This window comes from Triticum aestivum, chromosome 2B, assembly GCF_018294505.1.
Source record: "Triticum aestivum cultivar Chinese Spring chromosome 2B, IWGSC CS RefSeq v2.1, whole genome shotgun sequence".
NCBI classification, from domain to species: domain Eukaryota; kingdom Viridiplantae; phylum Streptophyta; class Magnoliopsida; order Poales; family Poaceae; genus Triticum; species Triticum aestivum.
In genome coordinates, this window is record NC_057798.1 from 60775727 (window position 1) to 60847815 (window position 72089).

Sequence of the window (72089 nt, forward strand, 5' to 3'; positions counted from 1 at the left end):
AGACATAAAGATTAATATATTGGACGACTATATTCGGACACCGGAAGTGTTCCGGGTGATTTCGGAGAAAACCGGAGTTCCGGAGGGTTACCGGAACCCCCCCGGAGAGTTAATGGGCCACATGGGCCTTGGTGGGAAGAGAGAGGGGCGGCCAGGAAGGGCCGCGCGCCCCCTCTCCCTCTGGTCTGAATTGGACTAGGAGGGGGGGCGGCGCCCCCCTCTTTCCTTCCCCTCCTCTCCCCCTTCCTTCCACTCCTAGTAGGAGTAGGAAAGGAGGAGTCCTACTCCTACTAGGAGGAGGACTCCTCCTCCTGGCGCGCCCAACAAGGGCCGGACGGCCTCCCCCTCCCTCCTTTATATACGGGGGCAGGGGGCACCCCATGGACACACAAGTTGATCTACGGATCGTTCCTTAGCCATGTGCGGTGCCCCCCTCCACCATATTCCACCTCGGTCATATCGTCGCAGAGTTTAGGCGAAGCCCTGCGCCGGTAGAACATCATCATCGTAACCACGCCGTCGTGCTGACGGAACTCATCCCCGAAGCTTTGCTGGATCAGAGCCCGGGGATCGTCATCGAGCTGAACGTGTGCTGAACTCGGAGGTGTCGTACGTTCGGTGCTTGGATCGGTCGGATCGTGAAGACGTACGACTACATCAACCGTGTTGTCATAACGCTTCCGCTTACGGTCTACGAGGGTACGTGGACGAACACTCTCCCCTCTCGTTGCTATGCATCACCATGATCTTGCGTGTGCGTAGGAAATATTTTGAAATTACTATGTTCCCCAACAGTGGTATCAGAGCCTGGTTTTATGCTTAGATGTTATATGCACGAGTAGAACACAAGTGAGTTGTGGGCGATACAAGTCATACTGCTTACCAGCATGTCATACTTTGGTTCGGCGGTATTGTGAGATGAAGCGGCCTGGACCGACATTACGCGTACGCTTACGCGAGACTGGTTTCACCGTTACGAGCACTTGTGCTTAAAGGTGACTGGCGGGTGTCTGTCTCTCTCACTTTAGCTGAATCGAGTGTGGCTACGCCCGGTCCTTGCGAAGGTTAAAACAGCACCAACTTGACGAACTATCGTTGTGGTTTTTGATGCGTAGGTAAGAACGGTTCTTGCTAAGCCCGTAGCAGCCACGTAAAATTTGCAACAACAAAGTAGAGGACGTCTAACTTGTTTTTGCAGGGCATGTTGTGATGTGATATGGTCAAGACGTGATGCTATATTTTATTGTATGAGATGATCATGTTTTGTAACCGAAGTTATCGGCAACTGGCAGGAGCCATATGGTTGTCGCTTTATTGTATGAAATGCAAACGCCCTGTAATTGCTTTACTTTATCACTAAGCGGTAGCGATAGTCGTAGAAGCAATAGATGGCGTAACGACAACGATGCTACGATGGAGATCAAGGTGTCGCGCCGGTGACGATGGTGATCACGACGGTGCTTCGGAGATGGAGATCACAAGCACAAGATGATGATGGCCATATCATATCACTTATATTGATTGCATGTGATGTTTATCCTTTATGCATCTTATCTTGCTTTGATTGACGGTAGCATTTTAAGATGATCTCTCACTAAAATTATCAAGAAGTGTTCTCCCTGAGTATGCACCGTTGCCAAAGTTCGTCGTGCCCAGACACCACGTGATGATCGGGTGTGATAAGCTCTACGTCCATCTACAACGGGTGCAAGACAATTTTGCACACGCGGAATACTCAGGTTAAACTTGACGAGCCTAGCATATGCAGATATGGCCTCGGAACACGGAGACCGAAAGGTCGAGCGTGAATCATATAGTAGATATGATCAACATAGTGATGTTCACCATTGAAAACTACTCCATCTCACGTGATGATCGGTTATGGTTTAGTTGATTTGGATCACGTGATCACTTAGATGACTAGAGAGATGTCTGTCTAAGTGGGATTTCTTAAGTAATATGATTAATTGAACTTAAATTTATCATGAACTTAGTCCTGGTAGTATTTTGCAAATTGTTTGTAGATCAATAGCTCGCGTTGTTGCTTCCCTATGTTTTGCTTCCTATGTTTTATATGTGTTCCTAGAGAAAATTGTGTTGAAAAATGTTAGTAGCAATGATGCGGATTGGATCCGTGATCTGAGGTTTATCCTCATTGCTGCACAGAAGAATTATGTCCTTAATGCACCGCTAGGTGACAGACCTATTGCAGGAGCAGATGCAGACGTTATGAACGTTTGGCTAGCTCAATATGATGACTACTTGATAGTTTAGTGCACCATGCTTAACGGCTTAGAATCGGGACTTCAAAGACGTTTTGAACGTCATGGACCATATGAGATGTTCCAGGAGTTGAAGTTAATATTTCAAGCAAATACCCGAGTTGAGAGATATGAAGTCTCCAACAAGTTCTATAGCTAAAAGATGGAGGAGAATCGCTCAACTAGTGAGCATGTGCTCAGATTGTCTGGGTACTTCAATCGCTTGAATCAAGTGGGAGTTAATCTTCCAGATAAGATAGTGATTGACAGAATTCTCTAGTCACCATCACCAAGTTAGTAGAACTTTGTGATGAACTATAGTATGCAAGGGATGACGAAAACGATTCCCGAGCTCTTCGTGATGTTGAAATCAACGAAGGTAGAAATCAAGAAAGAGCATCAAGTGTTGATGATTGACAAGACCACTAGTTTCAAGAAAAGGGCAAAGGGAAAGAAAGGGAACTTCAAGTAGAATGACAAGCAAGTTGTCACTCCCACGAAGAAGCCCAAAGCTGGACCAAAGCCTGAAACTGAGTGATTATACTGCAAAGGAAATGGTCACTAGAAGCGGAAATGCCTTGAATATTTGGTGGATAAGAAGGATGGCAAAGTGAACAAGGGTATATTTGATATACATGTTATTGATGTGTACCTTACTAGTGTTTATAGTAGCCCCTGAGTATTTGATACTTGTTCGGTTGCTAAGATTAGTAACTCGAAACAGGAGTTACAGAATAAACAGAAACTAGTTGAGGGTGAAGTGACGATGTGTGTTGGAAGTGGTTCCAAGATTGATATGATCATCATCGCACACTCCCTATACTTTCGGGATTAGTGTTGAACCTAAATAAATGTTATTTGGCGTTTGCGTTGAGCATGAATATGATTTGATCATGTTTATTGCAATACGGTTATTCATTTAAAGTCAGAGAATAATTGTTGTTCTGTTTACATGAATAAGACCTTCGATGGTCATACACCCAATGAGCATAGTTTGTTGGATCTCGATCGTAGTGATACACATATTCATAATATTGATGCCAAAAGATGAAAAGTTAATAATGATAGTGCAACTTATTTGTGGCACTGCCGTTTGGGTCATATCGGTGTAAAGCGCATGAAGAAACTCCATAAAGATGGATTTTCGGAATCACTTGGTTATGAATCATTTGATGCTTGCGAACCGTGCCTTTTGGGCAAGATGACTAAAACTCCGTTCTCCGGAACAATGGAACAAGCTACTGACTTATTGGAAATAATACATACCGATGTATGCGATCCAATGAGTGTTGATGCTCGTGGCAAGTATCGTTATTTTCTGACCTTCACAAGATGATTTGAGCAGATATGGGTATATCTACTTGATGAAACATAAGTCTGAAATAATTGAAAGGTTCAAAGAATTTCAGAGTGAAGTGGAAAAATCATCGTAACAAGAAAATAAAGTTTCTACGATCTGATCGCGGAGACGAATATTTGAGTTACGAGTTTGGTCTTCAATTAAAACAATGTGGAATAGTTTCACAGCTCACGCCACCTGGAACACCACAACGTTATGGTGTATCCGAACGTCATAACCGCACATTATTGGATATGGTGCGATCTATGATGTCTCTTACTGATTTACCACTATTGTTTTGGGGTTATGCATTAGAGACAGCTGCATTCACGTTAAAAGGGCACCATCTAAATCCGTTGAGACGACACCGTATGAACTATGGTTTAGCAGTAAACCTAAGCTGTCGTTTCTTAAAGTTTGGAGTTGCGATGCTTATATGAAAAAGGTTTTCAACCTGATAAGCTCGAACCCAAATCGGAGAAGTGCGTCTTCATAGAATACCCAAAGGAAACTGTTGGGTACACCTTCTATCACAGATCCGAGAGCAAGATATTCGTTGCTAAGATGGATCCTTTCTAGAGAAGGAGTTTCTCTCGAAAGAAGTGAGTGGGAGGAAAGTAGAACTTGATGAGGTAACTGTACCTGCTCCCTTATTGGAAAGTAGTTCATCACAGAAATCTGTTCCTGTGACTACTACACCAATTAGTGAGGAAGTTAATGATGATGATCATGAAACTTCAGATTAAGTTACTACAGAACCTCGTAGGTCTTCCAGAGTAAGATCCGCACCAGAGTGGTACGGTAATCCTGTTCTGGAAGTTATGTTACTAGACCATGACGAACCTACGAACTATGAAGAAGCGATGGTGAGCCCAGATTCCGCAAAATGGCTTGAGGCCATGAGATCTGAGATAAGATCCATGTATGAAAACAAAGTATGGACTTTGATTGACTTGCCCAATGATCGGCGAGACATTGAGATTAAATGGATCTTCAAGAGGAAGACGGACGCTGATAGTGTTACTATCTACAAAGCTAGAATTGTCGCAAAAGGTTTTCGACAAGTTCAAGGTGTTGACTACGATGAGAGTTTTTCACTCGTATCTATGCTTAAGTCTGTCTGAATCATGTTAGCAATTGCCGCATTTTATGAAATCTGGCAAATGGATAAACAAAACTGCATTCCTTAATGGTTTTCTTAAAGAAGAGTTGTATATGATGCAACCAGAAGGTTTTGTCAATCCTAAAGGTGCTAACAAATTGTGCAAGCTCCAGCGATCCATCTATGGACTGGTGCAAGCATCTCGGAGTTGGAATATATGCTTTGATGAGTTGATCAAAGCATATGGTTTTATACAGACTTTTGAAGAAGCCTGTATTTACAAGAAAGTGAGTGGGAGCTCTGTAGCATTTCTAATATTATATGTGGATGACATATTGTTAATTGGAAATGATATGGAAATTCTGGATAGCATGAAAGGATACTTGAATAAGAGTTTTTCAAAGCAAGACCTCGGTGAAGCTGCTTACACATTGAGCATCAAGATCTATATAGATAGATCAAGACGCTTGATAAGATTTTTCAATGAGTACATACCTTGATAAATTTTTGAAATAGTTCAAAATGGAACAGTCAAAGAAGGAGTTCTTGCCTGTGTTACAAGGTGTGAAGTTGAGTAAGACTCAAGACCCGACCATTGCAGAAAATAGAAAGAGAATGAAAAGTCATTCCCTATGCCTCAGTCATAGGTTCTATAAAGTATGCTATGCTGTGAACCAGACCTATTGTATACCTTGCTCTGTGTTTGGCAAAGGAATACAATTTTGATCTAATAAGTAGATCACTGGACATGGGTCAAGAATATCCTTAGTGAGGACTAAGGAGATGTTTCTCGATTATGGAGGTGATAAAAGAGCCCGTCGTAAAAGTTACAACGATGCAAGCTTTTACACCAATCCAGATGACTCTAAGTCTCAATCTGGATACATATTGAAAGTGGGAGCAATTAGCTAGAGTAGCTCCGTGCAGAGCATTGTGGACATAGAATATTTGCGAAATACATACGGCTCTGAATATGACAGACCCGTTGACTAAGCTTCTCTCACGAGCAAAACATGATCATACCTTAGTACTCTTTTGGGTGTTAATCACATAGCGATGTGAACTAGATTATTGACTCTAGTAAACCCTTTGGGTGTTGATCACATGATGATGTGAACTATGGGTATTAATCACATGCAGATGTGAATATTGGTGTTAAATCACATAGCGATGTGAACTAGATTATTGACTCTAGTGCAAGTGGGAGACTGAAGGAAATATGCCCTAGAGGCAATAATAAAGTTATTATTTATTTCCTTATTTCATGATAAATGTTTATTATTCATGCTAGAATTGTATTAACCGGAAACATGATACATGTGTGAATACATAGACAAACATATAGTCACTAGTATGCCTCTACTTGACTAGCTCATTAATCAAAGATGGTTATGTTTCCTAACCATAGACATGTGTTGTCATTTGATTAATGGGATCACATCATTAGGAGAATGATGTGATTGACATGACCCATTCCGTTAGCCTAGCACTTGATCGTTTAGTATGTTGCTATTGCTTTCTTCATGACTTATACAAAGTTCCTGCAACTATGAGATTGTGCAACTCACGTTTACCGGAAGAACACTTTGTGTGCTACCAAACGTCACAACGTAACTGGGTGATTATAAAGGTGCTCTACAGGTGTTTCCGAAGGTACATGTTGGGTTGGCATAATTCGAGATTAGGTTTTGTCACTCCGATTGTCGGAGAGGTATCTCTGGGCCCTCTCGGTAATACTCATCACCTAAGCCTTGCAAGCATTGTAACTAATGAGTTAGTTATAAGATGATGTGTTACAGAACGAGTAAAGAGACTTGCCGGTAACGAGATTGAACTAGGTATTGGATACCGACGATCAAATCTCGGGCAAGTAACATACCGATGACAAAGGGAACAACGTATGTTGTTATGCGGTTTGACCGATAAAGATCTTCGTAGAATATGTAGGAACCAATATGGGCATCCAGGTTCCGCTATTGGTTATTGACCGAGAATAGTTCTAGGTCATGTCTACATAGTTCTCGAACCCGTAGGGTCCGCACGCTTAACGTTACGATGACAGTTTTATTATGAGTTTACAAGTTTTGATGTACCGAAGTTTGTTCGGAGTCCCGGATGTGATCACGGACATGACGAGGAGTCTCGAAATGGTCGAGACATAAAGATTGATATATTGGACGACTATATTCGGACACCGGAAGTGTTCCGGGTGATTTCGGAGAAAACCGGAGTGCCGGAGGGTTACCGGACCCCCCCGGAGAGTTAATGGGCCACATGGGCCTTGGTGGGAAGAGAGAGGGGCGGCCAGGAAGGGCCGCGCGCCCCCTCTCCCTCTGGTCCGAATTGGACTAGGAGGGGGGGCGGCGCCCCCCTCTTTCCTTCCCCTCCTCTCCCCCTTCCTTCCCCTCCTAGTAGGAGTAGGAAAGGAGGAGTCCTACTCCTACTAGGAGGAGGACTCCTCCTCCTGGCGCGCCCAACAAGGGCCGGCCGGCCTCCCCCCTCCCTCCTTTATATACGGGGGCAGGGGGCACCCCATGGACACACGAGCTGATCTACGGATTGTTCCTTAGCCGTGTGCGGTGCCCCCCTCCACCATATTCCACCTCGGTCATATCGTCGCGGAGTTTAGGCGAAGCCCTGCGCCGGTAGAACATCATCATCGTCACCACGCCGTCATGCTGATGGAACTCATCCCCGAAGCTTTGCTGGATCGGAGCCCGGGGATCGTCATCGAGCTGAACGTGTGCTGAACTCGGAGGTGCCGTACGTTCGGTGCTTGGATCGGTCGGATCGTGAAGACATACGACTACATCAACCGCGTTGTCATAACGCTTCCGCTTATGGTCTACGAGGGTGCATGGACGAACACTCTCCCCTCTTGTTGCTATGCATCACAATGATCTTGCGTGTGCGTAGGAATTTTTTTGAAATTACTACGTTCCCCAACAACTACTGGCTGCTCGGGAGCGTCAGCGCAGGCGGAGAAGGAGGCGGAGTGCCGCCATGTGTCGGAGAAGGAGGCGGAGTGCCGCCACGCACGCCTTGATCATCACTCGCCGGAGGAGGAGGCAGAGTGCCCTGACTCGCCGGAGGAGGAGGAGGAGGCGGAGGCGTCCAGTTCGGAAGGTTGATGAGCTCCTTCCGCCATAGGCATGGAGTCTTCAGAGCTGAACCCAGCCTAGTCTCCCCTTCACCGGTAGGGTGGTCAAGCAGGAGGTCTTCAAATCCCTCCGTTATTTCATCCACCATCACCCTAGCATATCCTTCTGGAATCGGCCGACAGTGATAAGTTGCGTCGGGTCCAGTAGGATAAACAGAGCCAACAGCCGCCTTGACCTTCAAATTCATCCATCGCGTCATAATGTGGCAATTTTGAGACTCCGTGATAGCATCCACGGGATAGCTGGTAGGAGCCGTCAAGACATGCTCCGACTGAAGCAGCTCGGTGGAAGCCATGCTGCTTCTCCGCTAAGATGGCGGGGTAGCTTCGGGGAAAGCTTCGGCAGGTCGTTTGCTGTGATTTGCTGCTTCTCGTTCCTCTTCTCGTTCCTCTAGCCTCATTACCCTTTCGTGCAGCGCCTGCAGTTGGCCCTGCTCCAGTTTCTTCCTCCTCTCGTGGGTTTTGTAACCCCCTGCGTCCGGAAAACCAACCTTCCACGGAATGGAGCCTGGCGTGCCTCGTGTCTGTCCAGGGTGCTCAGGATTCCCGAGGGCCATTGTGAGCTCGTCCTTCTCCCTGTCTGGAACGAACGTCCCTCGCTGCGCTGCATCGATATAGTGTTGAAGGTTCTTGACTGGTATTTGCATTTGCTCGTCCGTCCAATGGCACTTCCCTGATACAGGGTCTAAGGTTCCGCCAGCCCCGAACAACCAAGTCCGGCAACGGTCTGGCCAGTACATTGTCTCTGGTTCGATCCCTTTTTCAAGCAGATCATTCTCAGCCTTGGACCACTTAGGCCGGGCTTTGAGGTAGCCACCTGACCCCGTGCGATGGTGAAGCTTCTTCTTCGCAGCATTTTGCTTATTTGTCGCCGACATCTTCTTACGCTTTTCCGATGTCTTGTGGGCCACAAATGCGGGCCAGTGATCTTTGATCTTCTCATATTTGCCGATGAATTCTGGTGTCTTTTTTTGTCGACAAACTTGTTCAGCTCTTCCCTCCACCTCCTGAATAGGGTTGCCATCTTCTTAAGAGCACAAGACTTGATTAATTGCTCTTTAACTGGCTTCTGCGGATCCTCCTCTGGCGGTAGGGTGAAATTTGCCTTCAGCTGAGTCCAAAGATATTCTTTCTGCATATCATTGACATAAGACACCTCAGGGTCTTCCTCCTTAGGCCTATACCATTGCTGGATGCTGATCGGGATCTTGTCCCTAACAAGAACCCCACACTGAGCAGAAAATGCCTTCTTTGTCCGGATGGGTTTAATCGGTTCGCCATCGGGCGCGATTTCTATGATCTCAAACTTTTCATCTGAGCTCAACTTTTTCTTCGGGCCTCGTCTCCTTACCGAAGTTGTGCTCGATCCGAAGGGCTAGAAATTAAAAGGAAGAAAGACGAGAGTAATTAATATGTGTACATATACCAAAACAATGGATGCATCAATTAACTAGTCAGCACGGGCTTAACTAATATATATATACCTGGCCGGACTCGGTTCGGTCACCGGAGCAGTCAACACGGTCTCCTTCTTGTACCTCCATTGTGTCACCGGAGCCATCATGAACATAGCCCTCTTCTTGTACCGGCATTAATGGGCCGAAGCCATCATGGACATAGCCCTCTTCTTCACCCAGTCCTTCCTGACCATCGGTGTCGTTGAGAAATGACGCAACTTCATCACTTCCTTGTGCGATTATGTCCCCCAACATCGCTTATGTTTCTTCGTCTCGGGAGTGCTCCATAGTTTCTGCAAATATTTACAGCATGTCAATTATTATTCAAACATGGTACAGATGGATATATATATATATATATATATATATATATATATATATTAGTGGCAAACGTAGAACTAGCTAGCTAATCACAATAAGGAATCATGTTAGTGGCCTCGACGCTGCTTCTCTAGGGTTTGGGGTCGCCTCGACACAACGCTTCAAGGGTTTGGGGTGGCCTTGACGACAACGCTCTTTTAACTTGGTAAATTTGGGTGGCCTCGACAGAGTTAATTCGTCGGGTAGGGGCACGGCGGGAGGGGGTAGGAGACCAACATCATTTTCTCTCTAGGGTTTGGGTGTCCTCGAGAGTTTTGGTCGAGCGAGAGGGCCGAGGGGGGTGCTGCCGTTGTATAAGTTATCACGGTCGAGAGGGGGTATATATATGGACCGCCCCTTATGTCGAAGTTATCTCGAGGGGGTTATATCGACAACGACGCGACATACATATACATGAGAAAATAATGTTATCGGGGAGGGGGTATCGGTACCCCCCCCCTCGTGTTGAAGTTTCTTCTTTCTCCTCTATTCCTTTCTTTCTTCTTCTCCTCTTCTTTTTCTTCTTCTCCCTCGAGAAAGGAAAATAATTAAGGAAAAGGAAGAAAAGAGGAAGAAGGAAGAAGGAAGAAGAAGAAGAAGAAAAAAAAGAAAAAAAAGAGGAGAAGAAGAAAGGAATAGAGGAGAAGAAGAAAAAATAGAATTTTTTTTCTATTTTTTCTTCTTCTCCTCTATTCCTTTCTTCTTCTCCTCTTCTTTTTCTTCCTTTTTCCTCTTCTTATTTATTTCTCCTCTTCTTCCTCTCCTCTTCTTCCTCTTCTTATTTTCCCTTTTCCTCTCATTCTTTTTCTTCTTCTTCTTCCTTCTTACTTTCTCCTCTACACTAACCTAAAATGCACTAACCTAAAATTTATATCTACTAACAACCTAAATAAAAAATTAATACATATATAAACAAAAAAAATGCTATGAACATTATATTCATACATACATATATAGCCACATCCATTCATCATATATATAGCTACCACATACATATATACATTATATATATGAAAAAATGCAATGAACAAAAAAAATACACTTATGAAAAAAAATACTATAAACATGTACACATATATACACATACAAACACATATACACAAAAAAATGCAAAAAAATGCAATGGAAATTGCTATGGAGGAAAATGTGGGCAGGGGCGGCGGGCGGCGGCGCGCGCGGCGGCCTCGCAGGCAGGGCGGCGCGCGCCGGCCGCGCAGGGCGGCGGCGCGTGCCGGCCGCGCAGGACAGGGTCGGCGGTGCGGCGGCCGCTGCAGGAGGGCGGCGGGCGTGGCCGCGCAGGGGCGCGGGACGGGAGGGGCGCGGGAGCAGGCTGTGCTCACAGGGGGCGGCGACGACGGCTCAGGCGAGCAGCCTGACGGCGTCGGTGGTGGCGACGACGGCAAGGTGGAGCAGGGGCGTCGGCGGCGACGGTGACGAGGAGGAGTAGGGGGCGTCGGGGGAGAAGTGGGCGATTTGTCCGGAAACTGCTAAGTGCTGCTTATATAGCAAAGCCTTTAGTGTTGGTTGGCACCAACCGGGACTAATGCACCCTTTAGTCCTGGTTGGTGCCACCAACCGGGACCAAAGGCCTCTTGTCAGCAGCCCAAAGGCGGGAAGCGGCGGCCTTTGGTCCCGGTTGGTGGCACCAACCGGGACTAAAGGGGGGCATTGGTACCGGTTCATGGCACCAACCGGTACCAATGCCCCCCTTTAGTCATCGATACCAATGCCCCCCTTTTAGACCCGTTGGTGCCACCAATCAGGACCAAAGGCCCCTGTGCTGCCCGCGTCGGGGCCAAAGTTTAGTCCCACCTCGCTAGTTGAGAGGGGCGCGCAGTGGTTTATAAGCCCCACTGCCGCACCCCTCTCGAGCTCCTCTCCACCGCAGGCTTCGGGCCTACTTGCTACTGCTTTGCCTGATGGGCCTTCTGGGCCTACTGCGGGCCTGAATCCTGGCCCATAGTAGGGTTTCTAGTCGTATTCAGGCCGTGGGGGCCCAGTAGGAGGCATTTTTTGTTTTTTGTTTTCTTTACTTATTGTTGCTATTTTATTTTTTTCAGTTTTTTTGTTTTGTTTTCTGCATTATTTATTTTCTTTTGTTTTTTGCTTTATTTTTTAATTCTTTTTGCTTTTAGTTTTAGGAAAATTATAAACTTTCTGTTAGTGCCATTAGTTTTCAAATTTGAAAACACTTTTTTTGTTTTTTTGTTTTCTTTCTTGCTTTATTTATTTTATTTTGTTTCTACTTACAACAAAATACTTATTGTTGCTATTTTTAATTATTTTCCAGTTTTTTTGTTTTGTTTTCTGCATTATTTATTTTCTTTTGTTTTTTGCTTTATTTTTTAATTCTTTTTTGCTTTTAGTTTTAGAAAAATTATAAACTTTCTGTTAGTGCCATTAGTTTTCAAATTTGAAAACACTTTTTTTTGTTTTTTTGTTTCTTTCTTGCTTTATTTATTTTATTTTGTTTCTACTTACAACAAAATACTTATTGTTGCTATTTTTAATTATTACGAGGGCCGAACCATAAGACAGTAAAGCATTTCAAATGAACTCTGAAAAAGTTGAAAGTTGGCATGGTATCATAAATTCACCCACATAGCATGTGCATGTACAAAACGGACAATGGTATCATACTCGTCTGTTACAAAGTTGGCATGGTATCATCATAATAGTTGCGGGAGAAAGTCTTCACTTTTTTTTTCGCTTGTGTCATTTGCTTATTGCGTCGTAACCATGGATAATCTTCATCGTTTATCAGGATGTTGGGGTCAGGCTTGACTTTGAAGGGAGGAATTTCATGAAACTTTTCATAATCTTCAGACATGTCTGTCTTGCTCTCCACTCCCACGATGTCCCTTTTTCCTGAAAGAACTATGTGGTGCTTTGGCTCATCGTATGATGTATTCGCTTCCTTATCTTTTCTCTTTCTTGGTCTGGTAGACATGTCCTTCACATAGATAACCTGTGCCACATCATTGGCTAGGACGAACGGTTCATAAGTGTACCCAAGATTTTTCAGATCCACTGTTGTCATTCCGTACTGTGGGTCTGCCTGTACCCCGCCTCCTGACAGATTGACCCATTTACACTTAAACAAAGGGACCTTAAAATCATGTCCATAGTCAAGTTCCCATATGTCCACTATGTAACCATAATATGTGTCCTTTCCCCTCACGGTTGTTGCATCAAAGCGGACACCGCTGTTTTGGTTGGTGCTCTTTTGATCTTGGTCAATCGTGTAAAATGTATTCTCATTTATCTCACATCCTTTCCAAATCAATATAGTCAAAGATGGTCCCTTGGACAACAAGTACAGCTCATCACAAACAGTGTTGTCACCTCTGAGACGTGCTTCCAACCAACTACTGAAAGTCCTGATGTGTTCACATGTAATCCAGTCGTCGCACTGCTCCGGGTGTTTGGAGCGCAGACTGTTCTTGTGTTCATCGACATACGGGTCACCAAGGTAGAGTTCTGTAGAACTCTGTAGTGTGCTTGAGACCAAGAATATCTGTCCCTGCATATTATTGAGTCCCTTCCAAGCGTGCCTTTTCCAGTCTGTCTCCCCTCATACCGCGATTTAGGGAGACCTATCTTCTTAAGGCCAGGAATGAAGTCAACACAAAACCCGATGACATCCTCTGTTTGATGGCCCATGGAGGTGCTTCCTTCTGGCCTAGCGCGGTTACGGACATATTTCTTTAGAACTCCCATGAAACTCTCAAAGGGGTACATATTGTGTAGAAATACGGGGCCCAGAATGACAATCTCGTCAACTAGATGAACTAGGACGTGCGTCATGATATTGAAGAAGGATGGTGGGAACACCAGCTCGAAACTGACAAGACATTGCACCACATCACTCCTTAGCCTTGGTATGATTTTTGGATCGATCACCTTCTGAGAGATTGCATTGAGGAATGCACATAGCTTCACAATGGCTAATCGGACGTTTTCCGGTAGAAGCCCCCTCAATGCAACCGGAAGCAGTTGCGTCATAATCACGTGGCAGTCATTAGACTTTAGGTTCTGAAACTTTTTCTCTGCCATATTTATTATTCCTTTTATATTCGAAGAGAAGCCAGTCGGGACCTTCATACTAAGCAGGCATTCAAAGAAGATTTCCTTCTCTTCTTTGGTAAGAGCATAGCTGGCAGGACCTTCATATTGCTTTGGAGGCATGCCGTCTTTTTCGTGCAAACATTGCAGGTCCTCCCGTTCCTCAGCTGTATCTTTTGTCTTCCCATACACGCCCAAGAAGCCTAGCAGGTTCACGCAAAGGTTCTTCGTCACGTGCATCACGTCGATCGAAGAGCGGACCTCTAGGTCTTTCCAGTAGGGTAGGTCCCAAAATATAGATTTCTTCTTCCACATGGGTGCGTGTCCCCCAGCGTCACTCGGAACAGCTAGTCCGCCGGGACCCTTTCCAAAGATTACGTGTAAATCATTGACCATAGCAAGTACGTGATCACCGGTACGCATGGCGGGCTTATTCCGGTGATTTGCCTCGCCTTTGAAATGCTTGCCTTTCTTTCGACAATGATGGTTGGTCAGAAGAAATCAACGATGGCCCAGGTACACATTCTTCCTGCAGCTTCCCAGGTATATACTATCGCTGTCAAGTAAACAGTGCGTGCATGCGTGGTATCCCTTGTTTGTCTGTCCTGAAAGGTTACTGAGAGCGGGCCAATCGTTGATGGCCAATCGTTTAGGTCAAATTCCTCCTGTTTGTGCTCATCCCACGTACGTACATCGTTTCCATTCCACAACTATAAAAGTTCTTGAACTAATGGCCTTAGGTACACATCAATGTCGTTGCTGGGTTGCTTAGGGCCTTGGATGAGAACTGGCATCATAATGAACTTCCGCTTCATGTACATCCAAGGAGGAAGGTTATACATACATAGAGTCACGGGCCAGGTGCTGTGATTGCTGCTCTGCTCCCCGGAAGGATTAATGCCATCCGCGCTTAAAGCAAACCATACGTTCCTTGGGTCACTTGCAAACTCATCCCAGTACTTTCTCTCAATTTTTCTCCACTGCGAACCGTCAGCGGGTGCTCTTAACTTCCCATCTTTCTTACGGTCCTCACTGTGCCATCGCATCAACTTGGCATGCTCTCCGTTTCTGAACAGACGTTTCAACCGTGGTATTATAGGAGCATACCACATCACCTTCGTAGGAACCCTCTCCTGGGGGGCTCGCCGTTAACATCACCAGGGTCATCTCGTCTGATCTTATACCGTAATGCACCGCATACCGGGCATGCGTTCAGATCCTTGTACGCACCGCGATAGAGGATGCAGTCATTAGGGCATGCATGTATCTTCTGCACCTCCAATCCTAGAGGGCATACGACCTTCTTTGTTGCGTATGTACTGTCGGGCAATTCGTTATCCTTTGGAAGCTTCTTCTTCAATATTTTTAGTAGCTTCTCAAATCCTTTGCCAGGCACAGCATTCTCTGCCTTCCACTGCAGCAATTCCAGTACGGTACCGAGCTTTGTGTTGCCATCTTCGCAATGGGGGTACAACCCTTTTTTGTGATCCTCTAACATGCGATCGAACTTCAGCTTCTCCTTTTGACTTTCGCATTGCGTCCTTGCATCGACAATGACCCGGCGGAGATCATCATCATCGGGCACATCGTCTGGTTCCTCTTGATCTTCAGCAGCTTCACCCGTTGCAGCATCATCGTGCACATCGTTTGGTTCCTCTTGATGTTCAGTAGCATCACCGTATTCAGGGGGTACATAGTTGTCATCGTACTCTTCTTCTTCATTGTCTTCCATCATAACCCCTATTTCTCCGTGCCTCGTGCAAACATTATAGTGTGGCATGAAACCCTTGTAAAACAGGTGGGTGTGAAGGATTTTCCGGTCAGAGTAAGACTTCGTATTCCCACATATAGGGCATGGACAACACATAAAACCATTCTGCTTGTTTGCCTCAGCCACTTCGAGAAAATCATACAAGCCCTTAATGTACTCGGAGGTGTGTCTCGAACCGTACATCCATTGCCGGTTCATCTGCATGCATTATATATAATTAAGTGTGTCAAAAATCATTACAGAACATCATGAATAGATAATCAAGTGACCAAATTAATAGAAGTTCATCATCACATTAAAACCAAAGTACATACATAGTTCTCTCTAACAACATAAAGGTCTGCAGAGCATCTAAATTAATTAAACCATACACTGAAACTATGTAAAACATTTCAATGCGAAAACAAATGCGATCATAATCGCAACCAATGTAACAACTGATCCAACGGCATAATGATACCAAGCCTCGGTATGAATGGCATATTTTTTAATCTTTCTAATCTTCAAGCGCATTGCATCCATCTTGATCTTGTGATCATCGACGACATCCGCAACATGCAACTCCAATATCATCTTCTCCTCCTCAATTTTTCTAATTTTTTCCTTCAACAAATTGTTTTCTTCTTCAACTAAATTTAACCTCTCGACAATAGGGTCGGTTGGAATTTCCGGTTCAACAACCTCCTAGATAAATAAAATCTATGTCACGTTGGTCGGCATAATTGTCATAAACAATAAATGAACCAATAGTTATGAAAAGATAATATATACCATATCCGAATCATAGATAGGACGAGGGCCGACGGGGGCGGATACCAAAACCATCGCACTATATAAGATGCAATAATAAAAGTAAGAAAATTATACAAGTATCTATATAAACATACAAGTAAGAATTTTTTTTCTTTTCAGAAAGAAGATAAGAACAAGAGGCTCACCACGGTGGTGCCGGCGACAAGATCGGCGCGGGTGATCGACGGCGGTGAAGACGGGGACGGGACGTGACGGCCGCTAAACCTAGACAAATATTGAGGAAAATGGAGCTTGAAGGTCGAGCTTGGAGAGGAGAAAGCTTAAGTAGTGTGGCTCGGGCATTCCATCGAACACCTCTTGTGCATAGGAGGTGAGCTAGAGCACCACAAAGCTCTCCCCTCGCCGGCCATGAAAAACAGAGCAGTGGGAGTGCTCTGCTCGCGGGCGAGGGGTTTATATAGGCAATTAATTGGTCCCGGTTCGTGGCAAGAACCGGGACTAAAGGGCAGCCTTTGGTCCCGGTTCATGCCAACAACCGGGACCAATGGTGGTGGCCAGGAGCGAGGCCCATTAGTCCCGGTTCGTCCCACCAACCGGGACCAAAAGGTCCATACAAACCAGGACCAATGGCCCACGTGGCCCGGCCGGCCCTCGGGGCTCATGAACCGGGTCCAATGCCCCCATTGGTCCCGGTTCTAGATTGAATCGGGACTAATGGGCTGACCTGGCCTGGACCATTGCCCCCTTTTCTACTAGTGACATCATTAAACATATGGGTCCATATCAACCCCTAACGAAGCAACGCATAAACTAGGATTTAAGCTTCTGTCACTCTAGCAACCCATCATCTACTTATTACTTCCCTATGCCTTCCTCTAGGCCCAAATAATGGTGAAGTGTCATGTAGTCGACGTTCACATAACACCACTAGAGGAAATACAACATACATCTCATCAAAATATTGAACGAATACCAAATTCACATGACTACTAATAGCAAGACTTCACCCATGTCCTCAGGAACAAACATAACTACTCACAAAGCATATTCATGTTCAAAATCAGAGGAGTAATAATATGCATAAAGGATCTGAACATATGATCTTCCACCAAGTAAACCAATTAGCATCAACTACAAGGAGTAATCAACACTACTAGCAACCCACAAGTACCAATTTGTGGTTTTGATACAAGATTGGATACAAGAGATGAACTAGGGTTTTGAGAAGAGATGGTGCTGGTGAAGATGTTGATGGAGATTGACCCTCTCTCGATGAGAGGATCGTTGGTGATGACGTTGGTGATGATTTCCCCCTCCCGGAGGGAAGTGTCCCCGGCAGAACAGCTCCGCCAGAGCCCTAGATTGATTCCGCGAAGGTTCCGCCTCGTGGCGATGGAGTTTCGTCCCGTAAGCTTGCCCACGATTTTTTCCAGGGTAAAAGTGATGATATAGCAGAAGATGGACGCTGGAGGCCCACCAGGGGCCCAGGAGATAGGAGGCCGCGCCCTATAGGGGGGGCGCCCCCCTGTCTCCTGGACAGGGTGTGGCCCCCCTGGCCTATTTCTTTCGCTCATAAATTCTTATTAAATCCAAGGAGTTGTTTCGTGGAGTTTCAGGACTTTTGGAGCTGTGCAGAATAGGTTTCCAATGTTTGCTCCTTTTCCAGCCAGAATTCCAGCTGCCGGCATTCCCCCTCTTCATGGTAAACCTTATAAAATAAGGGAGAATAGCCATAAGTATTGAGATATAATGTGTAATAACAGCCCATAATGCAATAAATATTGATATAAAAGCATGATGCAAAATGGATGTATCATCCATTGCAGGGGTAGCCACTGAGCTCCTCGGATTGACCCCGTGGCACATGCCCGCTCCTATGTGCGCCCATGCCCGAGCCTTCAGCTCTTCTTCCGCGCCCGCGGGGCCACTCCCTCTCTGGCTCTCCATGCCCAGGCACGTGCCACACCACGTCCGTCGCGCCCGCCGTTGCCATCACGCTCGCCACAGCCACCGCACCACTGTGCCCCGCGCGATGCACACCTTGGCCGCGCTCGCCCCGTCTGCTGCCGCCTATCCCTTCGCTCGCCCCGCTGTCGCGCCCCTGCCTCGCGCCACCTCCTGCCGCGGCCATCTTCTGCCGGCCGCCCCCTCAGCCACGCCAGCCGCATCTCTGCTCTCCACTGCCGGCCGCTCGCCTCGCCTGCTGCGTGCTTCTTCCTGCTGCTATGCGCTGCTGTACCACTGATACGCTGTTGTGCCATGCCCTCGACACCGCCATGGACAAATGTGGTGGAGGTATTGTCAATGGAGTACGAGGAGGAGGTGGCGGAGAAGGTGTGTAGAGGCAAGAGGTCTAGGGTGGCGTCAGCTGGCTGTGGTGGAGGTGATTATGCGAGAAGGAGCCGCAGCGAAAGGAGAGGTCACAATTGGAAAGAATCGCAAAAAACATACCCGGGAGATCTCATTCCAAAAAATGCTAATATCAATGGAGGGGTGATTTCCTTCAATAGGTGGAAAATATAGGAAATATTGGATGTTATCAAGGAAAGGTAAAAATTTAGGAAAGTTAGGATTTTGAACTGATTTCTATGCAAATGGGGTTTTATTGTTTGGTAACATGATATCAGTACCTGCCCGTTTGTGACGTGTCTGATTAGGAAAGTTTGCAAATGTTAATAAACTATTTATTGGGAGGAAAGTTTGTGACGTGTCTGTTATTTATTTCCTAAAACAAATTTCACTAATGAGGGAAATCGATTGATTTAGATAAGTTAGGAAAGTTAGATTCAAATCTATTATTTGTTTCTTAAAAATTTGTTATTTGTTTCCTAAGACAAATTGAACCAATAAAAGAAATCGATTGATATGAATAATTTCAGGAAGTTAGATCCGTGATTTGTTATACGTTAGGAAAGTCCTGGTTGTAATAAAGAGTGGAGAGAAAAATAAACCGATGGACTAGAATGAGAGGGGTGGTGGGAGGAGAGACGAAAAAAAACCCAGCGAAAATAAACTTTGGAGACTATTCACCAACTGCTCCATTAGGAGTAGATAGAGATACCGTTCACTCGTGGTTGTCATCTTCGCTGCCACTGCCTTGTCTTACCTGGCATCCTCCTTCATTACCGTTGCTGAATCAGGTCGGTGGGAGCCAGCGCACCCTCTGCTCCGCATCCTACATGAGACGGTTATCACCGCTCGATGCATGGGGGAGAATAGAAGGCCCACGAGGACTCTAGGGAGGATGTAGAGAAGGCATGTCGTGCACACCACAACCTTTTATGATTGTGTGGGCAAATCCTCACACAGCCTCCATGGTATGTATGGTACCACAACCATCGTCCTAGTTCCCTTATAAGTAATTTTTAATGCATGATTTTGTTGCACATTTTATGGATGTTTAGCTTTGTCTTATGGGTTCATATACCAAATATATTTGGGTCTATTAATTGCTTGAAGTAGCACTTGTAAGTTTTGCATCCATGTTGCATAGATGTACATCGTTATATTCGGCATGTCATATTTATTCTATTTATTTGACTTCACTGCTATAACAATCACATGTATTAGTTGCCTTGCCTTTGTAGTGCTTTATATAATCGACGATGGGATGCATGTGAAGGTTTGTTGGAATGTCATACTCATATAAGTAAGATATATGTACAAATATGTGATCGCTTTAGCTAAATGGCACTTGACCGAAAATTTTGGGGTGAATCGATTTTGGGAGTTCGCCGGAGTGAGTGGAGGGATGGAAGGAGAAGGAAGGGGCTCACCGGAGGGCTACCCCATTATCTATCTTAGGATTTAGGGTATGGGCGGTGGGTGGCGGTGGTGCAGCTTCGCCAGAGAAAAAAACCAGACGCGGGCGGGGCTAGAGGGATGATTGGGGGCGGTGGCAAGACCGGCTGTGGGGAGCAGTTCCGGGGAGGGCAGGGCAGCGAGGCTGCGTGGGAGCGCCACAGGCCATGGGCGGTGGTCGCAGGCGGCTTGGCCGGTGGCCCGTGCGTTGGCCTTGGGAGGAAGAAGAAGAAGTATTCGTTGTTGAATGAAGTTTCTAAATATATTTTTTGTGAATATACATGTTTTGCTAGCTAAATTTGGGATCTAAAATCCCGTTCCTAACGTTTATTCCAATCTGAAGGGAGCAGTTCTTTAGGATGCATATCTTGAATTTGTGGCCAAGACTGGACACATATTTAAGACCTGCGGAGCCTGGCAGAAATGAACTCCTTCAAGTCTCCCAAGTTCTTGAATCTGCTACAACGTTGTCAAAGGTAATCTCTCATTACCCTCACCAAGTCATCCTTGTGAAAAGTTTCATGGAAGTTTTTCTCTTTTGCTGAAAAATATTATTTCATGGAAGTTCTTTAAAAAACACGAGGTACTCCAATTACTAAGTAATAACTCAAAGGAGAATATTGTATGATAAAATGACTAAAGTTGTTAGTAATGTACATAAATAAATAAATGTGAATACCGTTGTTTATAGTACCAAAAAAAGTGCCTAAGATGCCCAACATCCCAACTCTTTTATGTCATTTTTCAAAGTGGGTTGCATGTCACAAGTAGATGTAAAGAATGCTGTTGCAGTCGATCAATCCAGAATAGATCGAAAGGATGGCAAAAGACGAAGAATAGTAGGATTCCTAATACCCTTAAAAAATATACTTCTCCAACTAAAATAACAGATGGTAAAAACTGATAACATATGAACGGAGGGAGATCAGGAGAGATCTAAAAGCATCTTCAACTTTTCTAGATGTTACGCAATTGAACAATTAAATTAGAAGCTGTTGGTATCACCACTACCAAATTAGTACAACCATGAATCCTAAATAGCTTAACAAGCTTTATATGCATGTCCTCGGGTAAGTAAAAAAGACCAGGGAGTTGTCAGCGATTGCTACCCTCAGGCTTTGAAGAATTTCTCTCCTCGGGCTTTGAAGCATTTCGCTCCAGCATTTCGACCTGGTTCATCGACTTTTCTTTCCTCTGATGTAGCTCTCTGAATTCCTCAGGGCTAAAGGGAGGAGGCAGATTGCACGGACCAGCGACATTTGCAGACTTCACCATGGAGTCCTCCATAAACTTCTTCTCCCTGCCGACGGCTTGGCAGGCCAAAGATTCGGGACAGACCTCAACAGCTTCAGGAGGCTTGGTTGGCTTGAATCTTAGGAGCTTAGCGTACTCCGTTAAGAGGTGAAACATGTAATCATATACATATTCCATACTAAGTTCTTGTTGAATGAACTTGCTTCCCTCCTTCCCTATTTTCTGTGCCTATGAACAGTTTTTGAAGAGGAGGTGTGAGAACATGTTCTTAACACATACTATCGAATCCACGGGAAGTATGGTATGATATTTTCTACTTCCTCCAACACATATTAACTGTCGCTAATTTAGTACAATTTTGTACTAAATTGGCGATAATAAATATGGATCGGAGGGAGTACTAAAGACCAATGTGTTTCAGCTCATACAAAAAAAAAACAGTTAAGCTCATTCCTAGCTGCTAGATAGTGCAGCATAACATACCTTTTTCTTGTGAGAATTTCCCCAATCAACAGCATACTTTATGGAGTTACACTTACTGTCATCTCGAACAGGCCAATAGTGCTGAGTGGGCATCAGCACCCTTGAAAAGAAATCGTAGTATTTTGGGTTAATCACCAGCGTCATTGAATCACAAGCTAGGATATACTTCTTGCTAACTGACCACGCTGATCCTTCGATGTAGATCTTGTACCTATCACCCAACATAACAATTTCAACACCGATGACAGAACAAACAAGTCTTACCAAACTTTTAATAAGAGAAAGGTAGAAAAGAAACCTGTGGGTGCATTGACTGGCCAAATCTGATTTTTTGTATCCAGCCTTGCTCTCTTTGACCCAATCCTAAATGAAAACAGCAAAAATAAGCAAGCTATCAGCCATATAGGCAACATCAAAATTATTGTGTTAAAAAAAGGGTGTGTTCAAGGTCAGAAGGATTAGAAGCATTATACGATCAACATAATTCGAAAATATAGAATAGCATTTCGAACTTGTAAGAATAAAATGGGATGTCAAAACTCCCTTCAAGTATAAAAGAGCGCAGTGCAACCTAAACTCAAACAAGTACCTGTTTGTAAATCCGTGCATTCCATTCTTGCTCACTGGAAACATTACACTTAACAAGCTCTTGCCTTATAGCTGCAACCTCTGGATTCCCTTTCCAATAAGCATAAGGCTCTCTATCTATCCATCTGACCTTCCTATTGCCAGCATCCAGATCCTTTTGCAGCGCATCCCAGGGCTTTATATTGATCTCAGCCCTATCCGCACAAAAGTCAGTTTAAGCGTTTGCACTTTGTTTAGAAATCAAAGCATAGAAGAACAAATTTAATTTGGATATGCACTTCAAATTTATACACTTCCCAAGATACAGAACTTCAGGGAAACATACTGATATTTTACCATTTGCTTCCAGTTTGCGTCCATTGATTTGCTCCGTTAGCATCAGAACATCGGATTTAGTTGATACGAAAGTAAAAAAAAGTGCATTCGTACGTTTCATACATACACGAAGATAATGTACCATGTATATTGGACAACTATTTTGATCAAATTTGGAAAGTCCTTGGGTCTGTCAAAGACTCAAAGCTTATGTACTGCAAATCATGTCTCACATGAAGAATATTGTCTTTGTACTACTATTCCTAGTAAAAGTATGATTATCATAACAGTAATGGTGCACGAATCACAGGTGATGATTTAATGCTGGGATTTTTCAATTGCATTATTAATGAATAGTGACCCAGATGTTTGGAAATAGGAACGCACAGAACGTGTAAGAAATACAAGAGCGAAGAAAGGCAAGAGCAGTTGCTTACCAGCCCCAGAAAGACCAGTCCGGGAAAACTATGTCGAGTGTCTCATTGTCGCCGCAGTACCGGAAAAGCGGCGGCAAGACGGTGGCGTTCTCCCCCTGGTACTCGTCAGGGTGGACAACCGGCCAGTCCACGCAGTCGAACATGAGGTCGAGATCGGGGATGCGACCAGGGTAGCGGCGGAGCAGCTGGAGGATGCCCCAGATGGTGAAGAGGTCACGCGTCTGGAAGGCCGGCGCGATGCGCTCGATGTAGGCGCGGCCATGGAGCACAACGAGGCGGAAGTTGGCTGTGGTGCGCGCACGGTCGAGCATCGTGCGGGTGATGCCCCCCGCCGTGCGCCACGGGTGGAGGTCCTCGTGGATGAAGCGGAAGTAGGCGGGGCAGGAGGTGTTGGCGGCGGCAGTGGGGGGGAACCAGCTGTGTCTCGGAGACAGCGGCGCATGTTGCGTTTGAGGAGAGTGCGAGGGACAGAGTCTGAGAGATGTTGCTTGGGATGTCAGGGTCACCAGCGCCTGGCACCGAGCAGGAGAGGGAGTATGTGGGGAGCGGCGGCGGCGGCACAGCAGGGGTGGCAGGGATGGAGGTGGAATGCGTGGCGGTCAGGAATTCAGGATCGCCTGCATGGACGGAGATTGAATCTGTGGTTGTGAGTATTCCTGTTAGAAAGCTGATATTTTCGCAACAAATTTGAAATTCTTTTCTTTAGTACAAAATTTCTCCTTTTCTAGGGCTCTAGACAAGTCGAAAGTTAAAATGGCTGGAACTCGCCAGTAGGTATCCTACTAGGTGAAAATGTTGCTAGAAATTCCACACAGAAAATTCTCCTTTTCTTATTTGATTGATCAGATAACATTTTATTTTTGTAGCATGAATCAGCCCTGTAAAATACATTCTCCAGAAAAAAAATCATGTAAAATGACATTTCATAGCAAGTGTATATGAAAACAGAAAAACAGAGAGAGGAAGATCAAGCAAATAAGAATGGTGAGTAGGCTTACCTACCGGGTTTGTGCGCCACCGATCTAGATTGGTGTCTGCCAAATTAGTCTGCATGCATACATGTATGACAACAAAATCCATGTTGGTAAGATCAGTATACCAGATGGCAGTAAACATCAATAATGTTAAGAAAAACAATAGTGTGCCAGCCTCACGGTGGTGGTTATCCAGCGGCCGGAGACGAGGACGCCGACCACGACAACGAATACGAAGAGGAAGACCGCGGTGGCGGTCACCGGAGATGACGGACCGCCAGATCTGCTCCACCTCCGGGCGTCAGGCGCGGCGGCGGCCATCGCCCGCCTGGCCGCTCTCGGCCTCCCTTCCACCTCTGCGTCTCCTTCAGGGCCAGAGACCTGCTTTTGACCGCGGTGGCGATGTGCTCTGCCCTGTGAAAGAAAGAAACAGGGAAAGAATGAGGTGATCGTCGCCGCAGAAGGGAACAGAACGCCGATCGCTGAGGAGAAGGCGTCCACGTACGTGGGCTCGTGTAGCTGCTGCAGGCGGGACGCGGTCAGAGCAGGTTGCTTTCGCTGGCTCACGTGTGAGGCGGAGGGAGTTTCGCAACAGACCGAGATAAAAGGGGCGGGGGAGCTTTGCTAGGGAAGAGGGCCAAAAATTTGGGAATCCAAATCCCAGTTGATGATCGAGCTGAGGTTTTCCCCAATTTTAATTTCGGAAACCCTAAATCGCCGAAAACTGCAAACCCTAAAACGCCCAATCATGGTGCTGTGTCCTCTCAGCTCTAGCGGGTGCCGCACTTCAGGAAGACGATGCGGGACGCCCAGGCTACGCACGAGCACCGCCGTCGCCGTCGCCGCATTGGTACTGCTTGTTATGGACTGAGTGATGCATACATCCTTTTGTATAAAAAAAAAACTTGTTATGGTAACCAGTTGTAAAAAAACTAGTTATGTTTCTGATCCTTTTAGTTTATTTTTTTATTTTTGATAAAACATGAAATTTATTTATAAGAAATGAACATTTTTTAAAATATAAGAATATTTTAAAAGCAAATGTTTTCTAAAAAAACCTAACATTTATTTAAAAATTCATGAAAGAAAAAACATCCCAAACATAATTTAAAGTTTTGGGATTGTTTCAATTGGACCATTATGAAAAACATAAAAACCCAGGAAAAATGTAAATTAAAAAAAGAATAAAATCTAAAAATTTGGTTAAAAAACAAAAAATACTTGACCAAAACCTTCTAGAATTTGTAGCAGCTAGTTGGGCCAGCCCATTAATGTGTTGGCCCTGTGCGATTCATCATAATGCGACGAATTGGACCCTCCCTCAAGGAACAACCCTAAACTTCCTCATTTATTCGCGCGGCTGTCCGGAGGCACATTTGGGCCGAAACTCCTCACCAACGGGGCCATCATTTATTCGCGGATCGTCATAGTCCTATTTGGACCCAAATTGGGGTTCATGCCCACATCAGCCCCAGTCCGCTGAAACCTTTCCTTTCCCTCCTTTTGCTCACCTTTGTCTCATTTTGAGCGCTCCTTCCCGGATTAGTCGTTGCCAACCGCTCTAATCCATCGCCCTCCCAACGTAGCTGCTGCTCACTGCCATTAACTCTGTCCACCGCATGTCGTCATTCCCCCTATCGCCTTTTCCCTTTGCAGTGGCATCGCACATGCATCCCAACCCAACCACCACATATCTCACATCTCTCTCCCCTGCCCAAGCCACCTCGTCAGTCATTGATGGATGGCATGACACTCAACGGCTCGAATCCATAGCCTCACGAATAATGCGTGTGTCACTCGCTGAGCCAATGCCATGGTCGCAATTTTTGCCAAGCAAGCAACTGACGAAGAGCTCGCTACAGGTAGGCATAGGACACTGGCTTCATGCCGTCACGGTCCAGTGTCTCAAATGGCATGAAGAAGAGCTTCCCCTTCGGCATGGACTCGACATCAACACGTCCTACCATGTCGATAACTCGCTGCAGCTTCAATGACAGCAACAACCCGCCCCAACCATGGTATGTCACGTAATCTGTTTGGCTAATTGGGTGGTCGAACAACCAAACAATATACTTCGATCTTGTTGACGCTTTTTTCATTTGTCATAGGTGTATGATACATGTGTGAACCATGTGTGATGCTGCAATTGAAATCCATTTTTGTGATGCATATTGTCGGACAATCTCGATGTGGAAGTGATGAACAAGACCAATGATGGTTAGCACAGTAAGAAACTGATGGATGATGCCCATCCTAATCAATTTCATGAAATTGAAGATCAAATTGCCCACATTGGAAGTTAGGAAAATAACCAAAAGAGGAAGTGCATACATGATGAAAGAATATCAATTACTGTGCATCGCATGGTTGGAGGTGACACCATATCCAATATGTGAGCGGATCAGGAGGGTTCGGCATATAGGAGGAAGATTCAAGAATTCTTCCACGAGATGGAGCATTATCCCCCATTTGCAATTGTGGGTGAAACCGCAACGGTAACTCACTTAAGCATAGGTGGGCAACGATTCAAGATTGTTTGCAACAAGTTACGTGACCAAGTGAAAAGTTGAAACCCAAGTGGCGTTAGAATTGGTATTCACACTTGTAGGTTTGCCTTTTGCTCGTTTCAATTGCTCCATGTTCATCATGATTTTGCCTATGTTGGAAGATGTTCATGTGTATGCCAATTTCTACAAAACTTGATCATATGAGCTCAAGCTGAAATTTCCAAACTCCAATACGAGGAGAAACTATTGTCATGGAACGATTATCTACCACGAATCCTCATATCGTTTGCCGCATGGTTGTCTGTCATCAAGCAGCAGATTCCGGTCTTGAGCCCAGTCATCTCAATAGGGTTGAGCCCGATTGATCATTGTACATCTAGCCGGTACTATGGAGAATCTCCCCGCCACAATCAACATCTAGAAGCACACCTGTGGTACCTCTATTCTTTTCATACCAGCAAGAGCATACAGTTGTACGGAGTCAAGTCATCCTGACACGTCTCATTCCTAAATGTACATACGCATCATGCGTTCGCTCCAGCTCATATCACTTCCTATTTTACCACACCTCAAAGTGAACCCTTAACGCCTGATGCTTGAGCAAAGGCAGGTGGCTGCTTAAGTGCTAAGAGCTGCGTTTAAACATTTGAGATACAAACAACTGGAACAAAAAAAAAATGGAAGAACGTCCCAGACCTCTATAGCTTCTGCCCTGCCAACCATCTATGTCTCCCCTTTCTATTCCAGTCGTAAGAAATGTTCGCCATCCTTTTTATGAGTAGGATCCTGAGAAATGCATCATTTCACCCACCATGCATTATTTTTTTGATTTCTACGTACCCGCTTCATAATAATTAGGATATGCTCTCATGCAAAAGAGAAAAAAGAAGAAGAAAAGAAATGATATTTAAATGAAAATCACCATAAGGAATATGCATGTTTGTGTCCCTCAGAATAAAAAACGAGTTTGAGTGGATAGAATTTAACTTTTTGTTCACTGAATTTTTTACACGTGGCAATGGAATGCTTGTTTTTGCACCAAAACTAACGTTTACGTGCAATACTCCATCGTGTTCATGTGTAATCCTTTTTGTAAAATAATCAAGAAAATGGAAGAGCTCACTTGGTAGTTAACAGACGTACATCCCATACAATATTTTTTTTTCTTTCAAATTGTAGTCGTTTTGTAATTTTCAATTAAGATTTTGATATTCTTTGCTTGACCGTACGAGCTGAAGCTGGAATTTCCAAACACTAATTCAAGGAGAAACTATTTTCAATGGGACAAATATGTATTGACATTCTCTAACACGACTCTCCTATCAAGCAGTGGATTTCCCACTTGGGCTCCAGTCAACCTGATAGCACCGAGCCGGCTTGATCATTGAGCATTAAGCTGGTGTTATGGACAATCTCTCCGACACAATTAACCCCTAAAAGGATGCGTGTTGAATCTCGATTCATTCAGAGAAGCAGGTAATTGCTGTCATATAGAGTCAAGTCATCCTGATACATCTCATTCCTAAATCCTTTTTATGAGTAGGGATCACGAGAAGGGCCACCATCCTGATACATCTCAATTTCACCCACCATGCATTAATTTTGTATTTCTGCATGTCAGCTTCATAATAACTAAGATCTGCTCTCATACAAAATTAAAAAGAAGAAAAGAAATGATTTTAAATGAAAATGACCATTGGGAGGACATGCTGTTTGTGTTTTTCACAATAAAAACGACTTTGAGTGGATAGAATAGTATTTTTTTGTTCAGTGATTTCTTCTCACATGGCAATGGAATGCATGTTTTTAACCAAAGTTGACTTAGGTTACAGCCAGGCTTTCTATAAAACGCGATATGAACATAATCACTTGCACACAATTCACGAAAAACGTCCTTCAAATAGTTCATCTGAATTCTTGGTTGCGTTTTTTTTGCCCCTTTGCAGATTATTCATGAAATGCATATTGTTCATAAGTTGCTACATTTGTTTTCTGTAATTTATCTTTGCGCCAATGGCGCATCGAGGCATCTAGTGGTTCTAATAATCGTACGCAGTTCCTTCAATTTTTCGTGTGCAATTTTGAATTACTTTTGAGAATTGGGTAGAGATTCATTAATCAATGGGAAGCATTAAGAATGCTTGAAAATTTTCAATAATCTCGCCCAAGCCATGATATATGATACATTTTGAATGAAAAATGTAAATATGCAACGTCGAATGTTATTTGTGTATTTGCTAGAAAGCACAACCTATTGAATCATAGTTACCGCACATACATTGTTTTAAGGAATCTTGTGTCAAAGTTTCAAAACCCTGTGCGTAGTTATCATCTTGAGAACTACAATCGCAGTAACTAAATGTGGTTGATTATATCGGAATTGTAACCACCCTCTAATGTGCCAATATAATGTGTCAACCGCACCAGAATCGTCATTGTTGTCTTTTTCATCCCAACATCCTCCCACACTCACTACACCACAACACTTGATTGGGGGCAATTAACTGCCGGGAGTAATACCCGACCAAGGGCAAAACAACTGCCGGGAAATTTGTTTCTACCGGTACAAGCATCTCGAGGCAGGGAAACTGCCGGGAGAACTTGAGCAATGATGGCACATAAACTGCCTGTAGATTGTAGGGCGTATTGTCTGCCGAGACAACTAAACGACGACTCATAATCTGCCGGGGATCGACTTTGGCGCGAGGCCAAAATATCAGGCCCAAGCGCGCGCTAGCGCGATGAGGGGAAAGCGCGCGATTGACCAAAATTTTGGCCCAAAACAAGACGTGCACGCGTCGGCCCTCCACCAGATAAAAGCGCCTAAAAAAAGATAATAGCGTCGCCCCCAAATCGACGCCCAAATCCTTCGTGCCCTCGGCCATACCGCAGCCGCCGCCGTCACCACCCATCGTACCACCGGCCCCAACCATCCCACCGCCGCCGACCGCCCTCCATCCCGAGCACTGCCACCGTCGCCACAACCACTCCAGAGCCGCGGGGGCGGCCGCCCTCCATCCCGAGCACTGCCGCCGTCGCCCCAACCACTCCAGATCGCAGTGGCGTCCGCCCTCCACCCAGACCACTGCCGCCGGCGTCCACCCACCACCGTCCCCTACCTCTCCAGACCACAAGCGGCGAACACCCTCCTCCGGCTAATGCCTTCCCTCGTCACCACCCATCTCGCGAGCTTCCTCCCCGAGCAGGATTCTTCCTCCCACAAGCTTCACCCGAGCACCAATCGGGGCTGCCTCCTACGTCCTCTACCCCGAGCAGTGGAGCGTCGACCATCCTCTCCCGTGAGCAGCTCTGCCTCCTCAACTTCCCGCAACCACGAGATTTGACAGGTGAGATTTCTTAGATCACTGTAGAAAAGCCTACCGTTCAAGCAACTTGAGTTCTTAGATCTAAGTCTTAAGCGACGAGATGTTGAGGACATGCCTTGTGACAGCATTCAAGCACATGAATGTGTGTAGCTCTAAAATATGTGTATATAGTCTATTAGTTAATCTGAGAAGGGTTCCTCGAAAACAACTGAAGGTTAAAATTATTGTACCTGAAAGCACTTATGCCTTCCAACGTTAAGCAAAGTGTATGAGGCCTAGACTTCAAATATTTCCTATATATTTGATAGTAGAGTTGTAGCAACTTCCAAGATTTCTCAATATCATGTCCAAGTGTTTATAATCTTTATTTACACAAATTTATATTTACTGCCCCCCTTTGTTTGCTCCCTCTGTTCCATAGGTGGCACACAGTTTGAAAACAGAAGTAGCGATTTAGGTGGAGTATGTCGAAGGACTCAAGATTGACATTGCTTAGTATAACGTGATCAGAAAAGGTTCGGCTACAATTGTAACCACGAATTAGATATTTGTTCGTTGATACTAAAGTTATACTAGCTTCCTATATTTATCAAAACCATGTCCAATAGTGTTTATAACCTTTCTTATAAAGATCTGTACATAAACTTTAAAACTGTTGTCGATACAAAATTGAAGCTAGCTTCATATGGATTACTTGAGTTACACTAATTTTATTTAAAGATTCCCTTTGTTGTACTCCCTCCTTTCAAGATAGGCGGCACACAGTTTGAAAATAGAAATCCTAATTTAAGTCGAGTGAGTGGAAGGACTCAAGCTTGACATATTTTCATATACCATAGTTAGAAAAAGGTTTCTTACAATTGTAACCACAAAATACTTATTTGTTCAGTTTACTTCTAATAGTAAATATGATATTTCCTTAGCATCTCGAATATTTAGATTCTAAAATTGGCAGCTAACATGTACTCCCTCCGTTCCTAAATATAAATCTTTCTAGAGATTTCAATATGGACTACATAAGGAGCAAAATGAGTGAATCTACACTCTAAACTACGTCTACATACATCCATATGTAATCCCTATTAAAATCTCTAAAAAGACTTATATTTATGAATGGAGGAAGTAGTAAGGTATTCTAAGCTATAGATGACCTACCAAACTGTACCCTTTTAGTGATTTTCACATGTAGACCAATGGATTATGTACATTGATAAAAGTCAACATATTGCCGATTAAATCTGTTTTCACCAAAAAGTAGAATTATGTGTGCTTAAGGACATGGGAGAAATCAAGTGTAATTTTAACAGGAGAATTTACGAGATTGAGCAGCTTTATGATTTCTCAATGCAAATTTACATGCTCCTAACTATGTTTGTGCACCGATTCTTCCATTATATTCTTAGGATATGGCTAAATACAGTTTTGTCACATGGATTCGTCCTTATTTTGTTATCCAACTCACTTGAATGGAAGGTTATGCAAAGTAATGGCTCAGAAGAAAGGTCATGTGAACTTAATTTGTTTATCCGTTTATGTTACTGACTTGACCTTTTGCTGAATGTATTAGGTTTCAGTTTGTCCATCTTTTATGAAATATAAAAAAATGCAGAAATGTTGCAACAAAATGGATCCGATTCCCCAATATTTTTTATACATCATTCTCTAATTTATGATGTAGATTATTATGTTATAGTTTGAAATTCAAATATAAATATCATTACAATTGTGATCTGACACAACACCTATATACAGGAACCTGCACCATTTTAATCTGCATCCATTTTAGTCCATTTAAGTATACAATAAAATTAGGCAAAATGGGAATATAGAGGAGAAATGAAATATCCTACCTAAAGATTTTCACGTATGCAGATACTGTGACTTCACTTATGATAGGAGATCTCAGGCTCCTTAAGCAAACCCTTGATAGACATGAAGACCAATAAGTTAATATATTTGTGTGCTGAACAAGTTTCAACCCGCTGCTGTCACTGATTGCTTCCTACTCCTACTTTTTTGTACGGGGACACTGATTGCTTTGCGTGGACACCAATCCTTTTTTTCACTTTGCTTTCTTTTGCAGCCATATCATCCAAAGGGAGAAGGAACCATCTAAGGCGCATCAAATCAAGCTAGAGGTCTCTGCATACATTTTAGTTCAGTAGCAGCTTTTCGAAAGGTGACAGTGGATACCATTTTATCCTGTTACAAGCACATTATTTTAATGAGATGAGTTTATTGTTGGTGCCTTATTTGTATGCCTAACAAGTTGGGTGCTTTTCTTCATGGGTAGATCATAATCTCAACCTTTAGGTTACTATAAACAAGTTTGAACGACAAGAATATCAAATTATATTTTTACTGTTTTTTTACTATTAGTTGAATGGAACGAGCTGTGTACATCAGCCTGGTTCAAATCCTTTTCATCACCAATGAACGAGCTGTGTACAACATCAGCCTTCATTCAAATTCCATGTACTGAATAAGTTCACAGCGTGTGCTGCTACAGCCAACGCCCAACAGCAAGGCAAACAAAGAAGGCATTAGAATACTTGTCCTTATGTGATGTAAAAATTGCGTTTTTATTGTGCTATCTTGTGCTTCCGTACTAGTTGCATGTTCATGTTACAACAAGTTTATTGTGCTATGAGAGCTCCATTTTGAGTTTTTGCAGGTTTCCCAAAGATACACTAGTTGATGGATATTTGGATGATCTACAAGCTGCTGAAGGTTTGCAAGACCTGCAATTAAGTTGGTGGAGTGATAATGTAATGCGCCTTCTTTGTCGAACCTGGAGACTTTGGCAAGTTCTGCTCATTTTGGTGCTTGTTTTGGCACATAGGCCACTGTATGCTCATTCTGGTTGTGTGACACATCTAGAAACATATATACTTCTCCCTTTGTAGCACTACATTGTAGTTGTGTGGCACATCGAAAAACATATATGTACCTCTTTTTGTGGCAGAACTTGCTTATATATGTTCTATGTTTATCGAATCAAAAGGTTTTTTATGAGGCCTATATGTTACTTTTAAGTGTATGTATGAATTGTATGATATGTCCTGATTGCATCAACATAATGGATGAATATTACATTAGGGATGCCTACAATAGTTTGCTGAAATAAAAGTACTGGCAGAATAACTGCCAGGTCAACATGCTTGTGCAGGCAATTGAACTGCCGGTAATTTTAGTTTCATGTACATGATCAATCTGCCGAGAGAAAATAGACTGCCGGCATATACATGGGCCAGGGCAGAGAAACTGCCGGCAAAAGTTTATCTGCCGGAAGAAGTGATCCCCGGCAGCCGTTCTCGTGGCGGTTCTATCTGCCGGGAGAAATACTATCCCGGCAGTTTGCCTGCCCTTGTAAGTGCGTTCTCCCAGCAGTTTTCCTGTCCTTAGATCAGTGTTGTGGTGTAGTGACTCTCTCTGCAATTTCTGGCAGCGCAGCCATGGCCTCCTGGAAAGGGCAATGGAACCAAGACTCCTCCGGTTTTAACGACCTCGAATATATCGAGTTCATTGAAAGTCCAAAGCAGTCATCGGAGACCGACTCGAAGTTGGAGTATCCCGAGACGGAGATGGATCACTTGGAGAACCATGACGAAGACGAGGAGGAGGAGGGGGAGTAGGAGAAGGAGGAGGACGACGACGATGACGATAAGCTGACGGTCAGCGGCACGAAGCGTCCTCGTTAAGACGATGGCATGGAAGGTGCATTTAAGAAGAAGAAGGACTAGACAGGTATATGTTGGCTAGTTCTTAGAAATCCTTGTAAAATTAGATACTGTTACCTATTTATGTTCTACCCCTATGTAACCACTTTGTAATGCAATATTATCTCAAACTTAGTGGGGTTTAATCCCTTAAATTGAGTGTGTGTATTCTGAAGTTGATGCAGTCATCTATCCTAGAGTTGCTCTACGTCTGTTGTTATTCTGCGGACAGATCATGCTGTTCATCTGCAGACATAGCAAGTCAAATCGCACATGATTCGCATGGTGAAACTGTGATGATGGTTCACAGTATCGCACACAGTTTGTTTAATTAAATTGTTTGCCCAGTAGAGCACAAAATTCTCACTGCATGATTTGCGCTGTCATGAGCCACCGCACATGAGTGGCCTCATAAAAAAGCATGTGCAGAACTTTGCAAACTATGCCTGCATTACGCAACATGTGTGATGCTTCCCATCATCACACACAATTTGTTACTTAAATTGTTCGCCAATCGACGCACATAATTTGGAAAGTTTTACCGTGCGTGTTATCACGATGTATCGTACATACATCTTTGGACTGAACTGTGTGCTCTTTATCACACATGATTTCCTTCTCAAACGTTAACTGGAATCAATGGATCTTTCATTGCACATGTTTCAATTTCGAGCACACATTTTTATTTGTCTGACATGTATTACGCACAGTTTGCAAGAAAGGTGAGACAGCTCCCGGGTGCCCCTACACCCTCATGGACAGTAAATAAAAAACGAAAAAAATATAAAAAATCTGAAACTTTTGGTGATCAAAGACGATCAAACTTTTGATGGTCTTGCAAATTATCAGCCACAAATAACACTTGATGAGCCCTCACCAAAAATAACAAAATTGCTGCTCAAAAGTGCACATAAACTTTGAACATTGAATTTATTCTTTTAGGTGATGGCTCCCAGAATGTTATTTGAGAATGAAACTTTGCAAAAAAACATTGAATGTTTGATCATGTTTGATGTTCCAAAGTTTCCGATTTTTTGTTATTTTTCATTTGTTTTTGAATTTACTGTTCATAGAGGGTATAAGGGCACCCAGATATTGAGAGCCTATCTCCACAGTTTGATCCAAGGGCATACGATATACTCTCTCCGTTCCTAAATATTTGTCTTTCTAGAGATGTCAACAAATGACTACATACGGAGCAAAATGAGTGAATCTACACTCTAAAATATGTCCATATACATCCGTATGTGATAGTCCATTTGAAATCCTAAAAAGACAAATATTTAGGAACGGAGGGAGTATGTCTTAATAGCACAATTCTGCACTAGAGCTAGTACAACCACTGCGATGCCACTCCACCGAATTGGTCGAGGTTTCCCCATCGCACAACTCAGGAAGGTGCTCCGCCGGCACCCTCCTTGGAGCCTGCACGTGATTCGTCGATCGCCTCCTTAGTTAGCGGCAAGACGAGGGGGAAGGGCAGGGAGTTGTTCTGTAGTCTCTCCCTGCGATCCCTTCGGAACCCCTCAAAAACCACAGTGTTGAATGTATACAACTTCAAACAAGATGAAATCCTATGAAAGAAAGGAAATAGCCTGCTGAATCGGTAGGTACTACAAAATATGAATATCATCTTTCAATGAAAAGATGCAATATTTCGGCAATGAATAAAAATACAAATTAAATATTACTAAACTGTACACTATGGAGAACAGTAAAAGAAGAATTTGCAGAACTCGTACAACGACGCACTTGCAACTTATTTCTTCCGCCTATCAAAACTATAGCGCCTCCTCTAGGTTTACCTAACATGCTTGACATAGCTTGTGATGAGGGATTTGTCCCGTCTAATTTCCCCCCTCCCCGTCGATGCTCGTCCTGTCGTCATGACCGAAGTACCAGCAGTCACCTTTTAACGCACCACAAGGAAGCACCCATGGCTTGGAGGTTCCGGTGGCTATATCACACACCATGGGAACGTCCGGCCAGTCTATCCAGCACGCGCAATCAGCTCTCACCTCTGGGACAGTGGGTCGCACCACCACCGGGCTGCTGCTTTTGCCGAGGAACACGGAGCAGCCTCCCAGATCCTTCACCACGTCCCAACATGGCCAGCATCCCGGGTCGTACCTCAGGAGGAAAATCTCGTCGGCACATATCCTGAAGTTCCCGCTGCCCAGTTTGACGGTGGCACCGGTGTTCTTCCACACCTGGTACAGGCTGCCATGGCAGAAAAAGATGTGCTTGGTGACCATCTTTGTGGACACAACGTCGTAGGGCGGGACGTAGGCGGCGGTTGGGTTAGGGTCCCACACGAGGGTCGGCAAGGGCTCGATTAGGGCGGGCTGACCGCCTCGGGGCATGAGCAGGACGTCCACGGCCCCGCATGAGTCGAGGAGGTACACCTTGTCCCTTCCAGCGTGGAAGGCCATGTCGTCATAGCAACTCCCCTCAGCGACGTCGACGGTCGTCCACTCCTTGCCTTCAGTGCTCCTGCCGCCGCCGGTGTCGATCTAGGCTACCCTGTTGTTACAGCCGTACAGGGCCACGGCTGTCCAGCCGTCGTTGTGGCCGGGCGGATTCGGATTCGGGTTCTGAACGAACACAATCTTGCACACGGACTGGTTGTCCCCGGGCGGGGACACGAGCTGCACCGTCTTGCGGGCGCGGGATTCGACGAGGAAGATCCTCCGCGTCGAGTAGCTGGCGAAAGCCGCCATGTTGACCAAGTTAACCGTGCGCTCCTCGTCCATGGCGATGGCGAAGCAGCCGTTGCCTGAGCCGACGGCTCGGGCGCGGCAGTAGAAGCTTTGTTGGGGTTCAACAACGACGGAGGACCCGGTGTGCAGGTGGAACGAGCGCCGCATGGGGATTGAAAAGACGGAGGCGATGTAGTTGTCGTGGCCCTGGGCGACTGAGAGAAGGCACGGGTACAACAACGGCGCGAGGGCGGACCGCCACGCGGTGCATACGCCGCAGAGGGATGTGTAGTCTCTCAGAGTCACGCCGTCTGTGGCGGCAATGGACACGAGGAGCTCGCTGTTGAGGTCGGACCAACGGGAGTGCCTCGGCGGCGCCATGGCGTGCCCATTGCTGGCACTTGGTGCCGAGGAATCGACCATGGCACGTTTATGTTGGTCACGGAGGACGGAGCCAGGGTTTCGTAGTAGGGGAGTTTCCCATGGTTTTTGCAAGTATATGTACTTGGCAGCGTGGGGTACCGTTTCTTGCTTCGTATCGTTCACGAAGTCAGGAACAGTAAAGGTTCCGTTCGTAATCCGAAAATCAACCGGTTGAGGAGTACTCATACAATACAATCAGAGCACGAGTAGGTACGTTTAAGTACGCCAGTCCTTAAACAAGAAAGTAGTAGCGAATCAATCTGTGGTTGAGTTGGTTAGGTGGACAGTGGTATCCGCAATCCATCAGGGTTCAAATCCTGGTGCTCGCGTTGATGCGCTTTCCGTGGGAGGAGACGTTCCCGTCGACAACGAGACACCTACGGTGACTTCGTAAATCTCAAGATGATATGTTGGCTCAGTCTCTCGAAGGTGCTCATAGGGATAGGGTGTGCGTGTGTACGTTCATAGGGATGAGTGTACGCGCGTGTATATGAGCGCTTGTGTCTGTACTGATGCTAAAAAAAAACAAGGAAGTAGTACAAAATAACCGACTGCCCTTATCGCAGGAATCTTGCACTACCAAGCGTCCACCATCACCGAGCCCATCACATATACAGGATCCCTCACGCCATCACCTTTTTTTGGCGGGTTCATAAGGACATTTATTCCATACTAGTAAGCATGCATGTGCAACGCACGTCTCAAACAAAATGAGTTGATATAATATAATATTAAAATATATTTTCAAAAGAGTGTCATATTTTGTGAATCTACTTTTTATGTTAGTGAGTTTTTATTACCGAGCAAACTGTCTTTTGCCAACGATATGAGCGCGCGTGTAACACATGATCCAGAAACATGTCATCACATAATATGCACGATGACATAATAATTGTATTATAATTTGTTACAAAAAGATATTTTAGAGTCAATAACTATGCATCTCTTGAAGGTCCATCTTTTCAAGCAATGAAGGTCCATCTATTGATGCGATCTATGATGCTTCGTTCAATTGATGGGATATTGTCTTGAGCTTCATTCTCTTCATACTTTAAAATATGCACCAAAAATTGTTTTCTCAGTTCAAAATCATCCTACATATGCATTATGCAACATTGTTATAACAAAATAATGTGCAATGTGTATACAAATAAGCATGGTGTAAATACTAACCTGGGGTATGGGAAAATATAGCTGTCCATCGCACAATGAGTGCATGAAATTAAACACCAAATAACCCGACAAGGCACTGCATTTATAAAATATTACATTGTCTATTGAATAAATCAATTAATCTTGTAATGCATTGAAAAGATTCATACCCATGTGAGTTTGTTGGAACAACAGGAACTTTCCATTCCCATTTAGAGATGTCGTCTTTGAATGCAGGGTTTGCAACTTGGAGCACACGGTTTAGGTTGTTGACCACAGTTTTAAGTACAATTTTTCCCAAAATAGGTATTGGTATCGGATCCATAATTGAGACAACTTTTTTATTTTGATCGATAACAAACAATAGAAATATCCCACAAATATCCCAAGGCAATAAAATCTGCAACGATGCATACATTTAAAAATTTAAAACATTAGTTAAGACATGACAAACCATCGTTACAAATTAAAATTTTAAAACTTACTGTATGACACTGTGAAATATGATACTCATTACTGTCTGGCCAGCTATCAAACATCCATTTCAACGTAGCAATGTCCATATTTCCACGATGACGTGAGTCTCGTGCATAGTAGGACATGAACTAAAATAAGAAAAAGAAAATATTAGTTCCATGAGGCAAAATGTAATACATGATTATAATGACTTACACAAAAATTTAGATCCATGTAGTGACATGGAATGTCTCTGTAAAGCTGGACTTCATGGCGCGCTAGTATCCGTACAGCCATATTGAAGCAATCAACATCCATGCATTCATCATTATATAATATGTTTTTTATTTGTCTCAAATTCAAACTAATGGGATAAGGATCAGAGATATTCACCCATTCGCTTATGTAAAATTGAAATATGTAAATTATAATAAAATCATACTAATTTATTAAAATACAAAATGAACTAAAAATATATGGCTTACTCTAGTAGAGGGACATCATCAACCATACCGATGAACAAACAAAGTTCATCTATTAAGTCATCATTTGTTGGAGTGAGAGAGGGCGAAAGGATAAATGATTGCGACTCCTGCTCAACTTCTGACGATGTATTCGATGGTTTGAGGTTCTCAGGGGGTGTTTCCAAAATCATACAATCCGTGGGATCTGTGTTGTCTTCGTCATCTTCAATGTCTCGATTTCTTATATTATCATCATTCAATTCTGAGTCCACTAAAATGACGGCTAGTTTTGTTCTAAAATCTGTGATATGATCCTATTAAAACAGAACTCATAGTTAAATAGTGATACACCATAGAATGTAAGTATAATGATACAAATCAAAAAATACCTGTGTAGGAGAGTCAGACAAAATTTCTCGTGTGAAGTACTCCATAAAATTTACCATCCACAAATCACACGATGACCTGCATGATTACAAAACTTAATATATTCAATAGTTTCTTTTATCAATTTTATAGATATTTATATAATAAGACTTTTAAAATCATCAAATGATCATGACTGTAACAAAGAAGTGATGATAAAGAAAATCCCGCGCTCACTCATTATCCCTCTCTGGAATGTATGAAAAATAATGTAAGAAGTTAATATAGTTTGGTTAAACATGCTTAACAGTGGAGATTAGTGAAGTAGTAGTATTAAATAAAAAAACTCAGTTAGTGAACCTTCTACTGCCCCCTCACTCCCTCCTCCACATGCACACACCGATTTCCCATTCTTCCCTCCCTCCCTCTATCCTCCTTCACTGTCACACGCCAGATTCCCCATCCACAGCCGGCGATCTGTGGTGGCCGCCCCTCCCCTTCATCACCACTGCCAGCCGCCGTGGAGGCCCTGATGCGCCCCGCCCTTTCCCTTCGTCAGCATCACCGGCGGGCGCAGAGGCCCGCGATGTGCCCCGCCCCTCCCCTTCGTCACCGCTGCCGGCGGGCGCGGAGGCCCGCGATGTGCCCCGCCCCTCCCCTTCGTCACCGCTGCCGGCAGGCGCGCAGTTCCTTGATTTGCCCCGCCCCTTCGTCACCACTGCCAGCGGGCGCGCAGGCCCTTGAACTGTCCCGCCCCTTCGTCACCACTGCCGGCGGGCGCGCAGGCCCTTGATCTGCCCCGCCCCTTCTTCATATAAGGTCGCCGAGGTGGTCGAGGAGGCGCTCAAGCTCGTCATGCGCGCCGGCGACGCCGGGGACCTCCCTCCTCCTGACGCACTTGCCGTCGCCGCCATGAGCGTCTCCACCTTCTCCCGCGCACCATGAACTTCCCTTCCCCACTGCTCGGGACGCCAGCAAGGTACAGTTTCAACTCTTATCCCCTCGATCCATATGCTTTGCTCTCCGACAACAACTTTAATTGGCTGTACGATTCGGTCCGGAGCAGGAGCTCGCTATCTGCAGTTCCTTCCTTCCATGGTTGACCACGAAGAGCTCTGCGTGCTGTGCTACTGCTCGGGACCCTCCCTTCTCATCGCTCGTCCGGGTCCAGGTTAGTCTCTCCGACCCCTGCTTGTCCCCGTCAAATCGGTGCATAGCCTCATTTTATTCTGCAGTCTGTATCCTTTCAGCTTCTATACTTTTATTCTTATTGTGGAGAAATTTGTTTTGTGATGCAACTAATGGGGACACACAAAAAGCACATAATGTCAATTGCTTTGAGTTAGAAGGTATACACATCTGTCTGCAGTCTCTTCTTAATACACTCTTCCCTTGGCCATGCACTGATGTTTAAGTCTTTCCATTTATCAGATTTTAGTTCCATTTGAAGCTTAGCATATTGTACATTTTCCAGTCCTTTCAGCTGTTGCATGAATAAATGACAAAGTATCAGCATCACAATCGAAGAATAACAGAAAATTGTCTTATCAAAAGATGGTGCAGTGGGACTAATAACTAACCATAGCAGTGAGGTCGTTGCGGTTCATTCCTGGGCCTACCGAGTCGAGCACCTGGATACATCGCTTCCCGGTATTTATAACTGCTAGGTACCAATGAAACTCTTCAATGTTAACTGGAACGAATATCTGAAAATAGGTTTTTTGTTAGTTTAGATCCCATATATACAAACATTTGTCCTCTATTGAATTAATATGTACGGAACTGAGACTCACCATATCATGTTCCAAATAAGTTTTAGCTCTCTGTAATACCCATTGTGGTGCGTCATTCCGTATAGAGCTAAATTCCTTTATCATCTTAGAGATGCATGCATTCTCTTAGAACACGCTTCCACCTGACCTCATCTGTAGATGTTGCTTAGCACTCATGCAATGTATGTATGCGTCTATGATCTACAATATCAAGTGCACACCTTGGTTAGGAGATAACAGGAACTCATGTTAATAACATCCTCTTATCATAAAGCTACATATACTTACTTCGTCGCCAACAAATTCTCCTTCGGTTAAAAGGCATAGTAATTGTAATTTTTTGAGATATGAGTCGTTGATGCTCACTAAATTTCTTTTATCGCTTGGTTCAGTCATGATATTTTCAATCACGGACCAATCATCGCCGGTGCAAGCATAATCTATCATGATGTAAGTCAAAACATTTATTAAAAACGAAGAAAATAAATGTAGCAAAAGCAAGGCATAGAAGGACTTGTACGTGCCTTCTGGAGCCACCACATAGTCTGGTGCTTTCTTGGGGTTGTTATGTAGTCGGATTGGCTTCACTGTTTGTGGCCTTTTCATGCCGGACGTTTGTGCTAAATCTTCGTCCTCATCTGCCACCATTTGTTCACTTCTTTCATCAAATGATAATTCCTGAAAGCCACAATACAAAGAATAATTGGTATGCAGGATATAACATAATTAGAATTAGAACTATTGGGACATAGTTGAAAAAGAAAAGATGCCTCTGTCACTTCGGAGACTTCGGAATCAGCGGACTGCGTGCTCTGCTTTTTCTCCACTTCTTCTGTGTTGGCTATTCCATTTGATTCTACCAGAGTGTCCCATATAGTTTCCGCCCCTTCGGTGCCCAATGTTTGTGCTAATTCCTCATCCTGAGCTAGCCCCATTCGTTCACTTGTTTTATCGAAGGTTAATTCCCGAGAGCAACATTACAAAGAATATTTTGTATGCAGGATATAATATAATTAGAATTCAAACTATTTGAGACATAGTTGGGCAGAAAATATGCGTCTATCACCTCGGAATCAGTGCCCCGCATGCTTTTCTTTTTCTCCACTTCTCCTTTGTCGGCTTTTTCATTTGATTCTGCCAGCTTGTCCCCTATAGTTTCTGCCTCTTCGGTGTTGAATGTTTGTGCTAATTTATCGTCTTGAGGTGGCTGCATTTGTTCACTTGTTTCCTTGAAGTTTAATTCCTGAGAGCAAATATTACAAAGAATAATTCCTATGCAGGATATAATATAATTAGAATTAGAACTATTTGGGATAGTTGAAAAGAAAGCATGCCTTTATCACTTCGCAATCAGTGGCCTGCATGCTATTATTTTTCTCTACTTCGTCTTTGTCGTCTATTCCATTTAGTTCTTCCTCGCTTACTAACTGAAACACACAATAATATAATATTATGTAGGCATGATATTATTATACTACAAATTACATATTGTTTTGTCCCGGCAGAATAAAAATAATAGTGACATGTGAAAATAAAAACCGCCTTTTTCGACTTGGGGTTTCGCATGCTTGTCTTAGGGTATGACCTCATCAATCTGCATATTTTCTGTATCATCGATGATGGTTTGTTCTTGTATTGCCTTTGTTGAGTCGGTGTTCATATCCTCGTATTTGGTGGTATGATCATTCTTGGCTCCCCCGTCGATGTTTTCCTGAAAACCGAAGCACATATTATTGTCACGCTGTTAACATTAGGCCCCTAAGTTCTGTTACCTTGAAAAACAATCTTATATGTTGGGACGGAGGGAATACATCACAACTGGGTGCACATATTTTGAGATGTTTACTTTAACTTAGTGGCATCAGGACATTCTTTCCAACAAAATTTCAGTATCTGCTTCTTTGTCTAATTGTTCATTCAATCAACTTTTTGATATTCACTTGCGTGAATATTCTCTCAAGTAATCAGGTGGATGTTGCCCAAAGAATTTCTAGAGTCACACAAAGCATCTTGGCAATTTTGTGGGGTCACACAGGGCATGTTGATTCACTTTGTTGGATCCCCTCTAGTGACCATGTTGCCTTGTAGATGTGAAATCGTGAATATGATGTAATTACAGAGATATATCGTTACCATGATGATAGAAGATTGATCCGCACAGGCCACCGGGGATTGTGACCCAGACATGGAGGACGATGGTAGTTCACCACAGACAGATGCTCGAGAGACTTGCGGTGTAGGAGGCCGGCACGGTGGAGGGGTGTGAGATGCGGCAGTCCTTTGGGAGAGATGATGAAGGAGAGATGGAAGGAAACCCTACGATGCAAAACCCATTGCTTCTTTCTGCTCCTGATCAAGAGATATATTGTTGTAGGCAATATGGAAGGTGGAAATCACAGGAAGTATACTTCCATAGCGTGAGGATTGGGAATCGTGAGCGTTATCTCAGGACCCACACTTTCCTTTAATTTATCTTAGGCCCAATGCTTTTCCTTTTTTGCTTTGATTTATCTCAGGCCCAATGCTTTTCTTTTTCTTTTTCTATTCACCACGCATACAGAACTAATGGAGTTATTTTCGTAATACATTTTAATACAAAAATATTGGTTTCAGCTCATCGGAACGTATCTTTGATTTTTTATGTGTTTTCTCTTACCTTTTTATATACAGATACATAAGGTTTAGTTCAGTGGCTGTGCTGGACAGGAGGGGCCAGGGAATTGCTTTAAGTTGTTCCAAGAGATGTGAGCCTGATAAAACGATGACATAGCAGATTTCCACTGTGGTGAGTTTCGTACTTAAGTTTTATTATTATATTATTGCTGATCACGTGTAAAATAAAATTTTGTAATGAGAAGATACACGCTATTTATTTCAACCAGCTTAAAATTTTCTGGTAAAACAAACTTTTGTCCTGGACGTATGTTCAATATAGTAGTAATAATGCTTGACATTATCAAGAAGCAAGTCGTGTACAATATATTATTAACAGCAATGATGTGTGTTCTTCAGAATTATATGCATAAACAGTTGCATACCCAAATCAGTTACATTAAAACACAACCCATTCGGTTAATTATCCAAACATGGAAATCTGATGGCCCAAAAGTGGAGCACAATCTCAGCTGATGCTGAACTATAGGCTAAACAACAAGTGAATAGAAAAAGCTAATAACTATGATAGATTCTTGATGTTATTAGGACTGTAACATTTTAACTTTGGGTGCCTCTCTTCATGTGCTGACTCCTTTCTTTATCCTCTTTCTCACGGAGTACCTCGACACTCAATTTGTCCATGCGTATCTTCCTGCCATGAATGTCTGTTCAACCTTTTTTCTATGCAGTGTTTCTCACCTGACAAAGTTGAAAACCTGAAATATTGCAATACATCAGCACATTAGCACATTATACTCATAGAAAAATATTATGCATGGAAGCTCAAAAAGAACACAGTAGCATACATTTTGCTCTTATCATCTGAAAAAAGGTGTAGGCACTATCATTATGTATGCCTACTCCATCTGATTATTACATATCATGTGCGTACCCCATCTGGTCATTACATACATATCAGGGGGGATCATATGGGTTGAAGCAGAGCTCTCACCTTTTGCTTGATTGAAGAAGATACCCTTGTGTTCATCCACCTTACCTCCTCTTCTGCTGCTTATTCTCCTTCGCTAAACCTGCAAATAAAAACAAATAATGTTAGATCCACAAGTAGTTATAGATACAATAACAAGGTGCAAATAAATGCTAGAATAGCGCACCTGCCTCATCTCCCCAAAACATCTCTATAGACGATGTTCTTGGTGCTTTTCCCAGATTTATCAACCTCGTTGTTTGGCTTGGCCAAAATACGCGTCGTCTCTCTGGACACTCCCCTTGACAATGCAACATATAGATGACCATGTGAGAATACTGGCTCGGGAAGGTAAATACCGACGTTTGGGATAGTCTGAACCTGCGCCTTGTTAATTGTCATCGCAAAACTCAGGCGAATAGGGAACTGTTTCCTCTTAAGTTTGAAAGGAAGTGAGATGTCCTCCGAGGGCGACATAGGGATCCTAGGTATGAAGACCGTCTTTCCAGCATGCTGACCACCAACAATCTCTGCGTCGATTGCATTATCCTGGAAGGCTCTAATCATAAGTCGTGTCCCATTGCATAGGCCATTATGAGGGTCGAGGTTCCGGAGCAGAATGACCGGGTAGTTAACCTTTAATCTCAACACATGCGGGGGCAAGCCATTTGGTGTGATCGAGTTTAGAAAATCAATCGTGTAATTATTCTGCAAGTCATCCTCGATGGAGTCGAATCTATGGTATAACTTTTCTGAGCCTGGAAACCTGGAGATCATCTTGTCATTCAGGTCATCGACATGATCGTTCTTGGTGGAAAGAATAGCACGTGTGCTCATATACTCTCTCAATCTAGCATTGGCATGCAACGATGGGAAGACAATCGATGAGTGTGTTAATAGCTTTCTCATCCTCGGTATAGCCGATCACAATGTCGTCAGGGAGACGCGCATAGTCGTCGCCAATTGTCTCTTCTGTTCCATTGCCGATTCGTAGGAGGTATTCAGAGAACCAAGGACTAGCCTGTGCTCGCATATTGCGCGTGAGGCGTATCTTCCGGGTCTTCTCCCACAGATAGGATCTTAGAAGTGTAGCATTCGTGATCTGTGCTCTTGTCCCACGTGTCACAACGGGGAGGACCTGCCTGAAATCCCCACCAAAGACGACAACCTTTCCCCCAAATGGCAAAGAACAGTCCATTATGTCCTGCAGGGATCTATCAAGCGTCTCAACTGCTTGACGTTTTGTCATAGCGACCTCGTCCCAAATTATCAAGGAGGCTTGTTTAAGCAACTCCATTGTACCACTCTGCTTTGTGAAACTACACATGCTGTTGTCAGTGAGCTTGATTGGAATTTTGAACCTGGAGTGCGCAGTCCGTCCTCCGGGCATTATCGACGCCGCTATACCTGATGTAGCAGTTGCAATCGCTATCTGGCCCATAGAACGCACCTTTGCAAGCAATGCCTTGTACAAGTATGTCTTGCCGGTGCCTCCTGGACCATCAACAAAGAATATCTGGCTTTTGTGTTCCATCACATGATCCATTATTTCATTGAAACCAGCCAGCTGTTCATTGTTCAAACTGCTAAATAAATCTAGGTGTTCTTTGTCCATGCTAATTTGCCTCTCCTCTGTTACCTCTTTGTACTCACCGTCAGAAGAACCATCGTTCTCAACCAAATCTGGAAGTCCATAGCTTGTAATATCTTTTCCCATGGATTGCAACATATCCCTGATATCTCTGAGGACCATCTGCTCAAGTGTTGCCTCATTGGATTGATTACGCCGGTAATCCTCAGTTATTGATGCCAGGTGTTTGTCCCACAGCTGCCGGATTTCTATTGCCTCGCAAAACACCAGTATAGTTGCAAATAACCGTCTTAGGGCAGAAGGCATCTGAAATGTGGCTGCCTCCGTCATGCAATCATCAAGAGTCCTATCGTGCTCAATGAGGCCTAAGTGCTCACATGCCTCCCTGAAGGAACTGCATGGCTTGCCATTTACTGTTTTTAAATCATCGAATGAAGTGGCACCTCGGACATGACTTAGGAGCACACGCAAGTAGTACCTCTCTCCTTCAGCAGGGTGTGCATGCACAAGTCTTCCAATATGTGATCTCTTATTTCTTCTATTCTGCCACTTCTTATTTCCAGGTATCCATCTATAATGTTCTAGAAACTCTCTATACAACCATTTTCGTGCGGTTGGAAACTTCCGGTTCATCTCAAAGTATTCTGTAAGCATGGACTTTGAAGAAGATGGTCGAGCTACAATATCTGCAAGATTCTCACATGCTTTAAATGCAACTGTATGCATATTTGGCAAATGAAGCTGGAGTTGTAGCACAGATGGACTGACACCAAACATTTTAAAACCAAAAATCTAATAAATAGCCTCTGGAGGAGATACATATCGTGCATCCCTATATTGTCGGATTTCATTGATGATTCCACCATCATTGATGACATCCTGCTCGAATGCAAAGGATGTACGATCATGACCTTTGTAGATGTACTTGAACAAGTACTTGACTGCCTTGATGCTCGAGCATGCTTCCACATTAATGTGGCAGTTGTATCGCATAAGTAGTGAAGGGTTGTAAGGGACCACCCACCTATTGTCCAAATCTGCTCCTCTGATCCTAATTCGACGCCCATTGTCCCTCCGCCTATAGATGGGATATGAGTCTTTCCCTTGTTGTATGGCATCACAAAAATCTCGCGGGTAATGAAACCGACACTGACCATCAATCATGCAAGGGCAACCTTTTTTTCAACTCGCCACATGGTCCATGCAGCATGTGTTTGACGACCAGTTCATGTAGAACATGGTGTTTCTCTTTGTCCGGTATCTCTGCACATATCACTCGATCATAGTCATCTGGTGTTGATAACTTGCTTTTTGCTTTCATGATTAGAAGTATATGCTCATGCGGGAGACCTCGCTTCTGGAACTCAGTTACATGTACATAGGCTACGACTTCTCTGAAATGCTAACCCTTAGTTAGTAAGTCCATCATATCTCGCTGTTTAGCCTTGTATACTCTTGCCACCAGGTCTGGACGGTCCTGCGGCAGTTGTCCAGGCAACAACTTATCGGTTATCTCCTCCCAATATGGGTTGCATGTCATCGTGATAAAATAATCCGGTTTACGCCACCGGTGCACTATTGCCATAACATCCAAGAACCTCCGTTGCATGTCGCGATCACTACCAGGAAATGTACGTGGAAGCACAATTCTTTTGCCAATTCTATCTCCGCGTGACTCGCCGACAACGACGATGTCAACAAGTCCTTATAATAGCATAGAACGTTATAGAGATTCATGGAACGTCCATAATGTCATTGCATTATGCTGTATTAGAATAAACACAAGAACACTACCTGGTAGAGGTCAGCGCGTATAACCTTTTGATTTTCCGTCTTTGAGTACCAATCAAGCCACATAGTTTCAATCTTGATATACATGTCAACAGCCCACTGTTGGAAAAGGCGATGACCGAACAAGATGATGTTAAAAAGCTTCCTCCTGACTTGCAGCTTGAAGCAGTAGTACTCCCTAGCACTAACAAATTTTCTGGATTGTTTTGCATTGACCTCATTGTCACCAAATTCGTCATCTGGGTTATCCTCATTGTCATCTACAAGTTTGAGATCAATATCAATATGGTGGGTGGACTTGTAATCATCAACAATATTCATAATGATCGACAACACAATAATTGAAGAACAAGTGATTAATACCCGAAGGTAAATCAGTGCCATGGGCATCATGCGGTGTAAAATTCCCATCTTGTTCTATTTCTCTAATGAAGTTCCCATCTGATAGATATGACAGATGTATATGAAAACACAAGTTTTGAGCATCATTGTGGAAAACAGAAAGTATATAAATTAATAGTTCGCATCATACCTGTATATAATTCAGGGGCTTGATTTCCTTGTGGTGCATGATTACCGGCTTCATGCACTGCCAAATTACCATCTTCTTCTCTTTCTTTAATCAAGTCTTCAACTGATACATAAAAGTTGTCATCATCATTCACAAATAGCTTGTATATAAAATAAAAGTGAACATCATACCTATATGTTCGACAGACGCTTGGTTTCCTTGCAATGCAGGAGTATGTACTGAATTTAATTCGTGTCATCTGGTGGCCGAATATATGGCATGCAACGATTCCAGCCAGTCTCTCCACATGGGAAAAACAATGGATATGACAATGGGTCGTAGAACCCATAGTATGCTCTAATATACAGTGGCCGGTTTCCTGTTTTTCCATGCACAACAACACTCCTGTCAAAGCAATTTTGTGGGTCACTCCCTTCAACCCATATGGCTGCCACTTGGGAAGTCGTTGGGGCATTGTAACTTCGCTGATCTAACTTGATATCCGTGTTTAGTGAGATTCTATACTCATGTAGATTCGGAACAGACCCTAGGCTCTTCAAAACTTGCGCATAAGGGTTATGCTGTAGTATTCTCAGAATCTTCCGTATGAGGTCTATATTAAGATCTGGAGACCTATTAGCCCTGTGTACCAAGTTTTGATCTGTATCATATATATAGAGTTGCAAATGCCGAGGGCCATTATCAGCCGAGACCAGATTGTCAAGAGTGTGGTACAGCCCACCACATGCACGGAATGTATATATGCCAATTCCTGCCGCAATGCTTACTCGACGATCAAGGGTGACGCCTAGACTTGTGAATGAGAAGTGCGAGTTGAAATACCGTATATGTTCTCTGAAGTACTTAGCGTCCTCATCATCTTGACTTGTAAACAACCGTTTCAACTCTTCTGGAACATCTGGAGTAAACAAATCGACTTTTCCTTTTCTGCAACAAAATGCTGGCCCCTCGAATGGAAACCGCAACGCCCCATAGTGGCGACAGTCCACAACCTTTCTTAGGACATGGTGCCTTGTAGGTAGGTTTCGGTATATGAAGTCATCGGTATTTGCTACGGATACTGCTCGGGTAGGATGGTGTCCAATTTGGTACGATTCAAAAGCAACAACTAGCACAGGACAACACATGTATTTTATCAGTAAATACCCATAATATGTGCATTTTAGATTGGTAAATTAGAAAATACGCAATGCACATACCCTAATCCATAAATATTCTAGCTTCTTCATAAGGCCCATGGTATGCAGCTTCTCCATTATGCAATGGCTCCAAGCAGTCTAGTAGGGAATATATTGGTCATACAGAAATGACTCAAATTTATGTATGATGACCTTTATGTGACTATGATAGTATATACAATATACCTTGTAAATTGTTTAGTTGAACAACAGGTTCAAAAATCCCATATGGATCATCTTTCTGGTCATTGCCCACTATGAAAAATCATCAGATTAGTAGAGCATAAGCATGCTGGATCTTCAAAATCCCATATCATATTAGTAGTGTTATTAGTACCTAGTGGATCCGGTTGCGCAGGCCGGATCGTATAATATTCTGGTGTATTTTGAAGTTGGTTGGATCCGCTAAAAGGTTGTATACCTGAAGAAACAATCGAAAATCACGGATTTTTTATCAAATATAGACTGTGGGCACCCCAACATCATAACTATACGGACGAACTAACCAGGATGCTCAGTTATGCAATCTGGCTCACGTATTATGCTCATTTGTGGTACCTGAACTCCAGAAATTTGCGTGGGAGAACCTGCATGTACAATTAATTTTCACACAGAAGATGATTACAATCAGAATGGTGGCTGGACCGGAAGGCAAAGCCAGTTAAATATACGTTTTGAGCTTCCTGCTATTAGTTGCCTCTGATACGCATCATTCCTGTGCAACCAATTGGATTCATCATTGCAGGTTAAATAATTTTCCTTGTCGTGAGGGATTTGTTCATGAGACGAAATTTGTATATTTGACAAGCCTACCATAAAATTGCAGCACCACATGAGTACCCATTTTTTCTGGCATATTCGATGAGGTATGAACATGCAAGTACATGCAGGACCTCCCACCCAAAAGCTATATTTTATGGTACACCCGAACCTGTCAATTTATGTAGCTGGGTGACACCGGATTGTCCTATAGGTGGTGTTTGTGACACAGTGTTATCATCGTTGAGGCCAGTACTAATCTTTCTCTTTTCACGGGATAGGCGTTGTCGTTTTAATATCTCATCCCTATTTTGTGCATACCGCTCCCTGTTCCTTTGCCTCCTCAACTCCTTAGGGTCTGCATATATGTGTAATAAAGTTAATTAGTATGAACACATAGGGCTGTATATACTTTGTTGATCAGCATTACCGATGTACATGGGCACCGGTGTAACTGTTTTATTTTCTTGTTCATTGACATCGCCATCCACACCGGTCATTTCAATATCACTGTAGGCTTGATGTTGTCTCTCAAAGACACCATCCATGTTCTGTGAATACTGTATCCCAACCAGTTGGCTCTGCAGTTCGTTAGGGTCCATATCTATGACATATTGTTGTTAGTTTGGTGCATGCATGTCATAAGTTTTTGGACCAATACAGAAGAATGCAGTGTAAGGGAAATTTTACCTCGGGCCAACGGCTGGGGTGTATGAGGTACATTTTGATCGATATTAAGCAGTGTTGTTGAAGCCTGTTTCTTCTCACGGGCCTCACGCCGTCTTTTAAGGATATCATCTTTATTGCATGCATAGTACTCTCTGTTCCTCTGCCTCTTCAATTCTTTGGGGTCTGCATAAGTAGATACCGCAAGTTAGGATATAAGTACATACAGTTGATGATAATTTTTAGGAAAAGGCTGACGATAATTACCCAATAGTCGGTTGTTACTTAGATCCTGAAATGGGGTGCGCGCTCCCGCACTCTTGGGAGATGACATACCGTTGGCCTACATATGAATATTGTTATCATAAAAAATTGGGAAGTTGATAATGTGCTTCATCAAAGCCATATTTACATCATTAATATGAAGTTGTATATGACAGGTCTCCTTGCAGGACCACTCTCAGTGGTTGGCCCTCCTATTCACTTCCATGGTGACAGAAGGCAGAAGATGATATTAGCCCTGTTGTTGAGCCGCAAACATAGAATGTTGCTTTGGCAGGTACAGAATTTGTGATTTATTGGTGCGGAAATTAACTTCTATTCTTTATCCTGACGTATCTACTTGGGACAATGAAGCTATATTTTTTATCCCCACTGCTAGATGTAATGTAAAATATGAATGGCTATTTTAGTTCACACCAGGTCTAGGACATAGGATGCATGTATCAGTTAGGCTGGAAATCGCTACAGATATGTAGTATTGTGATGTGCACATGTGTATATTTTAGAATTAAATATTCTAAAAATTACAATTCCGAGTATTGATGCAACATGTCTAAGGAAGAAGTTTAGACTAAAGCGGAGAGAAGAATTTTACAGCTGCGTGTATCCGGCTGGCTGCGACGGGCAGGGCGGGCTGTACCAGTGGGGATCTCCCGTAGGGATGCCACGCTGCGAGGGCAGGGTTCTGGGTGTTCCGTGGTGTCGCTGCCCTGGCGACCTTGCTGGGCGTTCTGTGGCGTCGCTGCCCTGGCGACCTCGGGGAAGGAAGCGACGCTGCTCGCGGACGGTCTCCACGTTGGTCGGCAACAATGGCGATGACATTGGCGATGGTTCGACGGTGCGATGTCGAATTAATTTTGTTTCCTTATTTTAACAGGAGAACAGCGTGGTGCGATGACGGTGTAATTTTGTTTCCTTATTTACCAGGAGAACAACGTGATTGTAGGGGGTGGATGGGGGGTGCTGGAGGTGGAGCACGGTCAGTCAAGGGTATTTCCTAAGTCCACACCGTACAGGCAACAAATGAATGATGGCTGTTAGATTTAGATGTGCGGGTATAATTGTGTGGTGCTGATTGCTCCATGCGTTTTGTGGGACAAATTACTGGGTATACTTAGCGAAGTTCTTATTTGCTTGTTTATTAGTAGTAGAGAGTAACTGTTTCATTTTCTTGTTCATTGACATCGCCATCCACACCGGTCATTTCAATATCACTGTAGGCTTGATGTTGTCTCTCAAAGACACCATCCATGTTCTGTGAATACTGTATCCCAACCAGTTGGCTCTGCAGTTCGTTAGGGTCCATATCTATGACATATTGTTGTTAGTTTGGTGCATGCATGTCATAAGTTCTTGGACCAATACAGAAGAATGCAGTGTAAGGGAAATTTTACCTCGGGCCAACGGCTGGGGTGTATGAGGTACATTTTGATCGATATTAAGCAGTGTTGTTGAAGCCTGTTTCTTCTCACGGGCCTCACGCCGTCTTTTAAGGATATCATCTTTATTGCATGCATAGTACTCTCTGTTCCTCTGCCTCTTCAATTCTTTGGGGTCTGCATAAGTAGATACCGCAAGTTAGGATATAAGTACATACAGTTGATGATAATTTTTAGGAAAAGGCTGACGATAATTACCTAATAGTCGGTTGTTACTTAGATCCTGAAATGGGGTGCGCGCTCCCGCACTCTTGGGAGATGACATACCGTTGACCTACATATGAATATTGTTATCATAAAAAATTGGGAAGTTGATAATGTGCTTCATCAAAGCCATATTTACATCATTAATATGAAGTTGTATATGACAGGTCTCCTTGCAGGACCACTCTCAGTGGTTGGCCCTCCTATTCACTTCCATGGTGACAGAAGGCAGAAGATGATATTAGCCCTGTTGTTGAGCCGCAAACATAGAATGTTGCTTTGGCAGGTACAAAATTTGTGATTTATTGGTGCGGAAATTAACTTCTATTCTTTATCCTGACGTATCTACTTGGGACAATGAAGCTATATTTTTTATCCCCACTGCTAGATGTAATGTAAAATATGAATGGCTATTTTAGTTCACACCAGGTCTAGGACATAGGATGCATGTATCAGTTAGGCTGGAAATCGCTACAGATATGTAGTATTGTGATGTGCACATGTGTATATTTTAGAATTAAATATTCTGAAAATTACAATTCCGAGTATTGATGCAACAGGTCTAAGGAAGAAGTTTAGACTAAAGCGGAGAGAAGAATTTTACAGCTGTGTGTATCCGGCTGGCTGCGACGGGCTGGGCGGGCTGTACCAGTGGGGATCTCCCGTAGGGATGCCACGCTGCGAGTGCAGGGTTCTGGGTGTTCCGTGGTGTCGCTACCCTGGCGACCTTGCTGGGCGTTCTGTGGCGTCGCTGCCCTGGGGACCTCGGGGAAGGAAGCGACGCTGCTCGCGGACGGTCTCCACGTTGGTCGGCAACAATGGCGATGACATTGGCGATGGTGCGACGGTGCGATGTCGAATTAATTTTGTTTCCTTATTTTAACAGGAGAACAACGTGGTGCGATGACGGTGTAATTTTGTTTCCTTATTTACCAGGAGAACAGCGTGATTGTAGGGGGTGGATGGGGGGTGCTGGAGGTGGAGCACGGTCAGTCAAGGGTATTTCCTAAGTCCACACCGTACAGGCAACAAATGAATGATGGCTGTTAGATTTAGATGTGCGGGTATAATTGTGTGGTGCTGATTGCTCCATGCGTTTTGTGGGACAAATTACCGGGTGTACTTAGCGAAGTTCTTATTTGCTTGTTTATTAGTAGTAGAGATACTCCCATATATTGTGGCACATTGCCCTTTTTTTTAGCAAAAATTGACATCAAATTAATATAATTTTTTGGCATCGTATTGGACTGCAAAAAACATCGAGACTCATCGAACCAAATGTTTACGAAAACACCAACTCATCCACACGCCTCCATCGCTGTCCAGTCACTTCTGCATGAATCTTGGCACGAGATGGGTGATTTTGTGTGCCATGTAGGACGCCTCGCGTGTGTGGTGTGTGAGAGAGTTCGCCCACACGCTGGTTCCATCTCCACGGTTAACGGATGCCACTCGGGGGCATCTGGTGGTACTGCTTAGCGCCCGCACGACTCGCCCGACTGCGGTTGCTGTCAACCACGTCTCGCACTTTGCCCCCTTCCCCTCGCGGTTCCATTTACTCGCTCCAATTCATTACTCACCCAACCCACCCCGCAGTTCATTCGATTGGAAGAGAAGCCGACAGGAGAAGGCGGCGACGGAGGCGGAAGAGTCGACGACATTCACGACCGTCGGTGGGACTCGCCGGACCGGAGTGTCTTCGCCGGATAGCCTGCAGATTGAAGGTAACGCTCCTTCACACGCTCACATTCAATGCCTGCATTCCCCCTTCTCCTCCGTGGACAATGTTCTGCTCGAGATTCATCGAGATTCGATTCGCGGTGCTCCGGCGTTCCCGTCGACGCCGGAGTCCCGTGCTTGCCGTTTTGGGTGGCATTGCGTAGTTTCGTCGCCGCCATGGTGGCAGTCAGGCCGGTATGGCTCGGCATGTCCAAAGCCACATCCTGGTTCTGCCTTGCGATTGAGCCGGCGTTTTTCTAGTTGCTTGTTATGTATTGCATCGAAATGCTATTTGCGATCAGTGGGGGAAGTTTTTCGTTGTTGACTTTGAGGTTATGATAGTTGCCAATGAACCCTAGACCTAGGTAGTTGTATTTTCAAAGTGCAGTATAAAGGTAGCCATGGCAGTTTCAGCAACTATCTGCACTGGATGACAACTAATTTCCTGATCAACTGTTTCATTTGCCACAAATATGCTTTCCATGTGGCAACTATTTTTGTGAACACACTATGGCCGTTGCCATGCTACAAAGTGTAGTATAAAGGCAGCCATGGCAGTTTCAGCAACTATCTGCAATGGATGGCAACTAATTTCCTGATCAACTATATCAGTTGCCACAAATATGCTTTACATGTGGCAACTTTTTTTGTGAACACACTATGGCTGTTGCCATGCTGTAGGCAGGATAATGTGGCAACTTCACTGTACTATAGATTCAATTTGTGTTTAGCCATGCTGATTACTGATATCTGAACATATTTGCCTGTATTACATGGCAACTCATTTTTAATATGAGGCCAGTGTGTGAAATGCCGCATTACAGGTTGTCTAGTGGATGTTTTCAACACTTTTTGAATTGTCTTCCATTTTAACATGAAAATTTCAACCTAGTACATTTGCCTTTGAACATATGGCAACTCATTTTTTATATGAGGACAGCGTGTGAGTTGCCACATTATATGTTTGTGCAGTGGAAGATGTGTTTCTTTCTTTGTACTGTCTTGTGCTAACATGGAAACTTGAACATTTGTGTAAGTGCCTTATGATCTGTACATTTTTCAAATGAAGCCAATGTGTTTAGTTGTCACTTTTCTTGTTGGACAATCATAGGGGGTGTGGGTGTTCCTATGATATTGCCTAGTCTATTTGTCACTTTTCAACTTGAGCCATGTGGCAAGTACATTCTGTTAGGTGGCAACTGCTTCATTCATAAGTTCATTTCACCCTGACATTTTGATTTTGTTTTTATCTTAGCACAATGACTCGCGGCGACCATCAAGACGATGATGACGATTTCATGGAGTTACCGCAACAGAATCGCGCAATGTGATGGACAAAAGATGGCGATGAGGTAACTTTTCCACCCCCCATATGTTTTGAATGTCACATTTAGTTCGCAATCGTCTGTTAGGAACTATCATGATACTGAAACATGGCAACAAATGATCATTTGTCTGTTTATTAGAGGAAGAAACGTTATCGCAATAGGGCTTCACAGGAATGCCTGACTATATTGACCGAGAGATTTACCGATGATCAGAAGGGAGCTGCTGCTGAGATGGGGATGCAGGCTCTGATGGATGTTCGGTGCAAGAACCTAGTGAACCCTGTATGCCACTGGCTCGGTGAGACTTACGACACCGCCTCCAGGGAATTTGTGATTCCGAGACGTGGAAGACTCCCGTTGGACGAGGAATCTGTGTTGTGCACTTTGGATGTGCTCCGTGGAGAAATCAAAGTCTCATATGAGGTCAATAATAAGATTGAGGAAACATTGTTTACCCGTTTGTTTCCTGGGATGACATCCATGCCGAACACGACTTTGCTGGCAAATTCGCTGGAGGGCATGACAACCCATGGCCAGGTTTTTAAGATGAAGCTACTCATGCACCTGATCTCAACTGTTTTTGTGCCTACCACATTCCTTCGCCCAAGCAACAAATGCTTCCCCATCCTGGTGAATGATCTATCTCTACTCCTTTATTCCTTCAATCTTTTGACTCGGATGTCATATGTAAACTAGTCATTGCCAGTTTCTTGATGTTTTTTCATTTGATTTCTCATGCGGCAACTTCTTGTCCTAAAATTTGTTTCGCGTAGGCGAAGCTAAAAGATGTGAAGAATATGAATTGGTGTAAGTTCACCGCAAACTTCCTGCATGATGCATTCTCAAACAAGATGTACCAGAAGGGTTGTCGACTCCATTTAATGGTATTTTTCCCTACTCCTTTGCAAACACTCTTACCACGTCGAATGTTTTCCCAAATCAACATGTCAGCTATTGATAACTGTGAACCGTACAAGATCATGCATGGCAACCTGTTTTGTTTTCATTTGTTTGTATATGATTTTTGTTTACGTGTGAAGGAGACTTTCTCTTTAATCCATGGCATCCGTGGTTGCTTCCTACAAGGAAATATCATTTGTCAACAACATACAAAAAAAATTCATTTCATACATCCACTCTCTGTTCATACAATATGTTGGGGAACGTAGTAATTTCAAAAAAATTCTTACGCACACGCAAGATCATGGTGATGCATAGCAACGAGAGGGGAGAGTGTTGTCCACGTACCTTCGTAGACCGAAGGCGGAAGCGTTAGCACAACGCGGTTGATGTAGTCGTACGTCTTCACAGCCCGACCGATCAAGCATCGAAAGCACGACACCTCCGAGTTCTTGCACACGTTTAGCTCGATGACGTCCCTCGAACTCCGATCCGATACATTGTTCCCTTTGTCATCAGTATGTTACTTGCCCAAGATTCGATCGTCGGTATCTCAATACCAAGTTCAATCTCGTTATCGGCAAGTCTCTTTACTCGTTCCGTAATACGTCATCCTGCAACTAACTCATTAGTTACAATACTGGCAAGGCTTATAGTGATGTGTATTACCGAGTTGGCCCAGAGATACGTCTCTGACAATCGGAGTGACAAATCCTAATCTCGAAATATGCCAACCCAACAAGTACCTTCAGAGACACCTATAGAGCACCTTTATAATCACCCAGTTATGTTGTGACGTTTGGTAGCACACAAAGTGTTCCTCCTGTAAACGGGAGTTGCATAATCTCATAGTTATAGGAACATTTATAAGTCATGAAGAAAGCAATAGCAACATACTAAACGATCAAGTGCTAATCTAACGGAATGGGTCAAGTCAATCACATCATTGTCCTAATGATGTGATCCCATTAATCAAATGACAACTCATGTCTATGGTTAGGAAACTTAACCATCTTTGGTTAACGAGCTAGTCAAGTAGAGGCATACTAGTGACACTATGTTTGTCTATGTATTCACACATGTATTATTTTTCCGGTTAATACCATTCTAGCATGAATAATAAACATTTATCATGAAATAAGGAAATAAATAATAAATTTATTATTTCCTCTAGGGCATATTTCCTTCAGTCTCCCACTTGCACAAGAGTCAATAATCTAGTTCACATTGCCATGTGATTCAACACCAATATTCATATATGTATATGATTAACACCCATAGTTCACATCGTCATGTGACCAACACCCAAAGGTTTTACTAGAGTCAATAATCTAGTTCACATCGCTATGTGATTAACACCCAAAGAGTACTAAGGTGTGATCATGTTTTGCTCGTGAGAGAAGTTTAGTCAACGGGTCTACCACATTCAGAGCCATATGTATTCTGCAAAATATTCGGTGTCTACAATGCTCTGTACGGAGCTACTCTAGCTAATTGCTCCAATTTCAATATGTATCCAGATTGAGACTTAGAGTCATCTGGATTAGTGTCAAAACTTGCATTGATGTAACCCTTTGAGAATAACCTCTTGTCACCTCCATAATCGAGATACATATCCTTATTCCACTAAGGATAATTTTGACCAATGTCAGTGATCTACTCCTAGATCACTATTGTACTCCCTTGCCAAACTAGGGCAGAGTATACAATAGGTCTGGTCCATAGCATGGCATACTTTTATATAACCTATGACTGCGGCATAGGGAATGACTTTCATTCTCTTTCTATTTTCTGCCGTGGTCGTGATTCGAGTCTTATTTAATTTCACACCTTTGCAACACAGGCAAGAACACTTTCTTTGACTGTTCCATTTTGAACTACTTCAAAATCTTGTCAAGGTATGTACTCATTGGAAATCTTATCGAGCGTCTTGATCTATCTCAATAGATCTTGATGCTCAATATGTAAGTAGCTTTACTGAGGTCTTTCTTTTAAAGAACTCCTTTCAAACACTTCTTTATGCTTTCCAGAAAAATTCTACATCATTTCTAATCAACAATATGTCAATCACATATACTTATCAGAAAGGCTGTAGTGCTCCCACTCACTTTATTGTAAATACAGGCTTCACTGCAAGTCCGTATAAAACTATATGCTTCGATCAACTTATCAAAGCGTATATTCCAACTCCGAGATGCTTGCACCAATCCATATATGGATCGCTGGAGCTTGCACATTTTGTTAGCACCTTTAGGATTGACAAAACCTTCTCGTTGCATCATATAAAACTCTTCTTTAAGAAAATCATTAAGGAATGCAGTTTTGACATCCATTTGCCAGATTTCATAAAATGTGGCAATTGCTAACATGATTCGGACAGACTTAAGCATCACTACAGTTGGGAAAATCTCATTGTAGTCAACAACTTGAACTTGTCGAAAACCTTTTTGCGACAAGTCGAGCTTTGTAGATAGTAACACTACTACCAACATCCGTCTTCCTCTTGAAGATCCATTTATTTTCTATGGCTTGCCGATCATCGGGCAAGTCCACCAAAGTCCACACTTTGTTCTCATACATGGATCCTATCTCAGATTTCATGGCCTCCAGCCATTTCGCAGAATCTGAGCTCATCATCGCTTCCTCGTAGTTCGTAGGTTTATCATGGTCTAGTAACATGACTTCCAGAACAGGATTACCGTACCACTCTGGTGCGGACCATACTCTGGAAGACCTACGAGGTTCAGTTGTAACTTGCTCTGAAGTTTCATGGTCATCATCATTAGCTTCCTCACTAATTGGTGTAGGAATTACTAGAACTAATTTCTGTGATGAACTACTTTCCAATTCGGGAGAAGGTACAATTACCTTATCAAGCTCTACTTTCCTCCCACTTACTTCTTTCGAGAGAAACTCCTTCTCTAAAAAGGATCCATCTTAGCAACGAATATCTTTGCCTTCGGATCTGTGATAGAAGGTGTACCCAACAGTTTCCTTTGCGTATTCTATGAAGACGCACTTCTCCGATTTGGGTTCGAGATTATCAGGTTGAAACTTTTTCACATAAGCATCGCAGCCCCAAACCTAAAAAAACGACAACTTTGGTTTCTTGCCAAACCACAGTTCATAGGCGTCGTCTCAACGGATTTTGATGGTGCCCTATTTAAAGTGAATGCAGCTGTCTTTAATGCATAACCCCAAAATGATAATGGTAAATCAGTAAGAGACATCATAGATCGCACCATATCTAATAAAGTTTGGTTACGATGTTCGGACACACCATTACGCTGTGGTGTTCTAGGTGGCATGAGTTTGTGAAACTATTCCACATTGTTTTAATTGAAGACCAAACTCGTAACTCAAATATTCATCTCCACGATCAGATCGCAGAAACTTTATTTTCTTGTTACGATGATTTTCCACTTCACTCTAAAATCTTTGAACCTTTCAACTATTTCAGACTTATGTTTCATCAAGTAGATATACCCATATCTGCTCAAATCATCTGTGAAGGTCAGAAAATAACGATACCTGCCACGAGCCTTAATACTCATTGGTCTACATACATCAGTATGTATTATTTCCAACAAGTTAGTAGCTTGTTCCATTGTTCTGGAGAACGGAGTTTTAGTCATCTTGCCCAAAAGGCACGGTTCACAAGCATCAAATGATTCATAACCAAGTGATTCCGAAAATCCATCTTTATGGAGTTTCTTCATGCACTTTACACCGATATGACCCAAACGGCAGTGCCACAAATAATTTGCACTATCAATATTAACTTTGCATCTTTTGGCATCAATATTATGAATATGTGTATCACTACGATCGAGATCCAACAAACTATTTTTGTTGGGTGTATGACCATTGAAGGTTTTACTCATGTAAACAGAACAAAAATTATTCTCTGACTTTAAATGAATAACCGTATTGCAATAAACATGATCAAATCATATTCATGCTCAACGCAAACGCCAAATAACATTTATTTAGGTTTAACACTAATCCCGAAAGTATAGGGAGTGTGCGATGATGATCATATCAATCTTGGAACTACTTTCAACCCTCATCGTCACTTCCCCTCAACTAGTCTCTGTTTATTATGTAACTCCTGTTTCGAGTTACTAATCTTAGCAACCGAACAAGTATCAAATACTCAGGGGCTACTATAAACACTAGTAAGGCACACATCAATAACCTGTATATCAAATATATCCATGTTCACTTTGCCATCCTTCTTATCCACCAAATATTTAGGGCATTACCGTTTTCAGTGACCATTTCCTTTGCAGTGTAAGCACTCAGTTCTACTTGAAGTTCCCTTTCTTTCTCTTTGCCCTTTTCTTGAAACTAGTGGTCTTGTCAATCATCAACACTTGATGCTCTTTCTTGATTTCTACCTTCGTTTATTTCAACATCGCAAAGAGCTCGGGAATCGTTTTCGTCATCCTTTGCATACTATAGTTCATCACGAAGTTCTACTAACTTGGTGATGGTGACTAGAGAACTTTGTCAATCACTGTCTTATCTGGAAGATTAACTCCCACTTGATTCAAGCGATTGTAGTACCCAGACAATCTGAGCACATGCTCATGAGTTGAGCAATTCTCCTCCATCTTTCAGCTATAGAACTTGTAGGAGACTTCATATCTCCCAACTCGGGTATTTGCTTGAAATATTAACTTCAACTCCTGGCACATCTCATATGGCCCATGACGTTCAAAACGTCTTTGAAGTCCCGATTCTAAGCCGTTAAGCATGGTGCACTAAACTATCAAGTAGTCATCATATTGATCTAGCCAAACGTTCATAACATCTGCATCTGCTCCTGCAATAGGTCTGTCAACTAGCGGTGCACCAAGGACATAATTCTTCTGTGCAGCAATGAGGACAATCCTCAGATCACGTATCCAATCCGCATCATTGCTACTAACATCTTTCAACATAGTTTTCTCTAGGAACATATCAAAATAAACATATGAAAGCAACAACGCGAGCTATTGATCTACAACATAATTTGCAAAATACTACCAGGACTAAGTTCATGATAAATTTAAGTTCAATTAATCATATTACTTAAAAACTCCCACTTAGATAGACATCTCTCTAATCATCTAAGTGATCACGTGATCCAAATCTACTAAACCATAGCCGATCATCACGTGAAATGGAGTAGTTTTCAATGGTGAACATCACTATGTTGATCATATCTACTATATGATTCACGCTCGACCTTTCGGTCTCAGTGTTCCGAGGCCATATTTGCATATGCTAGGCTCGTCAAGTTTAACCTGAGTATTCTGCGTGTGCAAAACTGGCTTGCACCCGTTGTAGATGGACGTAGAGCTTATCACACCCGATCATCACGTGGTGTCTGGGCATGACGAACTTTGGCAACGGTGCATACTCAGGGAGAACACTTTTATCTTGAAATTTAGTGAGAGATCATCTTATAATGCTACCGTCAATCAAAGCAAGATAAGATGCATAAAATATAAACATCAAATGCAATCAATATAAGTAATATGATATGACCATCATCATCTTGTGCCTGTGATCTCCATCTCCGAAGCACCTTCATGATCACCATCATCACCGGCGCGACACCTTGATCTCCATCGTAGCATCATTGTCGTCTCGCCAACTATTGCTTCTACGACTATCGCTACCTCTTAGTGACAAAGTAAAGTAATTACAGGGCGATTGCATTGTATACAATAAAGCGACAACCATATGGCTCCTGCCAGTTGCCGATAACTCGGTCACAAAACATGATAATCTCACACAATAAAATATAGCATCATGCCTTGACCATATCACATCACAACATGCCTTGCAAAAACAAGTTAGACGTCCTCTACTTTGTTGTTGCAAGTTTTATGTGACTGCTACGGGCTGAGCAAGAACCGTTCTTACCTACGCATCAAAACCACAACAATAGTTCGTCAAGTTAGTGTTGTTTTAACCTTCTCAAGGACCGGGCGTAGCCACACTCGGCTCAACTAAAGTTGGAGAAATTGACACCCGCCAGCCACCTGTGTGCAAAGCACGTCGGTAGAACCAGTCTCGCATAAGCGTACGCGTAATGTCTGTCCGGGTCGCTTCACCCAACAATACCGTCGAACCAAAGTATGACATGCTGGTAAGCAGTATGACTTGTGTCGCCCACAACTCACTTGTGTTCTACTCATGCATATAACATCTACGCATAAAACTGGCTCAGATGCCATTGTTGGGGAACGTTGTAATTTCAAAAAAAAATCCTACGCACACGCAAGATCATTGTGATGCATAGCAACGAGAGGAGGGAGTGTTGTGCACGTACCCTCGTAGACCGAAAGCGGAAGCGTTAGCACAACGTGGTTGATGTAGTCGTACATCTTCGTGGCTCAATCGATCAAGCACCGAAAGCACATCACCTCCGAGTTCTTGCACACGTTTAGCTTGATGACATCCCTCGAACTCCGATCCAGCCGAGTGTCGAGGGAGAGTTCCGTCAGCACGACAGCGTGGTGACGATGATGATGTTCTACCGATGCAGAGCTTCGCCTAAGCACCGCTATGATATTATCGAGGAGGACTATGGTGGAGGGGGGCACCGCACACGGCTAAGAGATCAATGATCAATTGTTATGTCTCCAAGGGGTGCCTCTCTCCCTGTATATAAAGGAGTGGAGGAGGGGGAGGGCCGGCCCTCTCTATGGCGCGCCCTAGGGGAGTCCTACTCCCACCGGGAGTAGGATTCCCTCTTTCCTAGTAGAACTAGGAGCCCTTCCTAGTAGTAGGAGTAGGAGAGAAGGAAAGAGAAAAGAGAAGAGAAGGAAGGAGGGGGCGCCGCCTCTCCCCCTAGTCCAATTCGGACTAAGCCTTGGCGAGCGCGCAACCTCCCCTCTCTCTTTCCCCTAAAGCCCAATAAGGCCCATATACTCCCCGACGAATTCCCATAACTCTCCAGTACTCCGAAAAATACCCGAATCACTCGGAACCTTTCTGAACTCCGAATATAGTCGTCCAATATATCAATCTTTACGTCTCGATCATTTCGAGAATCCTCCTCATGTCACCGATCTCATTCGGGACTCCAATCTACCATCGGTACATCAAAACACATAAACTCATAATATAATCGTCATCGAACTTTAAGCGTGCGGACCCTACGGGTTCGAGAACTATGTAGACATGACCGAGACACATCTTCGGTCGATAACCAATAGCGGAACCTAGATGCTCATATGGGCTCCCAGATATTCTACGAAGATCTTTATCGGTCAAACCGCATAACAACATACGTTGTTCCCTTTGTCATCGGTATGTTACTTGCCCGAGATTCGATCGTCGGTATCTCAATACCTAGTTCAATCTCGTTACCGGCAAGTCTCTGTACTCGTTCTGTAATACATCATCCGGCAACTAACTCATGAGTTACAATGCTTGCAAGGCTTATAGTGATGTGTATTACCGAGTGGGCCCAGAGATACATCTCCGACAATCGGAGTGACAAATCCTAATCTCGAAATACGCCAACCCAACAAGTACCTTCGGAGACACCTGTAGAGCACCTTTATAATCACCCAGTTACGTTGTGACGTTTGGTAGCACACAAAGTGTTCCTCCGGTAAACGGGAGTTGCATAATCTCATAGTTATAGGAACATGTATAAGTCATGAAGAAAGCAATAGCAACATACTAAACGATCAAGTGCTAAGCTAACAGAATGGGTCAAGTCAATCACATCATTCTCCTAACGATGTGATCACGTGAATCAAATGACAACTCATGTCTATGGTTAGGAAACTTAACCATCTTTGGTTAACGAGCTAGTCAAGTAGAGGCATACTAGTGACACTATGTTTGTCTATGTATTCACACATGTATTATGTTTCCGATTAATACAATTCTAGCATGAATAATAAACGTTTATCATGAAATAAGGAAATAAATAATATTATTGCCTCTATGCCCTAGAGGCAATAATAAAGTTATTATTTATTTCCTTATTTCATGATAAATGTTTATTATTCATGCTAGAATTGTATTAACCGGAAACTTAGTACATGTGTGAATACATAGACAAATAGAGTGTCACTAGTATGCCTATACTTGACTAGCCCGTTGAATCAAAAATGGTTATGTTTCCTAACCATAGACATGAGTTGTCATTTGATTAACAGGATCACATCATTAGAGAATGATATGATTGACTTGACCCATTTTGTTAGCTTAGCACTTGACCGTTTAGTTTACTGCTATTGCTTTCTCCATGACTTATACATGTTCCTATGGCTATGAGATTATGCAACTCTTGAATACCGGAGGAACACTTTGTGTGCTACCATACGTCACAATGTAACTAGGTGATTATAAAGGTGCTCTACAGGTGTCTCTGGTGTTCGTTGAGTTGGCGTAGATCGAGAATAGGGTTTGTCACTCTGATTGTCAGAGAGGTATCTCTGGGCCCTCTCGGTAATCCACATCACTATAAGCCTTGCAAGAAATATGACTGATGAGTTAGTTGCGAGATGATGCATTACAGAACGAGTAAAGAGACTTGCCGGTAACAAGACTGGACTAGGTATTGAGATACCGACGATCGAATCTTGGGCAAGTACCATACCGATGACAAAGGGAACAACGTATGTTGTTATGCGGTTCGACCGATAAAGATCTTCGTAGAATATGTGGGAGCCAATATGGACATCCAGGTTCCGCTATTGGTTATTGACCAGAGAGGTGTCTCGGTCATGTCTACATAGTTCTCGAACCCATAGGGTCCGCACGCTTAACGTTCGTTGACGATATAGTACTATATGAGTTATGTATGTTGGTAACCGAATGTTGTTCGGAGTCCCAGATGAGATCACAGACATGAAGAGGAACTCCGGAATGGTCCAGAGATAAAGTTTGATATATGGGATAATAGTGTTTGGTCTCCGGAAGGGTTCCGGAATTCACCGGATGGGGTTCCGGATGTTTCCCGAAATGTTTGGGTACGAGAACAGGCCAAATGGGAAAGCCCATGAGGCTTTTGGAAAGTGCAAAAGGAAGTTTTGCGGAGACCAGAGGCTAGATGCTAGGAACCCTGGCGTCTAGGGGGTAGACGCTGGGAACCCTGGCGTTTAGTCCTGGAGTCCGAGAAGGACTGTTGCCTTTTGGGCAAAACCGACTTAGAGGAGGCTTTTACTCCAAGTTTCGACCCGAGGTCTCAACATATAAATAGAGGGGCAGAGCTAGCACCAAAGACAGATCAAGAAACACCAAGCCGTGTGTCGACAACCCCACCCCCTCTAGTTTATCCTCCGTCATAGTTTCCATAGGCGAAGCCCTGCAGAGATTGTTCTTCACCAACATCGTCACCACGCCGTCGTGTTGTCTGAACTCATCAACTACTTCGCCCATCTTGCTGGATCAAGAAGGCGAGGACGTCATCGAGCTGAACATTTGTTGAACACGGAGGTGTCGTATGTTCGGTACTTGATCGGGACGGATAGTGAAGGTGTACGACTACATCAACTGCGTTGATAAACACTTCCACTTACGATCTACGAGGGTACGTAGAAAACACTCTCTCCCCTCTCGTTGCTATTCATCACCATGATCTTGCATGTGCGTAGGAATTTTTTTTAAACTACTACGTTCCCCAACAGTGGCATCTGAGCCAGGTTTATGCGTAGATGTTATATGCACGAGTAGAACACAAGTGAGTTGTGGGCGATACAAGTCATACTGCTTACCAACATGTCATACTTTGGTTCGGCGGTATTTTTGGATGAAGCGGCCCGGACCGACATTACGCGTACGCTTACGCGAGACTGGTTCACCGACGTGCTTTGCACACAGGTGGCTGGTGGGTGTTAGTTTCTCCAACTTGAGTTGAACCGAGTGTGACTACGCCCGGTCCTTGTTGAAGGTTAAAAAAACACTAACTTGACAAAATATCGTTGTGGTTTTGATGCTTAGGTAAGAATGATTCTTGCTCATCCCGTAGCAGCCACGTAAAACTTGCAACAACAAAGTAGAGGACGTCTAACTTGTTTTTGCAGGGCATGTTGTGATGTGATATGGTCAAGGCATGATGCTATATTTTGTTGTATGAGATGATCATGTTTTGTAACGGAGTTATCGGCAACTGACAGGAGTCATATGGTTGTCGCTTTATTGTATGCAATGCAATCGCCCTGTAATTGCTTTACTTTATCACTAAACGGTAGTGATAGTCGTAGAAGCAATAGCTGGCGAGACGACAACGATGCTACGATGGAGATCATGGTGCCGCGCCGGTGACGATGGTGATCATGACGGTGCTTTGGAGATGGAGATCAAAGGCACAAGATGATGATGGCCATATCATATCACTTATATTGATTGCATGTGATGTTTATCCTTTATGCATCTTATTCTGCTTTGTTTGACGGTAGCATTATAAGATGATCTCTCACTAAATTTCAAGATAAAGTGTTCGCCCTGAGTATCCTCTATTGCCAAAGTTCGTCGTGCTGAGACACCATGTGATGATCGGGTGTGATAAGCTCAAGGTTCATCTACAACGGGTGCAAGCCAGTTTTGCACGCGCAAAAATACTCGGGTTAAACTTGACGAGCCTAGCATATGCAGATATGGCCTCGAAACACTGAGACCGAAAGGTCGAGCTTGAATCATATAGTAGATATGATCAACATAGTGATGTTCACCATTGAAAATCACTCCATCTCACGTGATGATCGGACATGGTTTAGTTGATATGGATCACGTGATTAGATGACTAGAGGGATGTCTATCTAAGTGGGAGTTCTTAAATAATATGATTAACTGAACTTTAATTTATCATGAACTTAGTCCTGATAGTATTTGCATAACTATGTTGTAGATCAATAGCACGGGATGTAGCTCCCCGTTTATTTTTGATATGTTCCTAGAGAAAAATAAGTTGAAAGATGATAGTAGCAATGATGCGGACTTGGTCCGTGATCTGAGGATTATCCTCATTGCTGCATAGAAGAATTATGTCCTTGATGCACCGCTAGGTGACAGACCTATTGCAGGAGCAGATGAAGACATTATGAACATTTGACAAAGCTTGCTATGATGACTACTTGATAGTTTAAGTGCACCATGCTTTATGGCTTAGAACCAGGACTTCAAAAATGTTTTGAACGCCACGGAGCATATAAAATGTTCCAAGAGTTGAAATTGGTATTTCATACTCATGCCCGTGTCAAGAGATATGAGATCTCTGACAATACTTTGCCTACAAGATGGAGGAGAACAACTCAACCAGTGAGCATGTGCTCAGATTGTCTGGATATTACAATTGCTTGAAACAAGTGGGAGTTAATCTTCCAGATAAGATAGTAATTGACAAAGTTATCTCGTCACTATCACCAAGTTACTAGAACTTCATGATGAACTATAATATGTAAGGGATGACGAAAGTAATTCCCGAGCTCTTCGCGATGCTGAAATTGGTGAAGGTAGAAATCAAAAGAGCATTAAGTGTTGATGGTTGACAAGACTACTAGTTTCAAGAAAAGGGCAAAGGGAAGAAGGGGAACTTCAAGAAGAACTGCAAGCAAGTTGCTGCTCAAGTGAAGAAAACCAAAGTCTGGACCTAAGCCTGAGACTAAGTGCTTCTACTGCAAAGGACTGGTCACTGGAAGCGGAGCTGCCCCAAGTATTTGGCGGATAAGAAGGATGGCAAAGTGAACAAAGGTATATTTGATATACATGTTATTGATGTATACTTTACTAGTGTTTATAGCAACCCCTCAGTATTTGATACTAGTTCAGTTGCTAAGAGTAGTAACTCGAAATGGGAGTTGCAGAATGAAGAGAGACTGGTTAAGAGTGAAGTGATGATGTGTGTTGGAAGTGGTTCCAAGATTGATATGATCATCATCGCACACTCCCTATACTTTCAGGATTAGTGTTCAACCTAAATAAATGTTATTTGGTGTTTGCGTTGAGAATGAATATGATTTTATCATGTTTGTTGCAAAACGGTTATTCATTTAAGTCAGAGAATAATTGTTGTTTTGTTTACATGAATAAAACCTTCTATGGTCATACACCCAATGAAAATGGTTTGTTGGATCTCAATCGTAGTGATACACATATTCAAAATATTGAAGCCAAAAGATGCAAAGTTAATAATGATAGTGCAACTTATTTGTGGCACTGCCATTTAGGTCATATTGGTGTAAAGCGCATGAAGAAACTCCATGCTGATGGGCTTTTGGAATCACTTGATTATGACTCACTTGATACATGCAAACCATGCCTCATGGGCAAGATGACTAAGACTCCGTTCTCCGGAACAATGGAGAGAGCTATAGATTTTTTAGAAATAATACATAATGATGTATGCGGTCCGATGAGTGTTAAGGCTCGCGGCGGGTATCGTTATTTTCTGACCTTCACAGATGATTTGAGAAGATATGGGTATATCTACTTGATGGAACATAAGTCTGAAACATTTGAAAAGTTTAAAGAATTTCAGAGTGAAGTGGAAAATCATCGTAACAAGAAAATAAAGTTTCTATGATCTGATCGTGAAGGAGAATATTTGAGTTACGAGTTCTGTCTTCATTTGAACACCACAGCATAATGGTGTGTCCGAACTTCGTAACCGTACTTTATTAGATATGGTGCGATCTATGATGTCTCTTACCATTTACTACTAAAGTTTGGGACTGCGATGCTTATGTGAAAAAGTTTCAACATGATAAGCTCGAACCCAAATCGGAGAAGTAAATCATCATAGGATACCCAAAAGAAACTGTTGGGTACACCTTCTATCACAGATCCGAAGGCAAGATATTCGTTGCTGAGAATGGATCCTTCCTAGAGAAGGAGTTTCTCCCGAAATAAGTGAGTGGGAGAAAAGTAGAACTTGATGAGGTAATTGTACCTTCTCTCGAATTGGAAAGTAGCTCATCACTGAAATTAGTTGCAGTGATGCCTACACAAATTAGTGAGGAAATTAATGATGATGATCATGAAACTTCAGATCAAGTTACTACCGAACCTCATAGGTCAACTAGAGTAAGATCCGCACCAGAGTGGTACGGTAATCCTATTCTGGAGGTCATGTTACTTGACCATGACGAACCTACGAACTATGAGGAAGCGATGATGAGCCCAGATTCCATAAAATGGCTTGAGGCCATGAAATCTGAGATGGGATCCATGTATGAGAACAAAGTGTGGACTTTGGTTAACTTGCCCGATGATCGACAAGCCATAGAAAATAAAAGGATCTTCAATAAGAAGACTGACGCTGATGGTAATGTTACTATCTACAAAGTTAGAGGGGTTGACTACGATGAGACTTTCTCACCTGTAGCGATGCTTAAGTCTGTCCGAATCATGTTAGCAAATGCCACATTTTATGAAATCTGGCAAATGGATGTCAAAACCACATTCCTTAATGGATTTCTTAAAGAAGAGTTGTATATAATGCAACCAGAAGGTTTTATTGATCCTAAAGGTGCTAACAAAATGTCCAAGCTCCAGCGATCCATCTATGGACTGGTGCAAGCATCTTGGAGTTGGAATATATGCTTTGATGAGTTGATCAAAGCACATAGTTTTATATAGACTTGCGGTGAAGCCTGTATTTACAAGAAAGTGAGTGGGAGCACTACATCATTTCTGATAAATATATGTGAATGACATATTGCTGATCTGAAATAATATAGAATTTTTCTGGAAAGCATAAAGGAGTATTTGAAAAGAGTTTTTCAAAGAAATACCTCGGTGAAGCTACTTACATATTGAGCATCAAGATCTATAGAGATGGATCAAGACGCTTGATAAGTTTTTTCAATGAGTACATACCTTGACAAGATTTTGAAGTAGTTCAAGATGGAACAATCAAAGAAAGAGTTCTTACCTGTGTTACAAGGTGTGAAATTGAGTAAGACTCAAAGCCCGACCACGGCAGAAGATAGAAAGATAATGAAAGTCATTCATTATGCCTCAGCCATAGGTTCTATAAAGTATGCCATGTTGTGTACCAGGTCTATTGTGTACCTCACCAAGAGTTTGGCAAGAGGGTACAATAGTGATCTAGGAGTAGATCACTTGAAAGCGGTCAAAATTATCCTTAGTGGAATAAGGAAATATTTCTCGGTTATGGAGGTGATAAAGAGTTCGTCATAAAGAGTTACATCGATCCAAGCTTTGACACCGATCTGGATGACTCTAAGTCTTGATCTAGATACATATTGAAAGTGGGAGCTATTATCTAGAGTAGCTCCGTGCAGATCATTGTAGACATAGAAATTTGCAAAATACTTATGGATCTGAATGTGACAGACCCGTTGACTAAAATTATCTCACAAGCAAAACATGATCACACACTAGTACTCTTTGGGTGTTAATCACATAGCGATGTGAACTAGATTACTGACTCTAGTAAACCCTTTGGGTGTTGGTCACATGTCGATGTGAACTATGGGTGTTAACCACATAAAGATGTGAACTATTGATGTTAAATCACATGGCGATGTGAACTAAATTATTGACTCTAGTGCAAGTGTGAGACTGAAGGAAATATGCCCTACAGGCAATAATAAAGTTATTATTTATTTCCTTATTTCATGAAAAATGTTTATTATTCATGCTATAATTGTATTAACCGGAAACTTAGTACATGTGTGAATACATAGACAAACAGAGTGTCACTAGTATGCCTCTACTTGACTAGCTCATTGAATCAAAGATGATTATGTTTCCTAACCATAGACATGAGTTGTCATTTGATTAATGGGATCACATCATTAGAGAATGATCTGATTGACTTGACCCATTCCGTTAGCTTAGCACTTGATCGTTTAGTTTACTACTATTGCTTTCTCCATGACTTATACATGTTCCTATGACTATGAGATTATGCAACTCCTGAATACTGGAGGAACACTTTGTGTGCTACCAAACATCACAACGTAACTGGGTGATTATAAAGATGCTCTACAGGTGTCTCTGATGGTGTTCCTTGAGTTGGCATAGGTCGAGAATAGGATTTGTCACTCCGATTGTCGGAGAGGTATCTCTGGGCCCTCTCGGTAATGCACATCACTATAAGCCTTGCAAGCAATATGACCAATGAGTTAGTT

At 43.2% G+C, this 72089-nt stretch overlaps 1 long non-coding RNA gene and 1 pseudogene across 1 annotated transcript; one reads left to right on the forward strand and one right to left on the reverse strand.

The window, feature by feature from the left end:
* Positions 1 to 20918: 20918 nt before the first annotated feature.
* Positions 20919 to 24793, reverse strand: LOC123040430 (protein O-glucosyltransferase 1-like; annotated as a pseudogene).
* A 4691-nt stretch (positions 24794 to 29484) lies between these two features.
* Positions 29485 to 32945, forward strand: LOC123040431 (uncharacterized). Its single transcript, XR_006418160.1, has 4 exons — positions 29485 to 29974; positions 30375 to 30468; positions 32037 to 32132; positions 32628 to 32945. It is a non-coding gene; the product is annotated as an uncharacterized lncRNA (long non-coding RNA).
* Positions 32946 to 72089: the final 39144 nt, after the last annotated feature.